This window comes from Symphalangus syndactylus, chromosome 20 (genome assembly GCF_028878055.3).
Source record: "Symphalangus syndactylus isolate Jambi chromosome 20, NHGRI_mSymSyn1-v2.1_pri, whole genome shotgun sequence".
Lineage (NCBI taxonomy): Eukaryota > Metazoa > Chordata > Mammalia > Primates > Hylobatidae > Symphalangus > Symphalangus syndactylus.
In genome coordinates this window covers 32,950,083-33,022,171 of record NC_072442.2, presented here as the reverse complement: position 1 = coordinate 33,022,171, position 72,089 = coordinate 32,950,083, and positions in this window count along the sequence as shown.

The window sequence follows — 72,089 nt, the reverse complement described above, 5'->3', positions numbered from 1 at the left end:
ACACTCTTTTCGTATAAACTGCAAGTGGACATTTGGAGCGCTTTGATTCCTATCCTGGAAAAAGGAATATCTTCAAATAAAAACAACACAGAAGTAATCTGTAAAACTTCTTTATGAACTGTGCGTTCATCTCAGAGAGTGCAACCTTTCTTTGGATTGTGCATGTTTGAAAAAGCGTTTTCTTAGAATCTGCAATTTGACATTTCTAGAGCATTGAGGCATAGGGTGAAAAATATCTTCCCATAAAAACTACATGGAGGCATTCTGTGAAACTTTTTTCTGATCTGTGCATTCATCTAACAGACTTGAAACTTACTTTTGATTGAGTAGTTTTGAAACACTCTTTAGCAGAATCTGCAAGTGGACATTTGGAGAACATTGAGGCATGCAGGGAAAAACGATGTATCTTGCAATAAAAACTACACAGAAGCGATCTGTGAAACTTCTTTCTATTCTGTTCATTCATCTCACAGAGTAGAACCTTTCTTTTGATTGAGCAGTTTTGAAACACTCTTTTTCTAGAAGCTGCAAGTGGACATTTGGAGCGCTTTGAGGCCTATCGTGGAAAAAGTAATATCTTCAAATAAAAACTACACAAAAGCATTCTGTGAAACTTCTTTCAGATCTGTGCATTCTTCTAACAGAGTTGAACTTTTATTTTGTTTGAGGTGTTTTGAACCACACTTTTTGTAGAATCTGCAAGTGGACATTTGGAGATCTATGGGGCTTATGGTGAAAAAGGAAATATCTTCAAGTAAAAACTACACAGAATCACTCTGTGAAACTTCTTTCTGATCTCTGCATTCATGTAACTGAGTTGAAACTTTCTTTAGATTGAGCTGTTTTGAAACACTCTTTTTGTAGAATCTGCAAGTGGATATTTGGAAAACATAGATGCCTAAGGTAAAAAACGCAATATCTTCCCATTAAAAGTACACAGAAGCATTCTATGAAACTTCTTTCTGATCTGTGCATTCATCTAACAGAGTAGAAACTTTCTTTTGATTGAGCAGTTTTGAAAAACCCTTTTTGTATAAACTGCAAGTGGACATGTGGAGCGCTTTGAGGATTTTCGTGGAAAAAGGAATATTTTCAAATAAAAACTACACAGAAGTAATATGTGAAACTTCTTTGTTAACTGTGCATTCACCTCAGAGGGTGGAAACTTTCTTTTGATTGTGCTGCTTTGAAACAGGCTTTTCGTAGAATCTGCAAGTGGACATTTCTAGAGCATTGAGGCATACTGTGAAAACGAAATATATTCCCATAAAAACTACATGGAAGTGTTCTGTGAAACTTCTTTCTGATCTGAGCATTCGTCTAGCAGAGTTGAAACTTACTTTTGAATGAGAAGTTTTGAAACACTCTTTTTGTAGAATCTGCAATTGGACATTTGGCGAACATTGTAGCCAATGGTGAAAAACGAAATATCTTAATATAAAAACTACACAGAAGCATTCTATGAAATTTCTTTCTATTCTTTTCATTCATCTCACAGAGTAGAACCTTTCTTTTGATTGAGCAGCTTTGAAATACTCTTTTTGGAGAATCTGCAAGTGGACATTTGGAGATCTTTGGGGCCTATGGTGAAAAACGAAATATCTTCAAGTAAAAACTACACAGAATACTTCTGTGAAAATTCTTTCTATTCTCTGCATTCATCTCACATAGTGGAATCTTTCTATGGATTGAGCAGTTTTGAACCACTCTTTTCGTATAAACTGCAAGTGGACATTTGGAGCCCTTTGAGGCCTATCGTGTAAAAAGGAATATCTTCAAATAAAAAGTACCCAGAAGTAATCTGTGAAACTTCTTTAGAACTGTGCATTCATCTCATAGAGTAGAAACTTTCTTTTGATTGTGCTGCTTTGAAACAGGCTTTTCGTGGAATCTGCAATTGGATATTTCTTGAGCATTGAGGCCTACCATGATAAAAGAAATATCTTCCCATAAAAGCTACACGGAAGCATTCAGTGAAACTTTCTGATCTCTGCATTCATCCCATTCAGCTGTTTTGAAACACTCTTTTTGTAGAATCTGCAAGTCCAAATTTGGAGAACATTGAGGCCTACGGTGAAAAATGAAATAAATAACTTCTCATTAAAACTGTACAGAAGCATTCTGTGAAACTTCTTTCCATTCTGTTCATTCATCTCACAGAGTAGAACCTTTCTTTTGAATGAGCAGTTTTGAAACATTCTTTTTGTAGAATCTGCAGGTGGACATTTGGAGCGCTTTGAGGCCTATCATGGAAAAAGGAATATCTTCAAAGAAAAATACACATAATCATTCTGTGAAACTTCTTTCTGATCTGTGCATTCTTCTAACTGAGTTGAACCTTCCTTTTGATTGAGCTGTTTTGAAACACTCTTTTTGTAGAATCTGTGATTGGATATTTGGAGAACATTGAGGCATACGCTGAAAAACGAAATATCTTCCCACTAATACTACACAGAAGCATTCTGTGAAAGTTCTTTCTGATGTGTGCATTAATCTAACAGTGTTGAACCTTTCTTTTGATTGAGCTGTTTTTAAACACTTTTTTGTAGAATCTGCAAATGGATATTTGGAGATCTATGAGGCCTGTGATGAAAAACGAATTATCTTCAAATAAAAACTACACAGAATACTTCTGTGAAAATTCCTTCTATTCTCTGCATTAATCTCACAGAGTTTAACCTTTCTTTTGATTGAGCAGTTTTGAAACACTCTTTTTGTATATACCTCAAGTGTAGATTTGGAGCGCTTTGAGGCCTATCATTGAAAAAGGAATATCTTCAAATAAAAAGTACATAGATGTAATCTGTGAAACTTATTCATGAACTGTGCATTCATCTCAGAGAGTGGAAACTTTCTGTTCATTGTGCAGCTTTGAAACAGGCTTTTCGTGGAATCTGCAATTGGGCATTTCTAGAGCATTGAGGCCTAAGGTGTAAAAAGAAATATCTTCCCATAAAAACTACATCGAAGAATTCTGTGAAACTTCTTTCTGATCTGTGTATTCATCTAACAGAGTTGAACCTTAGTTTTGATTGAGTAGTTTTGAAACACACTTTTTGTAGAATCTACAAGTGGACATTTGGTGTGCTTTGAGAGCTATCGTGGAAAAAGGAATATGTACAAATAAAAACTACACAGAAGCATTCTGTGAAACTTCTTTTGGATCTGTGCATTCATTTAACTGAGTTGAACCTTTTTTTGCTTGAGGTGTTTTTAAACACTCTTTTTGTAGAATCTGCAAGTGGACATCAGAGAATTTTGAGGCCTATGGTTAAAAACGAAATGTCTTCCCATAAAAACTACACAGAAGCATTCTGTGAAACTTCTTTCTATTCCGTTCATTTATCTCACAGAGTTGAAACTTTCTTTTGATTGAGCAGTTTTGAAACACTCTTTTTGTGTAATCTGCAAGTGGACATTTGGAGTGCTTTGAGGCCTATCATGGAAAAAGGAATATCTTCAAATAAAAACTACACAGAAGTAATCTGTGAAACTTCTTTGTGAACTGTGCATTCATATCAGAGAGTGGAACGTTTCTTTTGATTGTGCAGCTTTGAAACAGCCTTTTTGTATAATCTGTAATTGGACATTTCTAGAGCATTGAAGCCTATGTTGAAAAAAGAATTATCTTCCCATAAAAATGACACGGAAGGATTCTGTGGAACTTCTTTCTGATCTGTGCATTCATCTAACAGAGTTGAATCTTACTTTGTAATGAGCAGTTTTGAAACACTCTTTTTGTAGAATCTGCAAGTGGACATTTGGAGAACATTGAAGCCAATGGTGAAAAACGAAATATATTCCCATAAGAACCACAGAGAAGCATTCTGTGAAACTTCTTTCTATTCTGTTCATTCATCCAACAGAGTAGAAGCTTTCTTTTGATTGAGTAGTTTTGAAACACTCTTTTTGTAGAATCTGCAAGTGGACATTTGGAGCGCTTTGAGGCCTATCGTGGAAAATGGAATATCTTCAAATAAAAACTACACAGAATCATTCTGTGAAACTTCTTTCTGATCTTTGCATTCATCTAACTGAGTTGAAATTTTCTTTTGATTGAGCTGTTTTGAAGCACTCTTTTTGTAGAATCTGCAAGTGGATATTTGGAGAATATTGAGGCCTAAGGTGAAAAAGGAAAATATCTTCCCATTAAAACTACACAGAAGCATTCTGTGAAACTACTTTCTGATCTGTGCATTCATCTAAAAGAGTAGAACCTTTCTTTCGATTGAGCACTTTTGAAACACTCTTTTTGTAGAATCTGCAAGTGGATATTTGGAGATCTTTGAGTCCTATGGTGGAAAATGAATTATCATCAAATAAAAACTACAAAGAATACTACTGTGAAAATTCTTTCTATTCTCTGCATTCATCTCACAGAGTTGAACCTTTCTTTGGATTGAGCAGTTTTGAAACACTCTTTTTGTATTAACTGCAAGTGGACATTTGGGGCACTTTGAGGCCTATCATGGAAAAAGGAATATCTTCAAATAAAAACTACACAGAAGTAATCTGTGAAGCTTATTTATGAACTGTGCATTCATCTCAGGGAGTGGAACCTTTCTTTTGATTGTGCAGCTTTGAAACAAGCTTATTGGGGAATCTGCAATTGGACATTTCTAGAGTATTGAGGCTAAGGTGTAAAAAGAAATATCTTCCCATAAAAACTACATGGAAGCATTCTGTGAAACTTCTTTCTGATCTGTGCATTCATCTAACCGAGTTGAACCTTACTGTTGATTGAGCAGTTTTGAAACACTCTTTTTGTAGAATCTGCAACTGGACATTTGGAGAACATTGAGGCCTAGGGTGAAAAACGAAATATCTTCCCTTAAAAACTACACAGAAGCATTCTGTGACATTACTTTCTCACCTGTGCATTCGTCTAACAGATTTGAACTTTTCTTTTGACTGAGCTGTTTTGAAACACTCTATTTTTAGAATCTGCAAGTGGATAATCGGAGAGTTTTGAGGCCTGTATTGAAAAAGGAAATATCTTTAAATAATAACTACACAGAAGCATTCTGTGAAACTTCTTGCTGATCTGTGCATTCATCTAACAGAGTTGAACCTTTCTTTTCACTGAGCAGTTTTGAAACACTCCTTTTATAGAATCTGCAATTGGACAATTGGAGAGCATAGAGGCCTACGGTGAAAAAGCAAATATCTTCCCTTAAAAACTTCACAGAAGATTTCTTTGAAACTTCTCTCTGTTCTGTGCATTCATCTGACAGAGATGAACGTAACTTTTGATTGAGCAGTTTTGAAACACTCTTTTTGTACAATCTGCAAGTGGACATTTGGAGAGCTTTGAGTTCTATTTTGAGAAACGATATATCTTTAAATAAAAACTACAGAGAAGCATTCTGTGAAACTACTTTCTGACCTGTGCATTCATCTAACAGAGTTGAATATTTCTTTTGACTGAGCAGATTTGAAACACTTCATTTGTAAAATCTGCAAGTGGACTTCTGGAGAGCATTGAGGCCTGTAGTGAAAAACAAAACATCTCCCCATGAAAACTACACAGAAGGATTCTGTGAAACTTCTTCCTGTTCTGTGTATTCATCTTACAGACATGAACCTATCTTTTGATTTAGCAGATTTGAAACCCTTTTTTTGTGGAATTTTCTAATGGACATTTGGAGAACATTGAGGCCTATGGTGAAAAAGGAATTATCTTCCCATGAAAACTACTCAGAAGGATTTTGTGAAACTTCTTTCTGTCCTGTGCATTCATCTAACAGAGATGAACCTATCTTTTGATTGAGCAGGCTTGAAACACTTTTTTTGTAGAAAATGCTAGTGGACATTTGGAGCATTTTGAGGCCTACGGTGAGAAACGAAATATCTTCAAATAAAAACAACACAGAAGGATTCTTTGAAACTTATTTCTGATCTGTGCATTCATCTAACAGAGTTGAAATTTTCTTTTGACTAAGCAGTTTTGAAACTCTTTTTGTAGAATCTGCAATTGGACGTTTGGAGAACTTTGAAGCCTATGTTCAAAAAGGAAATATCTTCCCATAAAAACTACCCAGAAGGTTTCTGTGAAACTTCTTTCTCTTCTGCACATGCATCTTACAGAGATGAACCTACCTTTTGACTGAGCAGTTTTGAACACTCTTTTTCTACAATCTGCAAAGGACATTTGGATAAGTTTGAGGCCTACGGTGAAAAATGAAATATCTTCCGATGTAAACTACTCAGAACAATTCTGTGAAACTTCTTTCTCTTCTGCACATGCATCTTACAGAGATGAACCTACCTTTTGACTGAGTAGTTTTGAAACACTCTTTTTGTAGAATCTGCAAAGGACATTTGGAGAAGTTTGAGGCCTATGGTGAAAAATGAAATATCTTCCCATGTAAACTACTCAGAACAATTCTGTGAAACTTCTTTCTTTTCTGTGCATTCATCAAACACAGTTGAAATTTCTTTTGATGGAGCCGTTTTCAAACACTCTTTTTGCAGAATCTGCCAGTGGATATTTGGAAAGTTTTGAGGCCTGTGGTGAAAAAGGGAATATCTTCAAATAAAAACTACACAGAAGCATTCTGTGAAACTTTTTTCTGATGTCTGCATTCATCTGACAGAGTTGAACCTTTCTTTTGACTGAGCAGTTTTGAAACACTCTTTTTGTAGAATATGCAAGTGGACATTTTGAGAGCATTGAGGCCTATGTACGGCAAAAGATGGAATATCTCCCCATGAAAGCTACACAGAAGTATTCCGTGAAACTTCTTTCACTTCTGTGCATTCATCTTACAGATATCAACCTGTCTTTTGATTGAGCAGTTTTGAAACACTCTTTTGGTAGAATTTGCATGTGGACATGTGGAGAATTTTGAGACCTATGTTGAGAAATGAAATATCTTCAAATGAAAACCAACATAGAAGCATTCTGTGAAACTTCTTTCTGATCTGTGCATTCAACTAACAGAGTTGAACCTTTCTATTGACAGAGCAGTTTTGAAACACTATTTTTGTAGAATCTGCAAGAGCTCATTTAGATCGCCATGAGGCCTATGGTGAAAAAGGAAATATCTTCAAAAAAAAACTACACAGAAGCATTCTATCAAATTTCTTTCTGATCTGTGCATTCATCTACCAGAGTTGAACCTTTATTTTGACTGAGCAGTTTTCATACACACTTTTTGTAGAATCTGCAAGTGGACATATGGTGAGCATTGCGCCGTATGGTGAAAAATGAAATATCTTCCCATGAAAACTACACAGAAGGATTCTGTGAAACTTCTTTCTGATCTTTGCATTCAACTAACGGAGTTTAACCTTACTTTTGATTGAGCAGTTTTGAAACACCCTTTCTGTATAAACTGCAAGTGGACATTTGGAGCGCTTTGAGGCCTGTGGTGAGAAACGAAATATCTTCAAATAAAAACTAAACTGAAGGATTCTGTGAAATTTCTTTCTGATCTGTGCATTGATCTGACAGTGTTGAACATTTCTATTTACTCAGCAGTTTTGAAACACTCTTTTTGTAGAATCTGCTAGTGAACATTTCAAAAGTTTTGAGGCCTGTGGTGAAAAAGGAAATATCTTCACATAAAAACTACACAGAAGCATATTGTGAAACTTTTTTCTGATCTGTGCATTCATCTAACCGAGTGGATCTTTCCTTTTCACTGAGCAGTTTTGAAACACACATTTTGTCGAATCTTAATGTGGACATGTGGAGAGCATTGAGGTCTATGGTGAAAAAGGAAATATCTTCCCATAAAAACTACACAGAAGGTTTCTGTGAAACGTGTTTCTATTGTGTTCATTCATCTTACAGGGATGAACCTATCTTAGGATTGAACAGTTTTGAAACACTCTTTCTGAAGGATTTGCAAGAGGACATTTGTGGCGCTTTGAGGCCTATGGTGAAAAACGAAATATCTTCAAATAAAAACTATACAGAAGCATTCTGTGGAACTTCTCTGTGATCTGTGCATTCATCTAACAAAGTTGAACCTTTATTTTGACTGAGCAGTTTTGAAAAAGTCTTTTTGTAGAATCTGCAATTGTACATTTGGAGAGCATTGAGGCCTATGATGAAAAATGAAATATCTACCCATAAAAATTACACAGAAGCATTCTGTTAAACTTCGTTCTGTTCTGTGCTTTCATCTCACAGAGAAGAACCATTATTTTCATTGACCAGTTTTGAAACACTCTTTTTGTAGAATCTGCAAGTGGACATTTGGAGCGCTTTGTGACCTATGGTTAAAAAGGAAATATCTTCAAATAGAAACTACACAGAAGCATTCTGTGAAACTTCTTTCTGATCTGTGCCTTCATCTCAGAGAGTTGAACCTTTCTTTTGATTGCTCAGTTTTGAAACACTCTTTTTTCAGAATCTGCGAGTACGTTTTTAGAGCATTCAGGCTTTTTGTCAGAAACCTTATATCTTCCTATGAAAACTACACAGAAGCATTCTGTGAAACTTCTTCCTGTTCTGTGCATTCATTTCACAGAGATGTATATTTCTATTGATTGAGCAGTTTTGAAACACTCTTTCTGTAGAATCTGCAAGTGGACATTTGGAGGGTTTTGAGGCATATGGTGAAAAACGATGTATCTTCCCATGAAAACTGCACAGAAGGATTCTGTGAAACCTTTTTCTGTTATGGGCATTCATCTTACAGAGATGAACTTATCTTTTCATTGAACAGTTTTGAAACACTCTTTTTGTAGAATCTGCCAGGGTAAATTTGGAGGGCTTTGAGGCCTATGGTAAAAAAGGAAATATCTTCAAATAACAAATAAACAGAAGCATTCCGTGAAACTCCTTTCTTATCTGTGCATTCATCTAACAGAGTTGAACATTTCTTTTGATGGAGCATTTTTGAAACACTCTTTTTGTAGAATCTGCAAGTGGACATTTGGAGAATATTGAGGCGTATGATGAAAAACGAAATATCTTCCCATAAAAACTACACAGAAGCATTCTGTTAAACTTCTTTCTGTTCTGTCTGTTCATCTCAGAGAAAAGATCCTTTCTTTTGATTGAGCAGTTTTGAAACACTCTTTTTTAGAATCTGGAATTGGACATTTGGAGAGCATTGAGGCCTTTGGTAAAAAACGAAATCTCTTCCCATGAAAACTAAACAGAAGGATTCTGTGAAATCTCTTTTAGCTCTGTGTGTTCATGCTACAGAGAAGAACCTATCTTTTAATTGAGTAGTTTTGAAACACTTTTTTTTTAGAATCTGCAAGTGGACGTTTGGAGTGCATTGTGGCCAATGATGAGAAACAAAATTTCTTGAAATAAAGACTACACAGTAGCATTCTGTGAAACTTCTTTCTGATCTGTGCATTCATCTAAGACAATTGAATCTTTCTTTTGACTGAGCAGTTTGGAAACACTCTTTTTGTAGTATCAACAAGTGGATATTTGGTGAGCATTATGGACTAAGGTGGAAAATGAAATATCTTCCCATAAAAACTAAACAGAAGTATTCTGTGAAACCTCTTACTGTTCTGTGCATTCATCTTACAGAGATGAACCTATCTATTGTTTGAGCAGTTTTGAAACACTCTTTTTTTAGAATCTGCAACTGCACATTTGGAGAGCATTGAGGCCTATGGTGAGATATGATATATCTTTAAATAAAAACTACATAGAAGCATTCTGTGAAACGTGCTCCCAATCTGTGTATTCATGTAACATAGTTGAGCCTTTGTTTTGACTGAGCAGATTTGAAACACTCTTTTTGTAAAATCTGCAAGTGGAAACTTGGAGAGCATTGAAGCCGACAGTGTAAAACGAAATATCCTCTCATAAAAACTACACAGAAGGTTTCTGTGTAACTCCTTTCTATTCTGTGCATTCATCTTACTGAAATGACCCTATCTTTTGGTTGAGAAGTTTTGGAACTCTCTTTTTGTAGAATCTGCAAGTGGACATTTGGAGTGCTTTCAGGCCGATGGTGAGAAACTGAGTATCTTCAAATAAAAACCACACAGAAGCATTCTGTGAAAATTCTTTCTGATCTGTTCAACTGTCTAACGGAGTTGAATCTTTCTTATGACTGAGCCATTAGAAAGACTCTTTTCGTAGAATCTGCAAGTGTACATTTCCTTGGCTTTGAGGGCTATTGTGAAAAAGGAAATATCTTCAAATAAAAACTACACAGAAGCATTCTGTGAAACTTCTTTCTGATCTGTGCATTCATCTAACAGAGTTGAACCTTTCTGTCGACTGAGCAGTTTTGAAACACTCTTTTTGTTGAATCTGCAAGTGGACACTTGGAGAACACTGAAGCCTATGGTGATAAATGAAACATCTTCCTAATAAAATTACACAGAAGGTTTCTTTGAAACTTCTTTCTGTTCTGTGCATTCATCTTACAGAGATGAACCTATCTTTTGATTGAGCAGGTTTGAAACACACTTTTTGTAGAATCTGCAAGTGGACATCTGGAGCGCTTTGGGTCCTAAGGTGAGAAGAGAAATATCTTCAAAAAAAACTACACAGAAACATTCTGTGAACCTTCTTTCTGATCTGTGCATTTATCAAACAGAGTTGAACCTTTTTTTTTTGGCTGAGCAGTTTTGAAACACTCTTTTTGAAGAATATGCAAGTGGACATTTGGAGCGCTATTAGGCATATGGTGAAAAAAGAAATATCTTTAAATAAAACTACACAGAAACATTCTGTGAAACTTCTTTCTGATCTGTGCATTCATCTAACAAAGCTGAACATTTTTTTGACTGAGCAGTTTTGAAACACACTTTTTGTAATATCTACAAGTGGACATTTATAAAGCATTGAGTCCTATGGTGAAAAATGAAATAAATTCGCATAAAAACTACACAGAAGCATTCTGTTAAAGTTCTTTCTGTTCTCTGCATTCATCTCAGAGAGTAAAAACTTTCTTTTGATTGAACAGTTTTGAAACACTCTTTTTGTAGAATCTGCAAATGGACATTTGGATAGCTTTGAGGCATATGGTGAGAAAGTAAATCTCTTCAAATAAAAGCTACACAGAAGCATTCTGAGAAACTTCTTTCTGATCTGTGCATTTATCTAACAGTGTTGAAACTTTCTTTTGATTGAGCAGTTTTTAAACACTCTTTTTGTAGAATCTCCATGTGTACATTTTGCGAGCATTGAGGCCTTTGGTGAAAAACGAAATATCTTCCGATAAAAACTAAACAGCAGGTTTCTGTGAAACTACTTTCTATTCTGTGCATTCATCTTACAGAGATGAACCTATCTTTTGATTGAGCAGTATTGAAAAACTCTTTTGGAAGAATCTGCACATGGACATTTGGAGTGCTTTGAGGCCTTAGGTGAGAAATGAAATATCTTCAAATTAAAACTACACCGAAGCATTCTGTGAAACTTCTTTCTGATCTGTGCATTTATCAAACAGAGTTGAACCTTTCTTTTGACTGAGCAGTTTTGAAACACTCTTTTTGTAGAATCTGCAATGGGAAATTTGAGAGCATTGAGGCCTATGGTGAAAAACGAAATATCTTCCCATCAAAACTACACAGAAGCATTCTGTTAAACATCTTTCTGTTCCTTCTGTTCATCTGAGAGAGAAGAATCTTTCTTTTCATTGAGCAGTTTTGAAACACTGTTTTTGTAGAATCTGGAAGGGAACACTTGGAGAGCATTGAGGCCTATGGTGAAAAATGAAATATGTTCCCATTAAAACTACACAGAAGAATTCTGTCAAACTTCCTTCAGTTTTGTGCATTCATCTTACAGAGATCAACCTATCCTTTGATTAAGCAGTTTTGAAGCACTCTTTTTGTAGAATCTGCAAGTGGACATTTGGAGCACTTTATGGCCTATAGTGAAAAATTAAATTTCTTGAAATAAAAACTACACAGAAGCATTCTGTGGAACTTCATCCTGATCTGTGCATTCATCTAAGAGAGTTGAACCTTTCTTTTGACTGAGCAGTTTTGAAACATCTTTTTGTAGAATCTGCAAATGGATACTTGGTGAGCATTCTTGCCTATGGTGGAAAATGAAATATCTTCCCATAAAAACTACACAGAAGGATTCGGTGAAACTTCTTTCCATTCTGTGCATTCATCTTACACAGTAGAACCTTTCTTTTGATTGAGCAGTTTTGAAACATTCTTTTATTAGAATCTGCAAGTGGACATTCGGAGCGCTTTGAAGCCTATGGTAAGAAACGAAACAGTTTCAAATGAAAACTACACAGAAGCATTCTGTGAAACTTCTTTCTGATCTGTGCATTCATCTAACAGAGTTGAACCTTTCTTTTGACTGAGCAGTTTTGAAACACTCTTTTTTCTAGGATCTGCGATTGGACATTTGGAGCACTTTGAGGACCATATTGAATAAGAAAATATCTTCAAATGAAAACCACACAGAAGCATTTTGTGAAACTTCTTCCTGATCTCTGCATTCATCTGAAAGAGTTGAACCTTTCTTTTGAGTGAGCAGTTATGAAACGGTCTTTTTGTAAAATCTGTAAGTGCACATTTGGAGAGCTCTGAGGCCTATGGTGAAAAACGAAATATCATCCCATAAAAACTACACAGAACCATTCTGTGAAACTTCTTTCTGTTATTTGCATTCATCTCACAGAGAAGAAAGTTTCTTTTGATTGAGCAGATTTGAAAAACTCTGTCGAATCTGCGAATGGACATTTGGAGCACCTTGGGGTGTATCGTGAAAAAGGAATTATCTTCAAACAAAAACTACACAGAAGCATTCTGTGAAACTTATTTCTGCTCTGTGCATTCATCTAATAGTGTAGAACCTTTCTTATGAATGAGCAGTTTTGAAGCACTCTTTTTCTAGGATCTGCAAGTAGATACTTGGAGAGAATTGAGGGCTATGGTAAAAAACGAAATATCTTCAAATAAAAACTACACAGAAACACTCTGTTAAACTGCGTTCTGTTCTGTGAATTCATCTCACAGAGAAGAATCTTTCTTTCGATTGAGCAGTTTTGAAACACTCTTTTTGTAGGATCTGCAAGTGGACGTTGGGAGATCTTTGAGGCCTATGGTGAAAAAAGAAATATATTCAAATAAAAACTACACAGAAGCATTCTGTGAAATTTCTTTCTCATCTGTGTATTTATCTAACAGTGTTGAATTTTCTTTTGATTGAGCAGTTTTGAAACAATCTTTTTGTAGAATCTCTAAGGGGACATTTGGAGAGCATAGAGGCCTGTGGTGAAAAATGAAATATCCTCCCATGAAAACTACACTGAAGGCTTCTGGGAAACTAGTTTCTCTTGTGTGCATTCATCTTACACAGACCAACCTATCTTTTTATTCAGCAGTTTTGAAACACTCTTTTTGTAGAATCTGCAAATGTACATTAGGAGCACTTTGAGGATTATTGTGAGAAACGAAATATCTTCAAATAAAAACTACACAGAAGCATTCTGTGAAACTCCTTTCTCATCTGTGTATTTATCTAACAGTGTTGAATTTTCTTTTGATTGAGCAGTTTTGAAACACACATTTTGTAGAATCTGAAAGTGGACATTTTGAGAGTATTGAGGCCTATGGTGAAAAACGAAATATCTTCCCATAAAAACTACACAGAAGGATTATGTGAAACTACTTTCCATTTTGCACATTCATCTTACAGAGATGAACCTATCTTTTGATTCAGCAGTTTTGAAACACTCTTTTTGTAGAATCTGCAAGTGGACATTTGGAGTGCTTTGAGGCCTACTGTGAAAAACGAAATATCTTCAAATAAAAACTACAGAGAGAGGGGTGGAGCCAAGATGGCCGCATAGGAACAGCTCCGGTCTGCAGCTCCCAGCCCCAGCGACACAGAAGATGGGTGATTTCTGCATTTCTTCTTGAGGTACCGGTTTTATCTCACTAGGGAGTGCCTAACAGTGGGTGCAGGAGAGTCGGTGAAGCGCACTGTGCATGAGCCGAAGCAGGGCGAGGCATTGCCTCACTCAGGAAGTGCAAGGGGTCAGGGAGTTCCCTTTCCTAGTCAAAGAAAGGGGAAACAGACGGCACCTGGAATATCGGGTCAGTCCCATCCTAATACTGCACTTTTCCAACGGGCCTGGAAAACGGCACACTAGGAGATTGTGTCCTGCACCTGGCTCGGAGGGTCCTATGCCCACAGAGTCTCGCTGATTGCTAGCACAGCAGTCTGAGATCAAACTGCAAGGTGGCAGCGAGGCAGGGGGAGAGGCGCCTGCCATTGCCCAGGCTTGCTTAGGTAAACAAAGCAGCCAGGAAGATCGAACTGGGTGGAGCCCACCACAGCTCAAGGAGGCCTGCCTGCCTCTGTAGGCTCCACCTCTGGGGGCAGGGCACAGACAAACAAAAACTCAGCAAGAACCTCCACAGACTTAAATGTCCCTGTCTGACTGACAGCTTTGAAGAGAGTAGTGGTTCTCCCAGCACGCAGCTGGAGATCTGAGAACGGACAGACTGCCTCCTAAAGTGGGTCCCTCACCCCTGAGCAGCCTAACTGGGAGGCACCCCTCCAGTAGGGACAGACTGACACCTCATTCAACCGGGTACTCCTCTGAGACAAAACTTCCAGAGGAACTATCAGACAGCTGAATTTGTGGTCTCACGAAAATCCGCTGTTCTGCAGCCACCGGTGCTGACACCCAGCCCAACAGGGTCTGGAGTGGACCTCTAGTAAACTCCAACAGACCTGCAGCTGAGGGTCCTGTCTGGTAGAAGGAAAACTAACAAACAGAAAGGACATCCACACCAAAAACCCATCTGTACATCACCATCATCAAAGACCAAAAGTAGATAAAACCACAAAGATGGGGAAAAAACAGAGCACAAAAACTGGAAACTCTAAAAAACAGAGCACCTCTCCTCCTCCAAAGGAACGCAGTTCCTCACCAGCAACGGAACAAAGCTGGATGGAGGATGACTTTGATGATTTGAGAGAAGAAGGCTTCAGACGATCAAACTACTCTGAGCTATGAGAGGAAATTCAAAACAATAGCAAAGAAGTTAAAAACTTTGAAAAAGAATTAGAAGAATGGATAACTAGAATAACCAATGGAGAGAAGGGCTTCAAGGAGCTGATGGAGCTGAAAGCCAAGTTTCAAGAACTACACGAATATAGCAGAAGCCTCAGTAGCAGATGCGATCAACTGGAAGAAAGTGTATCGCTGATGGAAGATGAAATGAATGAAATGAAGAGAGAAGGGAAGTTTAGAGAAAAAAGAATAAAAAGAAATGAACAAAGCCTCCAAGAAATTTGGGACTATGTGAAAAGACCAAACCTACGTCTGATTGGTGTACCTGAGAATGATGGGGAAAATGGAACCAAGTTGGAAAACACTCTGCAAGATATTATCCAGGAGAACTTCCCCAATCTAGCAAGGCAGGCAAGCATTCAGATTCAGGAAATACAGAGAACGCCACAAAGATACTCCTCGAGAAGGGCAACTCCAAGACACATAATTGTCAGATTCACCAAAGTTGAAATGAAGGAAAAAATGTTAAGGGCAGCCAGAGAGAAAGGTCGGGTTACCCACAAAGGGAAGCCCATCAGACTAACAGCTGATCTCTCAGCAGAAACTCTACAAGCCAGAAGAGAGTGGGGGCCGATATTCAACATTTTTAAGAAAAGAATTTTCAACCCAGAATTTCCTATCCTGCCAAACTAAGCTTCATAAGTGAAGGAGAAATAAAATACTTTACAGACAAGCAAACGCTGAGTGATTTTGAACCACCAGGCCTGCCCTAAAAGAGCTCCTGAAGGAAGCACTAAACATGGAAAGGAACAACCGGTACCAGCCACTGCAAAAACATGCCAAATTGTAAAGACCATCGAGGCTAGGAAGAAACTATAGCAACTAATGAGCAAAATAACCAACTAACATCATAATGACAGGATCAGATTCACACATAACAATATTAACATTAAATGTAAATGGGCTAAATGCTCCAATGAAAAGACACAGACTGGCAAACTGGATAAGGAGTCAGGACCCATCAGTGTGCTGTATTCAGGAAACCCATCTCACGTGGAGAGACATACATAGACTCAAAATAAAGGGATGGAGGAAGATCTATCAAGCAACTGGAAAACAAAAAAAGGCAGGGGTTGCAATCCTAGTCTCTGATAAAATAGACTTTAAACCAGCAAAGATGAAAAGAGACAAAGAAGGGCATTACATAATAGTAAAGGGATCAATTCAACAAGAAGAGCTAACTATCCTAAATATATATGCACCCAACACAGCAGCACCCAGATTCATAAAGCAAGTCCTCAGTGACCTACAAAGGGACTTAAACTTCCAAACAATAATAATGGGAGATTTTAACACCCCACTGTCAGCATTAAACAGATCAATGAGACAAAAAGTTAACAAGGATATCCAGGAATTGAACTCAGCTCTACATAAAGTGGACCTAATAGACATCTACAGAACTCTCCACCCCAAGTCAACAGAATATATATTTTTTTCAGCACCACACTACACCTATTACAAAATTGACCACATAGTTGGAAGTAAAGCTCTCCTCAGCAAATGTAAAAGAACAGAAATTAAAACAAACTGACTCTCAGACCACAGTGCAATCAAACTAGAACTCAGGATTAAGAAACTCACTCAAAACTGCTCAACTACATGGAAAGTGAACAACCAGCTCCTGAATGACTATTGGGTACATAATGAAATGAAGGCAGAAATAAAGATGTTCTTGGAAACCAATGAGAACAAAGACACAACATACCAGAATCTCTGGGACACGTTCAAAGCAGTGTGTAGAGGGAAATTTATAGCACTAAATGCCCACAGGAGAAAGCAGGAAAGATCCAAAATTGACACCCTAACATCACAATTAAAAGAACTAGAAAAGCAAGAGCAAACACATTCAAAAGCTAGCAGAAGGCTAGAAATATCTAAAATCAGAGCAGAACTGAAGGAAATAGAGACACAAAAAACCCTTCAAAAAATTAATGAATCCAGGAGCTGGTTTTTTGAAAAGATCAACAAAATTGATGGACCGCTAGCAAGACTAATAAAGAAGAAAAGAGAGAAGAATCAAATAGATGCAATAAAAAACGAAAAAGGGGATATCACCACCGATCCCACAGAAATACAATCTACCATCAGAGAATACTACAAACACCTCTATGCAAATAAACTAGAAAATCTAGAAGAAATGGATAAATTCCTCGGCAAATACACCCTCCCAAGACTAAACCAGGAAGAAGTTGAATCTCTGAATAGACCAATAACAGGTTCTGAAATTGTGGCAATAATCAATAGCTTACCAACCAAAAAGAGTCCAGGACCTGATGGATTCACAGCTGAATTCTACCAGAGGTACAAGGAGGAACTGGTACCATTCCTTCTGAAACTATTCCAATCGATAGAAAAAGAGGGAATCCTCCCTAACACATTTTACGAAGCCAGCATCGTCCCGATACCAAAACCTGGCAGAGACATAACCAAAAAAGAGAATTTCAGACCAATATCCTTGATGAACATTGATCCAAGAATCCTCAATAAAATACTGGCAAACCGAATCCAGCAGCACATCAAAAAGCTTATCCACCATGATCAAGTGGGCTTCATCCCTGGGATGCAAGGCTGGTTCAACATATGCAAATCAATAAATGTAATCCAGCATATAAACAGAACCAAAGACAAAAACCACATGATTATGAACATTACTTTTGATTGAGGAGTTTAGAAACACTCTTTCTGTATAAGCTGTAAGTGGATATTTGGAGCGCTATGAGGCCTATCGTGGAAAATTGAATATCTTCAAATGTAAACTACACAGCAGCATTCTGTGAAACTTCTTACTGATCTGTGCATTCAACAAAAAGATTTGAACCTTTTGATTGAGGAGTTTTGAAACACTCTTTCTGTAAACTGCAAGTGGACATTTGGAGCGCTATGAGTCCTATCGCAGAAAATAGAATACCTTCAAATAAAAACTACACATAAGCATTCTGTGATAGTTCTTTCTGATCTGTGCATTCAACTAACAGAGTTGAACATGACTTTTGATTGAGCAGGTCTGAAACACTCTTTCTGTATAAACTGCAGGTCGACATTTGGAGCGCTGTGAGGCTTACACGGAAAATTGAATATCTTCAAATAAAAACTACTCAGAAGCTTTCTGTGAAACTTCTTTCTGATCTGTTTATTCAACAAACACAGTTGAACCTAACTTTTGATTGAGGAGTTTTGAAACACTCTTTCCGTAAACTGAAAGTGGACATTTGGAGCACTATGTGGCCTATCACGGAAAATTGAATACCATCAAATAAAAACTACACATAAGCATTCTGTGAAACTTCTTTGTTATCTGTGCATTCAACTAACAAATTTGAACCTTACTTTTGATTGAGGAGTTTTCAATCACTCTTTTTATATAAACTGCAAGTGGACATTTGGAAAGCTATGAGGCCTATCGTGGAAAAAGGAATATCTTCAATTAAAAACTACACAGAAGCATTCTGTGAAACTACTTTCTGATCTGTGCATTCAACTGAGTTGAACCTTACTTTTGATTCAGGAGTTTTGAAACACTCTTTCTGTATAAAATGCAAGTGGACATTTGGAGCGCTATGAGGCCTATCCTGCAAAAAGTAAAGTCTTCAAATAAACACTACACAGAAGCATTCTGTGAAACATCTTTCTGATCTGCCCATTCAACTAACAGAGTTGAACCTGACTTTTGATTGAGGAGTTTTGAAACACTCTTTCTGGATAAAGTGTAAGTGGACATTTGGAGCGCTATGAGGCCTATCGTGGAAAAAGGAATATATTCAAATAACAACTACACAGAAGCATTCTCAGAAACTTCTTTCTGATCTGTGTATTCAACTAACAGAGTTGAACTTTACTTTTGATTGAGGAGTTTTGAAACAGTTTTTCTGTATAAACTGCACGTGGACATTAGGAGCGCTATGAGGCCTATCATGCAAAAAGTAACATCTTCAAAAAAAAACTACACAGAAGCATTCTGTGAAACTTCTTTCTGATCTGTGCATTCAACAAGCTGAGTTGAACCTTACTTTTGATTGAGGAGTTTTGAAACACTCTTTCTGTGTATACTGCAATTGGACATTTGAAGCGCTATGAGGCCTATCGGGGAAAAAGAAATATCTTCAAATAAAAACTAAACAGAAGCATTCTGTGAAACCTCTTCCTGATCCATGCATTCAACTAATAGAGTTGAACCTGCCTTTTGATTGAGGAGTTTTGAAACATTCTTTATGTACAAACTGCAAGTGGACAATTGAATTGCTATGAGGCCTATCACGGAAAATTGAATATCTTCAAATAAAATCTACACAGAAGCATTCTGTGAAACTTCTTTCCGATCTGTGCATTCAACTAACAGAGTTGAACCTTACTTTTGATTGAGTAGTTTTGAAGCACTCTTTCTGTATAAACTGCAAGTGGACATTTGGAGTGCTGTGAGGTCTATCGCGGAAAAAGGAATATCCTCAAATAAAAACTACATGGAAGCATTCCGTGAAACTTCTTTCTGATCTGTGCATTCAACTAACAGAGTTGAACGTTACTATTGATTGAGAATTATGAAACACTCTTTCTGTATAAACTGCAAGTGGACATTTGGAACGCTAAGTGGCCTATCGTGGAAAAAGGAATATATTGAAATAACAACTACACAGAAGCATTCTGAGAAACTTCTTTCTGATCTGTGCATTCAGCTAACACAGTTGAACCTTAATTTTGATTGAGGTGTTTTGAAACACTCTTTCTATATAAACTGCAAGTGGACATTAGGAGCGCTATGAGGCCTATCCTGCAAAAAGCAATATCTTCAAATAAAAACTACACAGAAGGATTCTGTGAAACATCTTTCTGATCTGTCCATTCAACTTACAGAGTTGAACCTGACTTTTGTTTGAGGAGTTTTGAAACACTCATTCTGTGTAAACTGCCAGAGGACATTAGGAGCACTATGAGGCCTATCGCGGAAATAGGAATATGGTCAAATAAAAACTACACAGAAGTATTCTGTGAAACTTCTTTAAGATGTATACATTCAACTAACAGAGTTGAACCTTACTTTTGATTGAGGAGATTTGAAACACTCTTTCTGTATAAACTGCAAGTGGACATTTGGAGCGCTATTAGGGCTATCGCGGAAAAAGGAATATCATCAAATAAAAACTACACAGAATCATTCTGAGAAAATTCTTTCTGATCTGTGCATTGATCTAACAGAGTTGAACCTTACTTTTGATTGAGGAGTTCTGAAACACTCTTTCTGTATAAACTGCAAGTGGACATTTGGATCCCTATGAGGCCTATCATGGAAAATTGAAAATCTTCAAATAAAAACTACACAGAAGCATTCTGTGAAACTTCTTTCTGATCTATGCATTCAACTAACAGAGCTGAACCTGACTTTTGATTGAGGAGTTTTGAAACACTTTTTCTGTATAAACTGCAAGTGGACATTAGGAGCGCTATGAGGCCTATCCTGCAAAAATTAAAATCTTCAAATAAAAATTACACAGTAGCATTCTGTGAAACTTCTTTCTGATCTATGCATTCAACTAACTGAGTTGTACCTTACTTTTGTTTGAGGAGTTTTGAATCACTCTTTCTGTGTAAACTGAAAGTGGACATTTGGAGCACTAAGAGGCCTATTGCGGAAAAGGAATATCTTCAAATAAAAACTAGAGAGAAGCATTCTGTGAAACTTCTTTCTGATCTGTGCATTCAACTAACTGAGTTGAAACTTACTTTTGATTGAGGAGTTTTGAAACACTCTTTCTGTGTAAACTGCAATTGGTCATTTAGAGCGCTATGAGGCCTATCGGGGAAAAAGCAATATCTTCAAATAAAAACTAAACAGAAGCATTCTGTGAAAGTTCTTTCTGATCTGTGCATTCAACTAATAGAGCTGAACCTGACTTTTGATTCAGGAGTTTTGAAACACTCTTTATGTAGAAACTGCAACTGGACATTTGGAGCGCTATAAGGCCTATCGTGGAAAATTGAATATCTTCAAATAAAAACAACAGAGAAGCATTCTGTCAAACTTCTTTCCAATCTGTGCATTCAACTAACAGAGTTGAACCTTACTTTTGATTGAGTAGTTTTGAAGCACTCTTTCTGTATAAACTGCAAGTGGACATTTGGAATGCTGTGAGGCCTATCGCAGAAAAAGGAATATCATCAAATAAAAACTACACAGAAGCATTCCATGAAACTTCTTTCCGATTTGTGGATTCTACTAACAGAGTTGAACCTTACTTTTGATTGAGGAGTTTTCAAACACTCTTTCTGTATAAACTGCAAGTGGACATTTGGAATGCTAAGAGGCCTATCATTTAAAAAGAAATATATTGAAATAACAACTACACAGAAGCATTCTGAGAAACTTCTTTCTGATCTCTGCATTCAGCTAACAGAGTTGAACCTTAATTTTGTTTGAGGTGTTTTGAAACACTCTTTCTATATAAACTGCAAGTGGACATTGGGAGCGCTATGAGGCCTATCCTGCAAAATGTAATATCTTCAAATAAAAACTACACAGAGGGATTCTGTGAAACATCTTTCTGATATGTCCATTCAACTTACAGAGTTGAACCTGACTTTTGATTGAGGAGTTTTGAAACAATCATTCTGTGTAAACTGCCAGAGGATATTTTGAGCACTATGACGCCTATCGCGGAAATAGGAATATGGTCAAATAAAAACTACACAGAACTATTCTGTGAAACTTCTTCAAGATCTATACATTCAACTAACAGAGTTGAACCTTACTTTTGATTGAGGAGTTTTGAAACACTCTGTCTATATTAACTGCAAGTGGATATTTGGAGCGCTGCGAGGCCTACTGCGGAAAAAGGAATGTCGTCAAATAAAAACTACATAGAAGCATTCCATGAAACTTCTTTCTGATCTGTGCATTCAACTAACAGAGTTGAACCTTACTTTTGATTGAGGAGTTTTGAAACACACCTTCTGTATAAACTGCAGGTAGACATTTGGAGCAATATGAGGCCAATCGTGGAAAAATTAATATGGTCAAATAAAAACTACACAGAAGCATTCTGTGAAACTTCTTTCCGATCTATGTCTTCAATTAACAGGGTTTAACCTTACTTTTGATTGAGGAGTTTTGAAACACTCTTTCTATATAAACTGCAAGTGGACATTTGGAGCGCTATGAGGCCTATCGCGGAAAAAGGAATATCGTCAAATAAAAACTACACAGAAGCATTCGGTGAATCTTCTTTCTGATCTGTGCATTCAACTAACAGAGTTGAACGTTACTTTTGATGGAGGAGTTTTGAAACACTCTTTCTGTATAAACTGCAAGTGGACTTTTGGAGCGCTATGAGGCCAATCCCAGAAAATTGAATGTCTTCAAATAAAAACTACGCAGAAGCATTCTGTGAAACTTCTTTCTGATCTGTGCATTCAACTAACAGAGTTGATCCTTACTTTTGATTGAGTAGTTTTGAAACACTCTTTCTGCATAAACTGCAAGTGGACATTGGAGCGCCATGAGGCCTATCACGGGAAATTGAATATCTTTAAATAAAAACTACACAGAAGAATTCTGTGAAACTTCTTTCTGATCCGTGCATTCAACTAACAGAGTTGAACCTCACTTTTGATTGAGGAGTTTTGAAACACTCTTTCTGTATAAACTGCAAGTGGACATTTGGAGCGCTGTGAGGATTTTCGTGGAAAAAGGAATATATTCAAATAACAACTATATAGAAGCATTCGGAGAATCTTTTCTTATCTGTGCATTCAACTAACAGAGTTGAACCTTAGTTTTGATTGAAGAGTTTTGAAACACTCTTTCTGTATAAACTGTAAGTGGACATTTGGATCTCTACGGGGCCTATCGCGGAAAATTGAATATCTTCAAATAAAAACTACATAGAAGCATTTTGTGGAACTTCTTTCTGATCTCTGCATTCAACTAATAGGGTTGAAACTTATTTTTGATTGAGGAGTTTTGAAACACTCTTTCTGTATAAACTGTAAGTGTGCATTTGGAGCGCTTTGAGGTCTATCGCGGAAAAAGTAATATCTTCAAATAAAAACTACACTGTAGCATTCTGTGAAACTTTCTTCCACTCTGTGCATTCAACTAACAGAGTTGTACCTTACTTTTGGTTGAGGAGTTTTGAATCACTCTTTCTGTATAAACTGAAAGTGGACACTTGGAGCGCTAAGAGGCCTATTGCGGAAAAAGGAAGGTCTTCAAATAAAAACTAGACAGGAGCATTCTGTGAAACATCTTTCTGATTTCTGCATTTAACTATCAGAGTAGAACCTTACTGTTGATTGAGGAGTTATGAAACACACTTTCCGTATAAACTGTAAGTGGACATTTGGAGCGCTATGAGGCCTATCGGGGAAAAAGGAATAACTTCAAATAAAAAATAAACAGAAGCATTCTGTGAAACTTCTTTCTGATCTGTGCATTCAACTAACAGAGTTCAACCTGACTTTTGATTGAAGAGTTTTGAAACACTCTTTCTGTACAATCCGCAAGTGGACATTTGGAGCACTATGAGGCCTATCGCCGAAAATTGAATATCTTCAAATAAAGTCTATACAGAAGCATTATGTGAAACTACTTTCTGATCTGTGCATTCAACTAACAGTGTTGAACCTTACTTTTGATTGAGTAGTTATGAAGCACTCTTTCTGTATAAACTGCAAGTGGACATTTGGAGCGCTTTGAGACATATCGTGGAAAAAGGAATATCTTCAAAGAAAAACTACACAGTACCATTCTGAGAAACTTCTTTCTGACCTGGGCACTAGACTAACAGAGTTGAACCTTACTTTTGATTCAGGAGTTTTGAAACACTCTTTCTGTATAAACTGTATTTGGACATTTGGAGCGTTTTGAGGCCTATCAGGGAAAAAGAAGTATCTTCAAATAAAAACTACACAGAGGCATTCTGGGAAACTTCCTTCTGATCTGTGCATTCAACTAACAGAGTTGAAACTTGCTTTTCATTGAGGAGTTTTGAATCACTCTTTCTGTATAAACTGCAAGTGGACATTCGGAGCGCTATCAGGCCGGTCGCGGAAAATGGAATACCTTCAAATATAAACTACAAAGAAGCAGTCTGTGAAACCTCTTTCTGATCTGTGCATTCAACTAACAGAGTTGAACGTTAGTTATTATTGAGGAGTTTTGAAACACTCTTTCTGTATAAAGTGCAAGTGGACATTTGGAGCGCTATGAGGCCTATCGCGTAAAAAGGAACATCTTCAAATAAAAACTACATGGAAGCATACTGGGAAACTTCTTTCTGATCTGTGCATTCAACTAACAGAGTTGAACCTTACTTTTGATTGAGGAGTTTTGAAACACTATTACTGTATAAACTGAAAGTGGACATTTGGAGCGCTATGAGGCCTATTGCGCAAAATGGAATATCTTCAGATAAAAACTACATGGAAGCATTCTGTGAAACTACTTTCTCTTCTGTGTATTCAGCTAACATAGTTGAAACTTACTTTTGATTGAAGAGTTTTGAAACAATCTTTCTGCATAAACTGCAAGTGGAAACTTGGAGCGCAATGAGGCCTATCACGGAAAAAGGAATATCTTCAAATTAAAACTACACAGAAGCATTCCATGAAAGTCCTTTCTGATCTGTGCATTCAACTGACAGAGTTGAACCTTACTTTTTATTGAGGAGTTTTGAAACACTCTTTCTGTAGAAACTGCAATTGGACATTTGGTGCGCTAAGAGGCCTATAGTGGAAAATGGAATATCTTCAAATAAAAACTACACAGAAGCATTTTGTGAAACAACTTTCTGATCTTTGCATTCAACTCACAGAGTTGAAACTTACTTTTGATTCAGGAGTTTTGAAACACTCTTTCTGCATAAACTGCAAGTGGACATTTGGAGCTCTATGAGGCCTTACACGGAAAATTTAGTATCTTCAAATGAAAACTACACAGAAGCATTCTGTGAAACTTCTCTCTGGTCTGTGCATTTAACTAACAGAGTTGAATCTTACCTTTGATTGAGGAGTTTTGAGACACTCTTCCTGTATAAACTGCAAGTGGACAATTGGAGCGCAAAGATGCCTATCACGGAAAATTGAATATCTTCAAATGAAAACTAGACAGAAGAATTCTGTGAAACTTCTTTCTGATCTGTGCGTTCAACAAACAGAGTTGTACCTTACTTTTGATTGAGGAGTTTTGAAACTCTCTTTCTGTATAAACTGCAAGTGGGCATTTGGAGCGCTATGTGGCCTATCGCGGGGAATTGAATATCTTCAAATAAAAACTACACGGAAGCATTCTTTGAAACTTCTTTCTCATCTGTGCATTCAACTAACAGAGTTGAACCTTGTTTTTGTTTGAGGAGTTTTGAAGCACTCTTTCTGTATAAATTGCAAGGGGAAAGTTGGAGCGCTATGAGGCAGATCGCGGAAAAAGGTATAACTTCAATTAAAAGCTACACAGAAGCATTCTGTGAAACTTCTTTCTGATCTGTGCATTCAACTAACAGAGTTGAACCTTACTTTTCATTGAGGGGTTTTGAAACAGTCTTTCTGTATAAACTGCAAATGGACGTTTGGACCGCAGTGAGGCCTATCGTGGAAAAAGGAATATCTTCAAATAAAAACTACACAAAAGTATTCTGTGAAACTTCTTTCCGATTTATGAATTCACCTAACAGAGTTGAAACTTACTTTTGATTGAGGAGTTTTGAATCACTCTTTCTGTGTAAACTGCAAGTGGACATTTGGAGCACTATGAGGCCTATCCCGGAAAATTGATTGTCTTCAAAGAAAAACAACACGGAAGTGTTCTGTGAAACTTCTTTCTGATCTGTGCATTCAACTAACAGAGTTGAACCTTACTTTTGATTGAGTAGTTTTGAAACACTCTTTCTGTGTAAACTGCAAGTAGTTATTTGGAGCGCTATGAGGCCTATTGTGGAAAAAGGAATATATTCAAATAACAACTACTCAGAAGCATTCTGAGAAACTTCCTTCTGCTCTGTGCATTCAACAAACAGAGTTGTACCTTACTTTTGATTGAGGAGTTTTGAATCACTCTTTCTGTATAAACTGAAAGTGGACATTTGGAGCGCTAAGAGGCCTATTGCGGAAAGAGGAATATCTTCAAATAAAAACTAGACAGACGCATTCTGTGAAACTTCTTTCTGATCTGTGCATTCAACTAACAGAGTTGAAACTTACTTTTGATTGAGGAGTTTTGAAACACTCTTTCTGTAAACTGAAAGTGGACATTTGGAGCGCTATGTGGTGTATCGCGGAAAATTGAATACCATCAAATAAAAACTACACATAAGCATTCTGTGAAACATCTTTCTGATCTATGCATTCAACTAACAGAGAAGAACCTTACATTTGATTGAGGAGTTTCGAAACACTCTTTCTGTATAAACTGAAAGTGGACATTTGGAGCGTTATGAGGCCTATCATGGAAAATTCAATATCTTCAAATAAAAACTACACAGAAGCATCCTGTGAAACTTCTTTCTGATCTGCGCATTCAACTAATAGAGTTGAATCTGACTTTTGATTGAGGAGTTTTGAAACACTCTTTAGGTAGAGACAGCAATTGGACATTTGGAGCGGTATGAGGCCTATCGTGAAAAATTGAATATCTTCAAATAAAATCTACACAGAAGCATTCTGTGAAACTTCTTTCCGATCTCTGCATTCAACTAACAGAGTTGAACCTTACTTTTGATTGAGTAGTTTTGAAGGACTCTTTCTGTATAAACTGCAAGTGGACATTTGGAGCACTATGACGCCTATCGTGGACAAAGGAATATATTCAAATAACAACTACTCAGAAGCATTCTGAGGAACTTCTTTCTGATCTGTGCATTCAACTAACAGAGTTGAACCTTACATTTGATTAAAGAGTTTTGAAACACTCTTTCTGTATAAACTGCAAGTGGACATTTGCAGCACTATGAGGCCTATCCCGGAAAATTGAATATCTTCAAAGATAAACAACACAGAAGTGTTCTGTGAAACTTCTTTCTGATCAGTGCATTCAACTAACAGAGTTGAACCTTACCTTTGATTGAGTAATTTTGAAACACTCTTTCTGTGTAAACTGCAAGTAGATATTTGGAGCGCTTTGAGGCCTATTGCGGGAAATTGAGTATCTTCAAACAAAAACTACACAGAAGCGTTGTGTGAAACTACTTTCTGATCTGTGCATTCAACTAACAGAGTTGAACCTTACTTTTCATTGAAGAGTTTTGAAACACTCTTTCTGTATAAACTGCAATTGGACATTTGGTGTGCTATGAGGCCTAACGCGGAAAATTGAATATCTTCAAATAAAAACTGCACAGTAGCGTTCTGTGAAACTTCTTTCTGATCTGTGCACTAGACTAACAGAGTTGAACATTACTCTTGATTGAGGAGTTTTGAAACACTCTTTCTGTATAAACTGCATTTGGACACTTGGAGCGCTATGCGGTTTATCGGGGAAAAAGCAGTATCTTCAAATAAAAACTACAAAGAGGCATTCTGGGAAACATCTTTCTGATCTGTGCATTCAACTAGCAGAGTTGAAGCTTAATTTTGATTGAGGAGCTTTGAAACACTCTTTCTGTATAAACTGCAAGTGGACATTTGGAGCGCTATGAGGCCCATCGCAGAAAATTGAATATATTCAAATAAAAACTACAGAAAAGCATTCTGTGAAACTAGTTTCTGATCTCTGCATTCGACTAACAGAGTTGAACCTTACTTTTGATTGAGGAGTTTTGAAACACACTTTCTGTATAAAGTGCAAGTGGACATTCGGCGTGCTATCAGGACTGTCGCGGGTAAAAGAATATCTTCAAATTAATACTACACAGAAGCATTCTGTGAAACTTCTTTCGGATCTATGCATTCAACTAACAGAGTTGTACCTTACTTTTGATTGAGGAATCTTGAATCACTCTTTCTGTATAAACTGAAAGTGGACATTTTGAGCGCTAAGAGGCCTATTGCGGAATAAGGAATATCTTCAAATAAGAACTAGACAGAAGCATTCTGTGAAACGTCTTTCTGATCTGTGCATTCACCTACCTGAGTTGAACCTTACTTTTGATTGAAGAGTTTTGAAACACTCTTTCTGTGTAAACTGCAAGTGGATATTTGGAGCGCTATGAGGCCTATAGGGGAAAAGGGAATATCTTCAAATAAAAACTAAACAGAAGCATTCTGTGAAACTTCTTTCTGATCTGCGCATTCAACTAATAGAGTTGAATCTGACTTTTGATTGAGGAGTTTTGAAACACTCTTTAGGTAGAGACAGCAATTGGACATTTGGAGCGGTATGAGGCCTATCGTGAAAAATTGAATATCTTCAAATAAAATCTACACAGAAGCATTCTGTGAAACTTCTTTCCGATCTCTGCATTCAACTAACAGAGTTGAACCTTACTTTTGATTGAGTAGTTTTGAAGGACTCTTTCTGTATAAACTGCAAGTGGACATTTGGAGCACTATGACGCCTATCGTGGACAAAGGAATATATTCAAATAACAACTACTCAGAAGCATTCTGAGGAACTTCTTTCTGATCTGTGCATTCAACTAACAGAGTTGAACCTTACATTTGATTAAAGAGTTTTGAAACACTCTTTCTGTATAAACTGCAAGTGGACATTTGCAGCACTATGAGGCCTATCCCGGAAAATTGAATATCTTCAAAGATAAACAACACAGAAGTGTTCTGTGAAACTTCTTTCTGATCAGTGCATTCAACTAACAGAGTTGAACCTTACTTTTGATTGAGTAATTTTGAAACACTCTTTCTGTATAAACTGCAATTGGACATTTGGTGCGCTATGAGGCCTAACGCGGAAAATTGAATATCTTCAAATAAAAACTACACAGAAACATCCTGCTGAACTTCTTTCTGATCTCTGCATGCAACTAATGGAGTTGACGCTTACTTTTGATTGAGGAGTTTTGAAACACTGTTTCTGAATAAACTGCAAGTGGACATTTGGAGCGCTATGAGGCCTATCTCGGAAAACTAAATATCTTCAAATAAAAAGTACACAAAAGCATTCTGTGAAACTTCTTTGTTATCTGTGCATTCAACTAACAAAGTTGAACCTTACTTTTGATTGAGGAGTTCTCAAACACTCTTTCTGTAGAAACTGAAAGTGGACATTTGGAAAGCTATGAGGCCTATCCCGGAAAAAGGAATATCTTCAAAGAAAAACTACACAGAAGCATTCTGTGAAACTACTCTCTGATATGTGCATTCAACTAACTGAGTTGAACCTTATTTTTGATTGAGGAGTTTTGAAACACTCTTTCTGTATGAACTGCAAGTGCAGATTAGGAGCGCTATGAGGCCTATCCTGCAAAAAGAAAAATCTTCAAATAAAAACTACACAGAAGCATTCTGTGAAACATCTTTGTTTTCTGCCCATTCAACTAACAGAGTTGAACCAGACTTTTGATTGAGAAGTTTTGAAACACTCTTTCTGTATAAACTGCAAGTGGACATTTGGAGCACTATGAGGCCTATCGCAGAAAAACGAATACGGTCAAATAAAAACTACACAAAAGTATTCTGTGAAACTTCTTTCCGATTTATGCATTCACCTAACAGAGTTGAAACTTACTTTTGATTGAGGAGTTTTGAATCACTCTTTCTGTGTAAACTGCAAGTGGACATTTGGAGCACTATGAGGCCTATCCCGGAAAATTGATTGTCTTCAAAGAAAAACAACACGGAAGTGTTCTGTGAAACTTCTTTCTGATCTGTGCATTCAACTAACAGAGTTGAACCTTACTTTTGATTGAGTAGTTTTGAAACACTCTTTCTGTGTAAGCTGCAAGTAGTTATTTGGAGCGCTATGAGGCCTATCGTGGAAAAAGGAATATATTCAAATAACAACTACTCAGAAGCATTCTGAGAAACTTCCTTCTGCTCTGTGCATTCAACTAACAGAGTTGTACCTCACTTTTGATTGAGGAGTTTTGAATCACACTTTCAGTTTAAACTGCAAGTGGACATTTGGAGCGCTATGAGGCCTATTGCGGAAAAAGGAATACCTTCAAATAAAAAATAGACAGAAGCATTCTGTTTAACTCCTTTCTGATTGGTGCATTGAACAAACAGAGTTGAACCTTACTTTTGATTGTGCAGTTTTGAAACATTCTTTCTGTATAAACTGCAAGTGGACATTAGGAGCGCTATGAGGCCTATCCTGTGAAAAGTAAAAACTTCAAATAAAAAATTCACAGAAGCATTCTGTGAAACATCTTTCTGATCTGTCCATTCAACTAACAGAGTTGAACCTGACTTTTGATTGAGAAGTTTTGAAACACTCTTTCTTTATAAACTGTAAGTGGACATTTGGCGCGCTATCAGGACTGTCGCGGGGAAAAGAATATCTTCAAATTAATACTACACAGAATCATTCTGTGAAACTTCTTTCAGATCTATGCATTCAACTAACAGAGTTGTACCTTACTTTTGATTGAGGAGTTTTGAATCACTCTTTCTGTATAAACTGAAAGTGGACATTTGGAGCGCTAAGAGGCCTATTGTGGAAAAAGGAATATCTTCTAATAAAAACTAGACAGAAGCATTCTGTGAAACTTCTTTCTGATCTGTGCATTCAGTTAACAGAGTTGAACCTTAATGTTGATTGAGGTGTTCTGAAACACTCTTTCTATATAAACTGCAAGTGGACTTTAGTAGCGCTATGAGGCCTATACTGCAAAAAGTATTATCTTCAAATAAAAACTACAGAGAAGGATTCTGTGAAACATCTTTCTGACCTGTCCATTCAACATACAGAGTTGAACCTGACTTTTGATTGAGGAGTTTTGAAACACCCATTCTGTGTAAAATGCAAGAGGACATTTGTAACACTATGAGGCCTATCACCGAAAAGGGAATATGGTCAAATAAAAACGACACAGAAGCATTTTGTGAAACTTCTTTCTGATCTGTGCATTCAACTAACACATTTGAACCTTACATTTGATTGAGGAGTTTTGAAACACTCTTTCTGTATAAACTGTAAATTATAATTTGGAGGGCAATGAGGCCTATCGTGGAAAAAGGAATATCTTCAAATTAAAACTACACAGAAGTATTCTGTTAAACTTCCCTCTGATCTGTGCATTCAACTAACAGAGTTGAACCTTACTTTTGATTGAGGAGTTTTCAAACACTGTTTCTGTATAAACTGTAAGTGGACATTTGGAGCGCTATGAGGCATATCGCGAGAAATTGAATATCTTCAAAGAAAAACTACACAGAAGCATTCTGTGAAACTTAATTCTGATCCGTGCATTCACCTAGGAGATTTGAACCTTACTTTTGATTGAGGAGTTTTGAAACACTCTTTCTGTATAAACTGCAAGTGGACATTTGGAGCGCTATGAGGCCTATCGTGGAAAAAGGAATATGGTCAAATAAAAACTACACAGAAGCATTCTGTGAAACTTCGTTCCAATCTATGCATTCAACTAACAGAGCTGAACCTTAGTTTTGATTGAGGAGTTTTGAAACACTATTTCTGTATAAACTGCAAGTGGACATTTGGAGCGCTATGAGGCCTATTGTGGAAAAAGGAATATATTCAAATAACAACTACTCAGAAGCATTCTGAGAAACTTCTTTCTGATCTTTTCTTTCAACTAGCAGAGTTGAACCTTACATTTGATTAAGGATTTTTGAAACACTCTTTCTGTATAAACTGCAAGTGGACATATGGAGCACTATGAGGCCTATCCCGGAAAATTGAATATCTTCAAAGAAAAACAACATAGAAGTGTTCTGTGAAACTTCTTTCTGATCTGTGCATTCAACTAACAGAGTTGAACCTTACTTTCGATTGAGTAGTTTTGAAACACTCTTTCTGTGTAAACTGCAAGTAGTTATTTGGAGCGCTATAAGGCCTATCGTGGAAAAACGAATATATTCAAATAACAACTACTCAGAAGCATTCTGAGAAACTCCCTTCCACTCTGTGCATTCAACTAACTGAGTTGTACCTTACTTTTGATTGAGGAGTTTTGAATCACTCTTTCTGTATAAACTGAAAGTGGATATTTGGAGCGCTAAGAGGCCTATTGCGGAAAAAGGAATATCTTCAAATAAAAACTAGACAGAAGCATTCTGTGAAACTTCTTTCTGATCTGTGCATTCAACTAACAGAGTTGAACCTTACTTTTGATTGAGGAGTTTTGAAACACTCTTTCCATATAAACTATAAGTGGACATTTGGATCGCTATGAGGCCTATCGTGGAAGAAGGAATATCTTCAAATAAAAACTACACAGAAGCATTCTGTGCAACTTCTTTCTGATCTCTGCATTCAACTAACAGAGTTGAACCTTAGTTTTGAATGAGAAGCTTGGAAACACTCTTACTGTTTAAACTGCAATTGGACATTTTGATCACTATGAGGCCCATCGTGGAAAAAGGAATAACTTCAAATAAAAACTACAAAGAATCATTCTCTTCAACTTCTTTCTGATCTGTGCATTCAACTAACAGAGTTGAACCTTACTCGTGATTGAGAAGTTTTGAAGCACTGTTTCTGTATAAACTGCATGTGTACCTTTGGAGCGCTATAAGGCCTATCTTGGAAAAAGGAATATCTTCATATAAAAACTACTCAGAAGCATTCTGTGAAACTTCTTTCTTATCTGTGCATTCAACTAACAGAGTTGAACCTTACTGTTGATTGAGTAGTTTTGAAACACTCTTTCAGTATAAACTGCAAGTAGACGTTTGGAGCACTTTGAAGTCTATCGAGGAAAAAGGAATATCCTCAAATAAAAACTACACAGAACCATTCTGTGAAACTTCTTTCTGATCTGTGCATTCAACTAACCGAATTGTACCTTACTTTTGATTGAGGAGTTTTGAATCACACTTTCAGTTTAAACTCCAAGTGGACATTTGGAGCGCTAAGAGGCCTATTGCGGAAAAAGTAATATCTTCAAATAAAATAGACAGAAGCATTCTGTTTAACTTCTTTCTGATTGGTGCATTGAGCAAACAGAGTTGAACCTTAATTTTGATTGAGTAGTTTTGAAGCACTCTTTCTGTATAAACTGCAAGTGGACATTTCAAACGCTTTGAGACCTATTGTGGAAAAAGGAATATCTTCAAATAAAAACTACACAGTACAATTCTGTGAAACTTCTTTCTGATCTGTGCATTCAACTAACAGTGTTGAACCTTACTGTTGATTGAGGAGTTTTGAAACCCTCTTTCTGTATAAACTGCAGTTGGAAATTTGGAGCGCTATAAAGCCTATCGTGGAAAAAGTAACATCTTCAAATAAAAACTACACGGAAGCATTCTGTGTAACTTCTTTCTGATCTGTTGATTCAACTAAGAGAGTTCAACGTTACTTTTGATTGAGAAGTTTTGAAACACTCTTTCTGTATAAACAGCAAGTGGACACTTGGAGCGCTATGAGGCCTTTCGCTGAAAAAGGAATATCTTCAAACAAAAACTACCGAGAAGCATTCTCTGAAACTTGATTCTGATCTGCGCATTCAACTTACAGATTTGAACCATACTTTTGATTGAGGAGTTTTGAAACACTCTTTCTGTATTAATTGCAAGTGGACATTTGGAGCGCTATGAGGCATATCACGATAAATTGAATATCTTCAAAGAAAAACTATACAGAAGCACTCTGTGTAACTACTTTCTGATCTGTGCATTCAACTAACACAGTTGAACCTTACTTTTGATTGAGGAGTTTTGAAACACTCTTTCAGTATGAACTAGAAATGGACATGTGGAGCACAATGAGGCCTATCGCAGAAAAATGAATATCTTCAAATAAAAACTACACAAAAACATTCTGTGACTCTTCTTTCTGATCTGTGCATTCAGCTAACAGAGTTGCACCTTACTTTTGATTGAGGAGTCTTGAAACACTCTTTCTGTATAAACCGCTAGTGGACATTTCAAACTCTATGAGGCCTATCGCGGAAAATTGAATACCTTCAAATAAAAATTTCACAGAAGCATTCTGTGAAACTTCTTTCTGATCTGTGCATTCAACTAACAGATTTCAACCTTACTTTTGATTGAGGAGTTTTGAAACACACTTTCTGTCTACACTACAAGTGGACATTTGGTGCCCTATGAGGACTATCGTGGAAAAAGGAATATCTTCAAATAAAAACTGCACAGAAGCATTCTTTGTAACTTCTTTCTGATCTGCGCATTCAACTAACAGAGTGGAATCTTAGTTTTGATTGAGGAGTTTTAAAACACTCTTTGTGTTTTAACTGCAAGTGGATATTTGGAGCGTTATGAGGCATATCGCGGAAAAAGGAATATCTTCATATAAAAACTACACAGAAGCATTCTGTGACACTTTTTTCTGATGTGTGCATTCAGTTAACAGAGTTGAAACTTACTTTTGATTGAGGAGTTTTGAAACACTCTTTCTTTATAAACTGCAAGTGGATATTTGGAGTGCTATGAGGCCTATCGCGAAAAACTGAATATCTTCAAATACAAATTTCACAGAAGCATTCTGTGAAATTTCTTTCTGATCTGTGCATTCAACAAAAAGAGTTGAACCTTACTTTTGATTGACGGTTTTCAAACACTATTTCTGTATTAACTGCAAGTGGACATTTGGAGCACTCTGAGGCCTATCGTGGAAAAAGGAATACCTAGAAATTAAAACTACACAGCATCATTCTGTGAAACTTCTTTCTGATCTTTGCAATCAACTAACAGAGTTAAACCTTACTTTTGATTGAGGAGTTTTGAAACCCATTTTCTGTATAAACTGCAAGTGGACATTTGGAAAGCTATGAGGCTTTCGCGGAAAAAGGAATATCTTCAAATAAAAACTACACCGAAGAATTCTGTGAAATTTCTTTCTGATCTGTGCATTCAACTAACAGATTTCAAACCTGCCTTTGATTGAGGAGTTTTGAAACTCTCTTTCAGTATGAACTGCAAGTGGACATTTGGAGCGCTGTGATTCTGAACACGGAAAAAGGAATATCTTCACATAAAAAGTACACAGAAGAATTCTGTGAAAATCTTTCTGATCTGTGCATTCAACTAACAGAGTTGAACGTTATTTTTGATTGAGGAGCTTTTAAACACTCTTTCTGCAAAAACCGGAACTGGACATTTGGAGCGCTGTGAGTCTGATCACGGAAAAAGGAATATCTTCAAATAAAAACTACAGAGAATGCATTCTGTGAAACTTCTTTGTGATCTGTGCATTCAACTATCAGAGAAGAATCTTTCTCTTCATTGAGGAGTTTCGAAAAACTCTTTCCTTATAAACTGCAAGTGGACATTTGGAGCGCTATCAGGCCGATCAAGAAAAAAGGAATATCCTCAAATTAAAACTACACAGAAGCATTCTGAGAAACTTCTTTCAGATCTGTGCATTCAACTAACAGAGTTGAATCTTACTTTTGATTGAGTAGTTTTAGAAATACTCTTTCTGTCTAAACTGCAAGTGGACATTTTGAGCGCTATGAGGCCTGTCGCAGAAAAAGGAATATCTTCAAAAAAAACTAAACCGAAGCATTCTGTGAAACTTCTTTCTGATTTGTGAATTCAGCTAACAGAGTTGAACCTTATTTTTGATTGAGGAGTTTTGAAACACTCTTTCTGTATAAACTGCAAGTGGACATATGGAACGCTATGAGGCCTATCGAGGAAAAAGGAATATCTTCAAATGCAAACTACACAGAAGCGTTCTGTGAAACATTTTTCTGATCGGTGAATTCAACTAACAGAGTTAAACCTTACTTTTGATTGAGGAGTTTTGAAAAACTCTTTCTGTATAAACTGCAAGTGTACATTTTGAATGATATGATTTCTATGGTGGAAAAAGGAATAACTTCAAATAAAAACTACAGAGAAGCATTCTGTGAAACTTCGTTATGATATCTGCAATCAATTTACAGATATGAACCTTACTTTTGATTGAGGAGTTTTGAAACACTCCTTCTGTATAAACTGCAAGTGGACATTTGAAGCCCTATGAGGCCTGTCGTGAAAAAAGGAATATCTTCCAATAAAAACTCAACAGAAGCTTTCTGAGAAGGTTTTTCTGATCTGTGCATTCAACTAACAGAGTTGAAACTTACTTTTGATTGAGGAGTTCTGCAACACTCTTTCTGTAGAAACTGCAAGTGGACATTCGGAGCGCTAAGGGAAATATAGTGGAAAAAGTAATATCCTCAAATAAAAACAACACAGAAGAATTCTGTGAAACTTCTTCTTCATCTGTCCATTCAACTAACAGAGTTGAACCTTACTTTAGATTGAGGAATTCTGAAACCCTCTTTCTGTAAAAAATGGAAGCCGACATTCGGAGCCCTAAGGGGCCTGCAGTGGAAAAAGGAATATCTTCAAATTAAAACTACACAGAAGCATTTTGTGAAACTTCTTTCCATTCTGTGCATTCAAATAAAAGAGTTCAACGTTGCTTTTGTTTGAGGAGTTCTGAAACACTCTTTCTCTAGAAACTGCAAATGGACATTCGGAGCGCTAAGGGGCCTATAGTGGGAAAAAAAATATCTTCAAATAAAAACCACACAGAAGGATTCTGTGAAACTTCTTTCTGATCAGTGCATTCAACTTAGAGAGTTGAACGTTACTTTAGATTTAGCAGTTCTCCAACACTCTTTCTGTAGAAACTGCAAGCGGATATTCGGAGCGCTAAGGGGCCTATAGTGGAAAAAAAAATATCTTCAAATAAAAACCACACAGAAGCATTCTGTGAAACTTCTTTCTGATCAGTGCATTCAACTTAGAGAGTTGAACGTTACTTTAGATTTAGCAGTTCTCCAACACTCTTTCTGTAGAAACTGCAAGCAGACATTCGGAGCGCTAAGGGGCCTATAGTGGAAAAAGGAATATCTTCATATAAAAACTACACAGAAGCATTCTGTGAAACTTCTTTCTGATCAGTGCATTCAACTAACAGAGTTGAACCTTACTTTTGATTGAGGAGTTCTGAAACACTCTTTCTGTAGAAACTGCAAGCCGACATTCAAAGCACTAAGGGACCTATAGAGGAAAAAGGAATATCTTCAAATAAAAACTACACAGAAGCATTCTGTGAAACTTCTTTCTGATCAGTGCATTCAACTAACAGAGTTGAACCTTACTTTTGATTGAGGAGTTCTGAAACACTCTTTCTGTAGAAATTGCAAGCCGACATTCAAAGCACTAAGGGACCTATAGCGGAAAGAGGAATATCTTCAAATAAAAACTACACAGAAGCATTCTGTGAACCTTCTTGCTGATCTGTGCATTCAACTAACAGAGTTAAACCTTACTTTTGATTGAGGAGTTCTGAAACACTCTTTCTGTAAAAACTGAAAGTGAAAATTCCTAGCACTAAGGGGCCTATCGTGGAAAAGGGAATATCTTCAAATAAAAGCTACAGAGAAACATTCTGTGAAACTCCGTTCTGATCTGTGCATTCAACTTACAGAGTTGAACCTTATTTTTGATGGAGGAGTTCTGAAACACTCTTTTTGTAGAAAATGCAAGCAGACATTCGAAACTCTAAGGGGCCCATAGTGGATAAAGGAATATCTTCAAATAAAAACTACACAGAAGCATTCTGTGAAACTTCTTTCTGATCTGTGTATTCAACTAACAGAGTTGAACCTTATTTTTCATTGACGAGTTCTGAAACCCTCTTTCTGCAAAAACTACAAGTGGACATTCCGAGCGCTAAGGGGCCTATAGTGGAAAAGGAAATATCTTCATAAAAAAACGATACAGAAGCATTCTGTGAAACTACTTTCTGATCTGTGCATTCAACTAACAGAGTTGAACCTTACTTTTGATTGCAGAGCTCTGAAACACTCTTTCTGTAGAAACTGCAAGTGGACATTCGGAGCGCTAGTGGGCCTACAGTGGAAAAAGGAATCTTTTCAACTGAAAAGTACACAGAAGCATTCTGTGAAACTTCTTTCTGATCTGTGTATTCAAATTACAGAATTGAACCTGACTTTTGATAGAGGAGTTCGGAAACACTCTTTCTGTAGAAAATGCAAGTGGACATTCGGAGCGCTAAGGGGCCTACAGTGGAAAAAGGAATATGTTCAATTAAAAACTACACAGAAGCATTCTGTGAAACTTCTTTCTGATCTGTGCATTCAACTAACAAATTTGAACCTTACTTTTGATTGAAGAGTTCTGAAACACTCTTTCTCTAAAGACTGAAACCGGAAATTCTGAGAAATAAGGGGCTTATAGTGGAAAAGGGAGTATCTTCAAATAAAAACTACACAGAAACATTCTGTGAAACTACATTCTGATATGTGCATTCAACTCACAGAGTTGAACCTTACTTTTGTTTGAGGAGTTCTGAAACACTCTTTATGTAAAAATGTCAAGTGGATATTCCGAGCACTAAGGGGCCTATAGTGGAACAGGGAATATCTTCAAATAAACACTACACAGAAGCATTCTGTGACACTTCATTCTGATCTGTGCATTCAGCTAAAAGAGTTGCACCTTACTTTTGATGGAGGAGTTCTGAAACACTCTTTCTGTAGAACCTGGAAGCGGACATTCAGAGCGCTAAGGGGCCTACAGTGGAAAAAGGAATATCTTCAAATAAAAACTACACAGAAGCATTCTGTATAACTTCTTTCTGATCTGGGCATTCAACTAACAGAGTTGAACATTGGTTTTGATTGAGAAGTTCTGAAACACTCTTTCTTTAGAAACTGGAAGCAGACATTTGGAGCGCTATGGGGCCTATAGTGGAAAAATGAATATCTTCAAATAAAAACTACACAGAAACATTCTGTGAAACTACTTTCTGATTTGTGCATTCAACTAACAGAGTTGAACCTTATTTTTGATTGAGGAGTTCTGAAACACTGTTTCTGTAGAAACTGCAAAGGGACATTCGGAGCGCTAAGGGGCCTGTAGTGGAAAAAGGAATATCTTCAAATAAATACTACACAGAAGCATTCTGTGAAACTTCTTTCTGATCTATGCATTCAACTTAGAGAGTTGAACCTTACTTTTGATTGAGGAGTTCTGAGACACTCTTACTGTAGTAACTGCAGGCGGATATTCGGAGCGCTAAGGGGCATAAAGAGGAAAAAGGAATATCTTCATATAAAAACTACACACAAGCTATCTGTGAAAGTACTTTATGGTCGGTGCATTCAACTAGCGGACTTGAACCTTACTTTTGATTGAGGAGTTTTGAAACACTCTTTCTGTAGAAACTGCAAGCGGACATTTGAAACTCTAAGGGGCCTATAGTGGAAAAAGGAATATCTTCAAATAAAAACTACACAGAAGCATTCTGTGAAACTTCTTTCTTATCTCTGCATTCAACTAACAGAGTTGAACATTACTGTTTAGTGAGGAGTCTGAAACACTCTTTCTGTAGTAACTGCAAGCGGACATTCAGAGCACTAAGGGGCCTATAGTGGAAAAAGGAATATCTTCAAATAAAAACTACACAGGAGCATTTTGTGAAACTTCTCTACGATCTGTGCATTCTACTGACAGATTTGAACCTTACTTTTGATTGAGGAGTTCTGAAACACTCTTTGTAGAAAGTGCAAGTGCACATTCAGCGCGCTAAGTGGCCCATAGTGGAAAAAGGAATATCTTCAAATAAAAACTACACAGAATCATTCTGTGAAACTTCTTTCTGATCTCTGCATTCAACTAACCGAGTTGAACGTTACTTTTGATTGAGGAGTTCTGAAACACTCTTTTTGTAGAAACTGGAAGCAGACACTTTGGGCACTAAGGGGCCTATAGTGGATAAAGGAATATCTTCAAACAAAAACTACACGGAAGCATTCTGTATAACTTCTTTCTGATATGGGCATTCAACTAACGGAGTTGAACCTTACTTTTGATTGAGGAGTTCTGAAACACTCTTTCTGTAGTAACTGCAAGCGGACATTCGGAGCGCTAAGGGGCCTACAGGGGAAAAAGGAATATCTTCAAATAAAGACTACACAGAAGCATTCTGTGAAACTTCTTTCTGATCTGTGTATTCAAATTACAGAAATGAACCTGACTTTTGATAGAGGAGTTCAGAAACACTCTTTCTGTAGAAAATGCAAGTGGACATTCGGAGCACTAAGGGGCCTGTAGTGGATAAAGGAATGTCTTCAATTAAAAACTAAGCAGAAGCACTCTGTGAAATTTCTTTCTGATCTGTGCATTCAACTAACAGATTTGAACCTTACTTTAGATTAAAGAGTTCTGAAACACTCTTTCTGTAGAGACTGCAAGTGGAAATTCGGAGCGCAAAGGGGCCTACTGTGGAAAAAGGAGTATCTTCAACTGAAAACTACACAGAATCATTCTGTGAAACTTCGTTCTGATCTGTGTATTCAAATTACAGAATTGAACCTGACTTTTGATAGAGGAGTTCGGAAACACTCTTTCTGTAGAAAATGCAAGTGGACATTCGGAGCACTAAGTGGCCTATAGTGGAAAAAGGAATATGTTCAATTAAAAAGTATGCAGAAGCATTCTGTGAAACTTCTTTCTGGACTGTGCATTCAACTAGCAGAGTTGAACATTACTTTTGATTGAAGAGTTCTGAAACACGCTTTCTGTAAAAACTGAAATTGAAAATTCCGAGAACTAAGGGGCCTATAGTGGAAAAGGGAGTATGTTCAAATAAATACTACACTGAAACTTTCTGTGAAACTACATTCTGATCTGTGCATTCAACTAACAGAGTTGAACCTTACTAAGGGGCCTATGGCGGAACAGGGAATATCTTCAAATAAAAACTACACAGAAGCATTCTCTGAATCTTCTTTCTGATCTGTGCATTCAACAAACAGAGTTGAACCTTACTTTTGATTGAGGAGTTCTGCAACACTCTTTCTGTAGAAACTGCAAGTGGACATTCGGAGCGCTAAGGGAAATATAGTGGAAAAAGTAATATCCTCAAATAAAAACAACACAGAAGAATACTGTGAAACATCTTCCTCATCTGTCCATTCAACTAACAGAGTTGAACCTTACTTTAGAATGAGGAATTCTGAAACCCTCTTTCTGTAAAAAATGGAAGCCGACATTCGGAGCCCTAAGGGGCCTGCAGTGGAAAAAGGAATATCTTCAAATTAAAACCACACAGAAGCATTTTGTGAAACTTCTTTCCATTCTGTGCATTCAAATAAAAGAGTTCAACGTTGCTTTTGTTTGAGGAGTTCTGAAACACTCTTTCTCTAGAAACTGCAAATGGACATTCGGAGCGCTAAGGGGCCTATAGTGGAAAAAAAAATATCTTCAAATAAAAACCACACAGAAGTATTCTGTGAAACTTCTTTCTGATCAGTGCATTCAACTTAGAGAGTTGAACGTTACTTTAGATTTAGCAGTTCTCCAACACTCCTTCTGTAGAAACTGCAAGCGGATATTCGGAGCGCTAAGGGGCCTATAGTGGAAAAAGGAATATCTTCATACAAAAACTACACAGAAGCATTCTGTGAAACTTCTTTCTGATCAGTGCATTCAACTAACAGAGTTGAACCTTACTTTTGATTGAGGAGTTCTGAAACACTCTTTCTGTACAAACTGCAAGCCGACATTCAAAGCACTAAGGGACCTATAGTGGAAAAAGGAATATCCTCAAATAAAAACTAAACAGAAGCATTCTGTGAAACTTCTTTCTGATCAGTGCATTCAACTAACAGAGTTGAACCTTACTTTTGATTGAGGAGTTCTGAAACACTCTTTCTGTAGAAACTGCAAGCCAACATTCAAAGCACTAAGGGACCTATAGTGGAAAAAGGAATATCTTCAAATAAAAACTACACAGAAGCATTCTGTGAACCTTCTTGCTGATCTGTGCATTCAACTAACAGAGTTAAACCTTACTTTTGATTGAGGAGTTCTGAAACACTCTTTCTGTAAAAACTGAAAGTGAAAATTCCTAGCACTAAGGGGCCTATCGTGGAAAAGGGAATATCTTCAAATAAAAGCTACAGAGAAACATTCTGTGAAACTCCGTTCTGATCTGTGCATTCAACTTACAGAGTTGAACCTTATTTTTGATGGAGGAGTTCTGAAACACTCTTTTTGAAGAAAATGCAAGCAGACATTCGAAACTCTAAGGGGCCCATAGTGGATAAAGGAATATCTTCAAATAAAAACTACACAGAAGCATTCTGTGAAACTTCTTTCTGATCTGTGTATTCAACTAACAGAGTTGAACCTTATTTTTCATTGACGAGTTCTGAAACCGTCTTTCTGCAAAAACTACAAGTGGACATTCCGAGCGCTAAGGGGCCTATAGTGGAAAAGGAAATATCTTCATATAAAAACTACACAGAAGCATTCTGTGAAACTACTTTCTGATCTGTGCATTCAACTAACAGAGTTGAACCTTACTTTTGATTGAGGAGCTCTGAAACACTCTTTCTGTAGAAACTGCAAGTGGACATTCGGAGCGCTAGTGGGCCTACAGTGGAAAAAGGAATCTTTTCAACTGAAAAGTACACAGAAGCATTCTGTGAAACTTCTTTCTGATCTGTGTATTCAAATTACAGAATTGAACCTGACTTTTGATAGAGGAGTTCGGAAACACTCTTTCTGTAGAAAATGCAAGTGGACATTCGGAGCGCTAAGGGGCCTACAGTGGAAAAAGGAATATGTTCAATTAAAAACTACACAGAAGCATTCTGTGAAACTTCTTTCTGATCTGTGCATTCAACTAACAAAGTTGAACCTTACTTTTGATTGAAGAGTTCTGAAACACTCTTTCTCTAAAAACTGAAAGCAGAAATTCCGAGAAAGAAGGGGCCTATAGTGGAAAAGGGAGTATCTTCAAATAAAAACTACACAGAAACATTCTGTGAAACTACATTCTGATCTGTGCATTCAACTCACAGAGTTGAACCTTACTTTTGTTTGAGGAGTTCTGAAACACTCTTTATGTAAAAATGTCAAGTGGATATTCCGAGCACTAAGGGGCCTATAGTGGAACAGGGAATATCTTCAAATAAAAACTACACAGAAGCATTCTGTATAACTTCTTTCTGATCTGGGCATTCAACTAACGGAGTTGAACCTTACTTTTGATTGAGAAGTTCTGAAACAATCTTTCTTTAGAAACTGGAAGCAGACATTTGGAGCGCTATGGGGCCTATAGTGGAAAAATGAATATCTTCAAATAAAAACTACACAGAAACATTCTGTGAAACTACTTTCTGATTTGTGCATTCAACTAACAGAGTTGAACCTTATTTTTGATTGAGGAGTTCTGAAACACTGTTTCTGTAGAAACTGCAAAGGGACATTCGGAGCGCTAAGGGGCCTGTAGTGGAAAAAGGAATATCTTCAAATAAATACTACACAGAAGCATTCTGTGAAACTTCTTTCTGATCTATGCATTCAACTTAGAGAGTTGAACCTTACTTTTGATTGAGGAGTTCTGAGACACTCTTACTGTAGTAACTGCAGGCGGATATTCGGAGCGCTAAGGGGCATAAAGAGGAAAAAGGAATATCTTCATATAAAAACTACACACAAGCTATCTGTGAAAGTACTTTATGGTCGGTGCATTCAACTAGCGGACTTGAACCTTACTTTTGATTGAGGAGTTTTGAAACACTCTTTCTGTAGAAACTGCAAGCGGACATTTGAAACTCTAAGGGGCCTATAGTGGAAAAAGGAATATCTTCAAATAAAAACTACACAGAAGCATTCTGTGAAACTTCTTTCTTATCTCTGCATTCAACTAACAGAGTTGAACATTACTGTTTAGTGAGGAGTCTGAAACACTCTTTCTGTAGTAACTGCAAGCGGACATTCAGAGCACTAAGGGGCCTATAGTGGAAAAAGGAATATCTTCAAATAAAAACTACACAGGAGCATTTTGTGAAACTTCTCTACGATCTGTGCATTCTACTGACAGACTTGAACCTTACTTTTGATTGAGGAGTTCTGAAACACTCTTTGTAGAAAGTGCAAGTGCACATTCAGCGCGCTAAGTGGCCCATAGTGGAAAAAGGAATATCTTCAAATAAAAACTACACAGAATCATTCTGTGAAACTTCTTTCTGATCTCTGCATTCAACTAACCGAGTTGAACGTTACTTTTGATTGAGGAGTTCTGAAACACTCTTTTTGTAGAAACTGGAAGCAGACACTTTGGGCACTAAGGGGCCTATAGTGGATAAAGGAATATCTTCAAACAAAAACTACATGGAAGCATTCTGTATAACTTCTTTCTGATCTGGGCATTCAACTAACGGAGTTGAACCTTACTTTTGATTGAGGAGTTCTGAAACACTCTTTCTGTAGTAACTGCAAGCGGACATTCGGAGCGCTAAGGGGCCTACAGGGGAAAAAGGAATATCTTCAAATAAAGACTACACAGAAGCATTCTGTGAAACTTCTTTCTGATCTGTGTATTCAAATTACAGAAATGAACCTGACTTTTGATAGAGGAGTTCAGAAACACTCTTTCTGTAGAAAATGCAAGTGGACATTCGGAGCACTAAGGGGCCTGTAGTGGATAAAGGAATGTCTTCAATTAAAAACTAAGCAGAAGCACTCTGTGAAATTTCTTTCTGATCTGTGCATTCAACTAACAGATTTGAACCTTACTTTAGATTGAAGAGTTCTGAAACACTCTTTCAGTAGAGACTGCAAGTGGAAATTCGGAGCGCAAAGGGGCCTACTGTGGAAAAAGGAGTATCTTCAACTGAAAACTACACAGAATCATTCTGTGAAACTTCGTTCTGATCTGTGTATTCAAATTACAGAATTGAACCTGACTTTTGATAGAGGAGTTCGGAAACACTCTTTCTGTAGAAAATGCAAGTGGACATTCGGAGCACTAAGTGGCCTATAGTGGAAAAAGGAATATGTTCAATTAAAAAGTATGCAGAAGCATTCTGTGAAACTTCTTTCTGGACTGTGCATTCAACTAGCAGAGTTGAACATTACTTTTGATTGAAGAGTTCTGAAACACGCTTTCTGTAAAAACTGAAATTGAAAATTCCGAGAACTAAGGGGCCTATAGTGGAAAAGGGAGTATGTTCAAATAAATACTACACTGAAACTTTCTGTGAAACTACATTCTGATCTGTGCATTCAACTAACAGAGTTGAACCTTACTAAGGGGCCTATGGCGGAACAGGGAATATCTTCAAATAAAAACTACACAGAAGCATTCTCTGAATCTTCTTTCTGATCTGTGCATTCAACAAACAGAGTTGAACCTTACTTTTGATTGAGGAGTTCTGCAACACTCTTTCTGTAGAAACTGCAAGTGGACATTCGGAGCGCTAAGGGAAATATAGTGGAAAAAGTAATATCCTCAAATAAAAACAACACAGAAGAATACTGTGAAACATCTTCCTCATCTGTCCATTCAACTAACAGAGTTGAACCTTACTTTAGAATGAGGAATTCTGAAACCCTCTTTCTGTAAAAAATGGAAGCCGACATTCGGAGCCCTAAGGGGCCTGCAGTGGAAAAAGGAATATCTTCAAATTAAAACCACACAGAAGCATTTTGTGAAACTTCTTTCCATTCTGTGCATTCAAATAAAAGAGTTCAACGTTGCTTTTGTTTGAGGAGTTCTGAAACACTCTTTCTCTAGAAACTGCAAATGGACATTCGGAGCGCTAAGGGGCCTATAGTGGAAAAAAAAATATCTTCAAATAAAAACCACACAGAAGTATTCTGTGAAACTTCTTTCTGATCAGTGCATTCAACTTAGAGAGTTGAACGTTACTTTAGATTTAGCAGTTCTCCAACACTCCTTCTGTAGAAACTGCAAGCGGATATTCGGAGCGCTAAGGGGCCTATAGTGGAAAAAGGAATATCTTCATACAAAAACTACACAGAAGCATTCTGTGAAACTTCTTTCTGATCAGTGCATTCAACTAACAGAGTTGAACCTTACTTTTGATTGAGGAGTTCTGAAACACTCTTTCTGTACAAACTGCAAGCCGACATTCAAAGCACTAAGGGACCTATAGTGGAAAAAGGAATATCTTCAAATAAAAACTAAACAGAAGCATTCTGTGAAACTTCTTTCTGATCAGTGCATTCAACTAACAGAGTTGAACCTTACTTTTGATTGAGGAGTTCTGAAACACTCTTTCTGTAGAAACTGCAAGCCAACATTCAAAGCACTAAGGGACCTATAGTGGAAAAAGGAATATCTTCAAATAAAAACTACACAGAAGCATTCTGTGAACCTTCTTGCTGATCTGTGCATTCAACTAACAGAGTTAAACCTTACTTTTGATTGAGGAGTTCTGAAACACTCTTTCTGTAAAAACTGAAAGTGAAAATTCCGAGCACTAAGGGGCCTATCGTGGAAAAGGGAATATCTTCAAATAAAAGCTACAGAGAAACATTCTGTGAAACTCCGTTCTGATCTGTGCATTCAACTTACAGAGTTGAACCTTATTTTTGATGGAGGAGTTCTGAAACACTCTTTTTGAAGAAAATGCAAGCAGACATTCGAAACTCTAAGGGGCCCATAGTGGATAAAGGAATATCTTCAAATAAAAACTACACAGAAGCATTCTGTGAAACTTCTTTCTGATCTGTGTATTCAACTAACAGAGTTGAACCTTATTTTTCATTGACGAGTTCTGAAACCCTCTTTCTGCAAAAACTACAAGTGGACATTCCGAGCGCTAAGGGGCCTATAGTGGAAAAGGAAATATCTTCATATAAAAACTACACAGAAGCATTCTGTGAAACTACTTTCTGATCTGTGCATTCAACTAACAGAGTTGAACCTTACTTTTGATTGAGGAGCTCTGAAACACTCTTTCTGTAGAAACTGCAAGTGGACATTCGGAGCGCTAGTGGGCCTACAGTGGAAAAAGGAATCTTTTCAACTGAAAAGTACACAGAAGCATTCTGTGAAACTTCTTTCTGATCTGTGTATTCAAATTACAGAATTGAACCTGACTTTTGATAGAGGAGTTCGGAAACACTCTTTCTGTAGAAAATGCAAGTGGACATTCGGAGCGCTAAGGGGCCTACAGTGGAAAAAGGAATATGTTCAATTAAAAACTACACAGAAGCATTCTGTGAAACTTCTTTCTGATCTGTGCATTCAACTAACAAAGTTGAACCTTACTTTTGATTGAAGAGTTCTGAAACACTCTTTCTCTAAAAACTGAAAGCGGAAATTCCGAGAAAGAAGGGGCCTCTAGTGGAAAAGGGAGTATCTTCAAATAAAAACTACACAGAAACATTCTGTGAAACTACATTCTGATCTGTGCATTCAACTCACAGAGTTGAACCTTACTTTTGTTTGAGGAGTTCTGAAACACTCTTTCTGTAAAAATGTCAAGTGGATATTCCGAGCACTAAGGGGCCTATAGTGGAACAGGGAATATCTTCAAATAAAAACTACACAGAAGCATTCTGTATAACTTCTTTCTGATCTGGGCATTCAACTAACGGAGTTGAACCTTACTTTTGATTGAGAAGTTCTGAAACAATCTTTCTTTAGAAACTGGAAGCAGACATTTGGAGCGCTATGGGGCCTATAGTGGAAAAATGAATATCTTCAAATAAAAACTACACAGAAACATTCTGTGAAACTACTTTCTGATTTGTGCATTCAACTAACAGAGTTGAACCTTATTTTTGATTGAGGAGTTCTGAAACACTGTTTCTGTAGAAACTGCAAAGGGACATTCGGAGCGCTAAGGGGCCTGTAGTGGAAAAAGGAATATCTTCAAATAAATACTACACAGAAGAATTCTGTGAAACTTCTTTCTGATCTATGCATTCAACTTAGAGAGTTGAACCTTACTTTTGATTGAGGAGTTCTGAGACACTCTTACTGTAGTAAATGCAGGCGGATATTCGGAGCGCTAAGGGGCATAAAGAGGAAAAAGGAATATCTTCATATAAAAACTACACACAAGCTATCTGTGAAAGTACTTTATGGTCGGTGCATTCAACTAGCGGACTTGAACCTTACTTTTGGTTGAGGAGTTTTGAAACACTCTTTCTGTAGAAACTGCAAGCGGACATTTGAAACTCTAAGGGGCCTATAGTGGAAAAAGGAATATCTTCAAATAAATACTACACAGAAGCATTCTGTGAAACTTCTTTCTTATCTCTGCATTCAACTAACAGTGTAGAACATTACTGTTTAGTGAGGAGTCTGAAACACTCTTTCTGAAGTAACTGCAAGCGGACATTTGGAGCACTAAGGGGCCTATAGTGGAAAAAGGAATATCTTCAAATAAAAACTACACAGAATCATTCTGTGAAACTTCTTTCTGATCTCTGCATTCAACTAACCGAGTTGAACGTTACTTTTGATTGAGGAGTTCTGAAACACTCTTTTTGTAGAAACTGGAAGCGGACACTTTGGGCACTAAGGGGCCTATAGTGGATAAAGGAATATCTTCAAACAAAAATTACACAGAAGCATTCTGTATAACTTCTTTCTGATCTGGGCATTCAACTAACGGAGTTGAACCTTACTTTTGATTGAGGAGTTCTGAAACACTCTTTCTGTAGTAACTGCAAGCGGACATTCGGAGCGCTAAGGGGCCTACAGGGGAAAAAGGAATATCTTCAAATAAAGACTACACAGAAGCATTCTGTGAAACTTCTTTCTGATCTGTTCAATCAACTAACAGAGTTGAACCTTACTTTTGATTGAGGAGTTCTGAAACACACTTTCTGTAGAAACTGCAAGCGGACATTCAAAGCGCTAAGAGGCCTATAGTGGAAAAAGGAATATCTTCAAATAAAGACTACACAGAAGCATTCTGTGAAACTTCTTGCTGATCTGTTCATTCAAGTAAGGGAGTTGAACCTTACTTTTGATTGAGGAGTTCTGAAACTCTCTTTCTGTAAAAACGGAAAGTGAAATTCCGAGCACAATGGGGCCTATAGTGGAAAAGGGAGTATCTTCAAATAAAAACTACACTGAAACATTCTGTGAAAGTACTTTCTGATCTGTGCACTCAACTAACAGTGTTGAACTTTACTTTTGATTGAGGAGATCTGAAAAATTCTTTCAGTAGAAACTGCAAGTGGAAATTCGGAGCGCTAAGGGGCCTACAGTGGAAAAAGGAATATCTTCAACCGAAAACTACACAGAAGCATTCTGTGAAACTTCTTTCTGATCTGTGTATTCAAATTACAGAAATGAAGCTGACTTTTGATAGAGGAGTTCGGAAACACTCTTTCTGTAGAAAATGCAAGTGCACATTCGGAGCACTAAGGGGCCTGTAGTGGATAAAGGAATATCTTCAATTAAAAACTACGCAGAAGCATTCTGTAAAATTTCTTTCTGATCTGTGCATTCAACTAACAGATTTGAACCTTACTTTAGATTGAAGAGTTCTGAAACACTCTTTCAGTAGAGACTGCAAGTGGAAATTCGGAGCGCAAAGGGGCCTACTGTGGAAAAAGGAGTATCTTCAACTGAAAACTACATAGACTCATTCTGTGAAACTTCTTTCTGATCTGTGTATTCAAATTACAGAATTGAACCTGACTTTTGATAGGGGAGTTCGGAAACACTCTTTCTGTAGAAAATGCAAGTGGACATTCGCAGCACTAAGTGGCCGATAGTGGAAAAAGGAATATCTTCAATTAAAAACTACGCAGAAGCATTCTGTGAAACTTCTTTCTGATCTGTGCATTCAACTAGCAGAGTTGAACATTACTTTCGATTGAAGAGTTCTGAAACACGCTTTCTGTAAAAACTGAAATTGAAAATTCCGAGAACTAAGGGGCCTATAGTGGAAAAGGGAGTATGTTCAAATAAATACTACACTGAAACTTTCTGTGAAACTACATTCTGATCTGTGCATTCAACTAACAGAGTTGAACCTTACTAAGGGGCCTATGGCGGAACAGGGAATATCTTCAAATAAAAACTACACAGAAGCATTCTCTGAAACTTCTTTCTGATCTGTGCATTCAACTAACAGAGTTGAACCTTACTTTTGATGGAGGAGTTCTGCAACACTCTTTCTGTAGAAACTGCAAGTGGACATTCGGAGCGCTAAGGGAAATATAGTGGAAAAAGTAATATCCTCAAATAAACACAACACAGAAGAATTCTGTGAAACTTCTTCCTCATCTGTCCATTCAACTAACAGAGTTGAACCTTACTATAGATTGAGGAATTCTGAAACCCTCTTTCTGTAAAAAATGGAAGCCGACATTCGGAGCGCTAAGGGGCCTGCAGTGGAAAAAGGAATATCTTCAAATTAAAACCACACAGAAGCATTTTGTGAAACTTCTTTCCATTCTGTGCATTCAAATAAAAGAGTTCAATGTTGCATTTGTTTGAGGAGTTCTGAAACACTCTTTCTCTAGAAACTGCAAATGGACATTTGGAGCGCTAAGGGGCCTATAGTGGAAAAAAAAATATCTTCAAATAAAAACCACACAGAAGCATTGTGTGAAACTTCTTTCTGATCAGCGCATTCAACTTAGAGAGTTGAACATTACCTTAGATTTAGCAGTTCTCCAACACTCTTTCTGTAGAAACTGCAAGCGGACATTCAGAGCGCTAAGGGGCCTATAGTGGAAAAAGGAATATCTTCATACAAAAACTACACAGAAGCATTCTGTGAAACTTCTTTCTGATCAGTGCATTCAACTAACAGAGTTGAACCTTATTTTTGATGGAGGAGTTCTGAAACACTCTTTTTGAAGAAAATGCAAGCAGACATTCGAAACTCTAAGGGGCCCATAGTGGATAAAGGAATATCTTCAAATAAAAACTACACAGAAGCATTCTGTGAACCTTCTTGCTGATCTGTGTATTCAACTAACAGAGTTGAACCTTATTTTTCATTGACGAGTTCTGAAACCCTCTTTCTGCAAAAACTACAAGTGGACATTCCGAGCGCTAAGGGGCCTATAGTGGAAAAGGAAATATCTTCATATAAAAACTACCCAGAAGCATTCTGTGAAACTACTTTCTGATCTGTGCATTCAACTAACAGAGTTGAACCTTACTTTTGATTGAGGAGCTCTGAAACACTCTTTCTGTAGAAACTGCAAGTGGACATTCGGAGCGCTAGTGGGCCTACAGTGGAAAAAGGAATCTTTTCAACTGAAAAGTACACAGAAGCATTCTGTGAAACTTCTTTCTGATCTGTGTATTCAAATTACAGAATTGAACCTGACTTTTGATAGAGGAGTTCGGAAACACTCTTTCTGTAGAAAATGCAAGTGGACATTCGGAGCGCTAAGGGGCCTACAGTGGAAAAAGGAATATGTTCAATTAAAAACTACACAGAAGCATTCTGTGAAACTTCTTTCTTATCTGTGCATTCAACTAACAAAGTTGAACCTTACTTTTGATTGAAGAGTTCTGAAACACTCTTTCTCTAAAAACTGAAAGAGGAAATTCCGAGAAAGAAGGGGCCTCTAGTGGAAAAGGGAGTATCTTCAAATAAAAACTACACAGAAACATTCTGTGAAACTACATTCTGATCTGTGCATTCAACTCACAGAGTTGAACCTTACTTTTGTTTGAGGAGTTCTGAGACACTCTTTATGTAAAAATGTCAAGTGGATATTAAGAGCACTAAGGGGCCTATAGTGGAACAGGGAATATCTTCAAATAAAAACTACACAGAAGCATTCTGTATAACTTCTTTCTGATCTGGGCATTCAACTAACGGAGTTAAACCTTACTTTTGATTGAGGAGTTCTGAAACACTCTTTCTGTAGTAACTGCAAGCGGACATTCGGAGCGCTAAGGGGCCTACAGGGGAAAAAGGAATATCTTCAAATAAAAACTACACAGAAGCATTCTGTGAAACTTCTTTCCGATCTGTTCAATCAACTAACAGAGTTGAACCTTACTTTTGATTGAGGAGTTCTGAAACACTCTTTCTGTAGAAACTGCAAGTGGACATTCAAAGCGCTAAGGGGCCTATAGTGGAAAAAGGAATATCTTCAAATAAAGACTACACAGAAGCATTCTGTGAAACTTCTTGCTGATCTGTTAATTCAAGTAAGGGAGTTGAACCTTACTTTTGATGGAGGAGTTCTGAAACTCTCTTTCTGTAAAAACGGAAAGTGAAATTCCGAGCACAATGGGGCCTATAGTGGAAAAGGGAGTATCTTCAAATAAAAACTACACAGAAACATTCTGTGAAACTACATTCTGATCTGTGCATTCAACTCACAGAGTTGAACCTTACTTTTGATTGAGGAGCTCTGAAAAACTCTTTCAGTAGAGACTGCAAGTGGAAATTCGGAGCGCTAAGGGGCCTACAGTGGAAAAAGGAATATCTTCAACCGAAAACTACACAGAAGCATTCTGTGAAACTTCTTTCTGATCTGTGTATTCAAATTACGGAAATGAACCTGACTTTTGATAGAGGAGTTCGGAAACACTCTTTCTGTAGAAAATGCAAGTGGACATTCGGAGCGCTAAGGGGCCTACAGTGGAAAAAGGAATATGTTCAATTAAAAACTACACAGAAGCATTCTGTGAAACTTCTTTCTCATCCGTGCATTCAACTAACAAAGTTGAACCTTACTTTTGATTGAAGAGTTCTGAAACACTCTTTCTCTAAAAACTGAAAGCGGAAATTCTGAGAAAGAAGGGGCCTATAGTGGAAAAGGGAGTATCTTCAAATAAAAACTACACAGAAACATTCTGTGAAACTACATTCTGATCTGTGCATTCAACTCACAGAGTTGAACCTTACTTTTGTTTGAGGAGTTCTGAAACACTCTTTATGTAAAAATGTCAAGTGGATATTCCGAGCACTAAGGGGCCTATAGTGGAACAGGGAATATCTTCAAATAAAAACTACACAGAAGCATTCTGTATAACTTCTTTCTGATCTGGGCATTCAACTAACGGAGTTGAACCTTACTTTTGATTGAGAAGTTCTGAAACAATCTTTCTTTAGAAACTGGAAGCAGACATTTGGAGCGCTATGGGGCCTATAGTGGAAAAATGAATATCTTCAAATAAAAACTACACAGAAACATTCTGTGAAACTACTTTCTGATTTGTGCATTCAACTAACAGAGTTGAACCTTATTTTTGATTGAGGAGTTCTGAAACACTGTTTCTGTAGAAACTGCAAAGGGACATTCGGAGCGCTAAGGGGCCTGTAGTGGAAAAAGGAATATCTTCAAATAAATACTACACAGAAGAATTCTGTGAAACTTCTTTCTGATCTATGCATTCAACTTAGAGAGTTGAACCTTACTTTTGATTGAGGAGTTCTGAGACACTCTTACTGTAGTAAATGCAGGCGGATATTCGGAGCGCTAAGGGGCATAAAGAGGAAAAAGGAATATCTTCATATAAAAACTACACACAAGCTATCTGTGAAAGTACTTTATGGTCGGTGCATTCAACTAGCGGACTTGAACCTTACTTTTGATTGAGGAGTTTTGAAACACTCTTTCTGTAGAAACTGCAAGCGGACATTTGAAACTCTAAGGGGCCTATAGTGGAAAAAGGAATATCTTCAAATAAAAACTACACAGAAGCATTCTGTGAAACTTCTTTCTTATCTCTGCATTCAACTAACAGTGTAGAACATTACTGTTTAGTGAGGAGTCTGAAACACTCTTTCTGAAGTAACTGCAAGCGGACATTTGGAGCACTAAGGGGCCTATAGTGGAAAAAGGAATATCTTCAAATAAAAACTACACAGAATCATTCTGTGAAACTTCTTTCTGATCTCTGCATTCAACTAACCGAGTTGAACGTTACTTTTGATTGAGGAGTTCTGAAACACTCTTTTTGTAGAAACTGGAAGCGGACACTTTGGGCACTAAGGGGCCTATAGTGGATAAAGGAATATCTTCAAACAAAAATTACACAGAAGCATTCTGTATAACTTCTTTCTGATCTGGGCATTCAACTAACGGAGTTGAACCTTACTTTTGATTGAGGAGTTCTGAAACACTCTTTCTGTAGTAACTGCAAGCGGACATTCGGAGCGCTAAGGGGCCTACAGGGGAAAAAGGAATATCTTCAAATAAAGACTACACAGAAGCATTCTGTGAAACTTCTTTCTGATCTGTTCAATCAACTAACAGAGTTGAACCTTACTTTTGATTGAGGAGTTCTGAAACACACTTTCTGTAGAAACTGCAAGCGGACATTCAAAGCGCTAAGAGGCCTATAGTGGAAAAAGGAATATCTTCAAATAAAGACTACACAGAAGCATTCTGTGAAACTTCTTGCTGATCTGTTCATTCAAGTAAGGGAGTTGAACCTTACTTTTGATTGAGGAGTTCTGAAACTCTCTTTCTGTAAAAACGGAAAGTGAAATTCCGAGCACAATGGGGCCTATAGTGGAAAAGGGAGTATCTTCAAATAAAAACTACACTGAAACATTCTGTGAAAGTACTTTCTGATCTGTGCACTCAACTAACAGTGTTGAACTTTACTTTTGATTGAGGAGATCTGAAAAATTCTTTCAGTAGAAACTGCAAGTGGAAATTCGGAGCGCTAAGGGGCCTACAGTGGAAAAAGGAATATCTTCAACCGAAAACTACACAGAAGCATTCTGTGAAACTTCTTTCTGATCTGTGTATTCAAATTACAGAAATGAAGCTGACTTTTGATAGAGGAGTTCGGAAACACTCTTTCTGTAGAAAATGCAAGTGCACATTCGGAGCACTAAGGGGCCTGTAGTGGATAAAGGAATATCTTCAATTAAAAACTACGCAGAAGCATTCTGTAAAATTTCTTTCTGATCTGTGCATTCAACTAACAGATTTGAACCTTACTTTAGATTGAAGAGTTCTGAAACACTCTTTCAGTAGAGACTGCAAGTGGAAATTCGGAGCGCAAAGGGGCCTACTGTGGAAAAAGGAGTATCTTCAACTGAAAACTACATAGACTCATTCTGTGAAACTTCTTTCTGATCTGTGTATTCAAATTACAGAATTGAACCTGACTTTTGATAGGGGAGTTCGGAAACACTCTTTCTGTAGAAAATGCAAGTGGACATTCGCAGCACTAAGTGGCCGATAGTGGAAAAAGGAATATCTTCAATTAAAAACTACGCAGAAGCATTCTGTGAAACTTCTTTCTGATCTGTGCATTCAACTAGCAGAGTTGAACATTACTTTCGATTGAAGAGTTCTGAAACACGCTTTCTGTAAAAACTGAAATTGAAAATTCCGAGAACTAAGGGGCCTATAGTGGAAAAGGGAGTATGTTCAAATAAATACTACACTGAAACTTTCTGTGAAACTACATTCTGATCTGTGCATTCAACTAACAGAGTTGAACCTTACTAAGGGGCCTATGGCGGAACAGGGAATATCTTCAAATAAAAACTACACAGAAGCATTCTCTGAAACTTCTTTCTGATCTGTGCATTCAACTAACAGAGTTGAACCTTACTTTTGATGGAGGAGTTCTGCAACACTCTTTCTGTAGAAACTGCAAGTGGACATTCGGAGCGCTAAGGGAAATATAGTGGAAAAAGTAATATCCTCAAATAAACACAACACAGAAGAATTCTGTGAAACTTCTTCCTCATCTGTCCATTCAACTAACAGAGTTGAACCTTACTATAGATTGAGGAATTCTGAAACCCTCTTTCTGTAAAAAATGGAAGCCGACATTCGGAGCGCTAAGGGGCCTGCAGTGGAAAAAGGAATATCTTCAAATTAAAACCACACAGAAGCATTTTGTGAAACTTCTTTCCATTCTGTGCATTCAAATAAAAGAGTTCAATGTTGCTTTTGTTTGAGGAGTTCTGAAACACTCTTTCTCTAGAAACTGCAAATGGACATTTGGAGCGCTAAGGGGCCTATAGTGGAAAAAAAAATATCTTCAAATAAAAACCACACAGAAGCATTCTGTGAAACTTCTTTCTGATCAGTGCATTCAACTTAGAGAGTTGAACGTTACTTTAGAATTAGCAGTTCTCCAACACTCTTTCTGTAGAAACTGCAAGCGGACATTCGGAGCGCTAGGGGGCCTATAGTGGAAAAAAAAAATATCTTCAAATAAAAACCACACAGAAGCATTGTGTGAAACTTCTTTCTGATCAGCGCATTCAACTTAGAGAGTTGAACATTACCTTAGATTTAGCAGTTCTCCAACACTCTTTCTGTAGAAACTGCAAGCGGACATTCAGAGCGCTAAGGGGCCTATAGTGGAAAAAGGAATATCTTCATACAAAAACTACACAGAAGCATTCTGTGAAACTTCTTTCTGATCAGTGCATTCAACTAACAGAGTTGAACCTTATTTTTGATGGAGGAGTTCTGAAACACTCTTTTTGAAGAAAATGCAAGCAGACATTCGAAACTCTAAGGGGCCCATAGTGGATAAAGGAATATCTTCAAATAAAAACTACACAGAAGCATTCTGTGAACCTTCTTGCTGATCTGTGTATTCAACTAACAGAGTTGAACCTTATTTTTCATTGACGAGTTCTGAAACCCTCTTTCTGCAAAAACTACAAGTGGACATTCCGAGCGCTAAGGGGCCTATAGTGGAAAAGGAAATATCTTCATATAAAAACTACCCAGAAGCATTCTGTGAAACTACTTTCTGATCTGTGCATTCAACTAACAGAGTTGAACCTTACTTTTGATTGAGGAGCTCTGAAACACTCTTTCTGTAGAAACTGCAAGTGGACATTCGGAGCGCTAGTGGGCCTACAGTGGAAAAAGGAATCTTTTCAACTGAAAAGTACACAGAAGCATTCTGTGAAACTTCTTTCTGATCTGTGTATTCAAATTACAGAATTGAACCTGACTTTTGATAGAGGAGTTCGGAAACACTCTTTCTGTAGAAAATGCAAGTGGACATTCGGAGCGCTAAGGGGCCTACAGTGGAAAAAGGAATATGTTCAATTAAAAACTACACAGAAGCATTCTGTGAAACTTCTTTCTGATCTGTGCATTCAACTAACAAAGTTGAACCTTACTTTTGATTGAAGAGTTCTGAAACACTCTTTCTCTAAAAACTGAAAGAGGAAATTCCGAGAAAGAAGGGGCCTCTAGTGGAAAAGGGAGTATCTTCAAATAAAAACTACACAGAAACATTCTGTGAAACTACATTCTGATCTGTGCATTCAACTCACAGAGTTGAACCTTACTTTTGTTTGAGGAGTTCTGAGACACTCTTTATGTAAAAATGTCAAGTGGATATTAAGAGCACTAAGGGGCCTATAGTGGAACAGGGAATATCTTCAAATAAAAACTACACAGAAGCATTCTGTATAACTTCTTTCTGATCTGGGCATTCAACTAACGGAGTTAAACCTTACTTTTGATTGAGGAGTTCTGAAACACTCTTTCTGTAGTAACTGCAAGCGGACATTCGGAGCGCTAAGGGGCCTACAGGGGAAAAAGGAATATCTTCAAATAAAAACTACACAGAAGCATTCTGTGAAACTTCTTTCCGATCTGTTCAATCAACTAACAGAGTTGAACCTTACTTTTGATTGAGGAGTTCTGAAACACTCTTTCTGTAGAAACTGCAAGTGGACATTCAAAGCGCTAAGGGGCCTATAGTGGAAAAAGGAATATCTTCAAATAAAGACTACACAGAAGCATTCTGTGAAACTTCTTGCTGATCTGTTAATTCAAGTAAGGGAGTTGAACCTTACTTTTGATGGAGGAGTTCTGAAACTCTCTTTCTGTAAAAACGGAAAGTGAAATTCCGAGCACAATGGGGCCTATAGTGGAAAAGGGAGTATCTTCAAATAAAAACTACACAGAAACATTCTGTGAAACTACATTCTGATCTGTGCATTCAACTCACAGAGTTGAACCTTACTTTTGATTGAGGAGCTCTGAAAAACTCTTTCAGTAGAGACTGCAAGTGGAAATTCGGAGCGCTAAGGGGCCTACAGTGGAAAAAGGAATATCTTCAACCGAAAACTACACAGAAGCATTCTGTGAAACTTCTTTCTGATCTGTGTATTCAAATTACGGAAATGAACCTGACTTTTGATAGAGGAGTTCGGAAACACTCTTTCTGTAGAAAATGCAAGTGGACATTCGGAGCGCTAAGGGGCCTACAGTGGAAAAAGGAATATGTTCAATTAAAAACTACACAGAAGCATTCTGTGAAACTTCTTTCTCATCCGTGCATTCAACTAACAAAGTTGAACCTTACTTTTGATTGAAGAGTTCTGAAACACTCTTTCTCTAAAAACTGAAAGCGGAAATTCTGAGAAAGAAGGGGCCTATAGTGGAAAAGGGAGTATCTTCAAATAAAAACTACACAGAAACATTCTGTGAAACTACATTCTGATCTGTGCATTCAACTCACAGAGTTGAACCTTACTTTTGTTTGAGGAGTTCTGAAACACTCTTTATGTAAAAATGTCAAGTGGATATTCCGAGCACTAAGGGGCCTATAGTGGAACAGGGAATATCTTCAAATAAAAACTACACAGAAGCATTCTGTATAACTTCTTTCTGATCTGGGCATTCAACTAACGGAGTTGAACCTTACTTTTGATTGAGAAGTTCTGAAACAATCTTTCTTTAGAAACTGGAAGCAGACATTTGGAGCGCTATGGGGCCTATAGTGGAAAAATGAATATCTTCAAATAAAAACTACACAGAAACATTCTGTGAAACTACTTTCTGATTTGTGCATTCAACTAACAGAGTTGAACCTTATTTTTGATTGAGGAGTTCTGAAACACTGTTTCTGTAGAAACTGCAAAGGGACATTCGGAGCGCTAAGGGGCCTGTAGTGGAAAAAGGAATATCTTCAAATAAATACTACACAGAAGAATTCTGTGAAACTTCTTTCTGATCTATGCATTCAACTTAGAGAGTTGAACCTTACTTTTGATTGAGGAGTTCTGAGACACTCTTACTGTAGTAAATGCAGGCGGATATTCGGAGCGCTAAGGGGCATAAAGAGGAAAAAGGAATATCTTCATATAAAAACTACACACAAGCTATCTGTGAAAGTACTTTATGGTCGGTGCATTCAACTAGCGGACTTGAACCTTACTTTTGATTGAGGAGTTTTGAAACACTCTTTCTGTAGAAACTGCAAGCGGACATTTGAAACTCTAAGGGGCCTATAGTGGAAAAAGGAATATCTTCAAATAAAAACTACACAGAAGCATTCTGTGAAACTTCTTTCTTATCTCTGCATTCAACTAACAGTGTAGAACATTACTGTTTAGTGAGGAGTCTGAAACACTCTTTCTGAAGTAACTGCAAGCGGACATTTGGAGCACTAAGGGGCCTATAGTGGAAAAAGGAATATCTTCAAATAAAAACTACACAGAATCATTCTGTGAAACTTCTTTCTGATCTCTGCATTCAACTAACCGAGTTGAACGTTACTTTTGATTGAGGAGTTCTGAAACACTCTTTTTGTAGAAACTGGAAGCGGACACTTTGGGCACTAAGGGGCCTATAGTGGATAAAGGAATATCTTCAAACAAAAATTACACAGAAGCATTCTGTATAACTTCTTTCTGATCTGGGCATTCAACTAACGGAGTTGAACCTTACTTTTGATTGAGGAGTTCTGAAACACTCTTTCTGTAGTAACTGCAAGCGGACATTCGGAGCGCTAAGGGGCCTACAGGGGAAAAAGGAATATCTTCAAATAAAGACTACACAGAAGCATTCTGTGAAACTTCTTTCTGATCTGTTCAATCAACTAACAGAGTTGAACCTTACTTTTGATTGAGGAGTTCTGAAACACACTTTCTGTAGAAACTGCAAGCGGACATTCAAAGCGCTAAGAGGCCTATAGTGGAAAAAGGAATATCTTCAAATAAAGACTACACAGAAGCATTCTGTGAAACTTCTTGCTGATCTGTTCATTCAAGTAAGGGAGTTGAACCTTACTTTTGATTGAGGAGTTCTGAAACTCTCTTTCTGTAAAAACGGAAAGTGAAATTCCGAGCACAATGGGGCCTATAGTGGAAAAGGGAGTATCTTCAAATAAAAACTACACTGAAACATTCTGTGAAAGTACTTTCTGATCTGTGCACTCAACTAACAGTGTTGAACTTTACTTTTGATTGAGGAGATCTGAAAAATTCTTTCAGTAGAAACTGCAAGTGGAAATTCGGAGCGCTAAGGGGCCTACAGTGGAAAAAGGAATATCTTCAACCGAAAACTACACAGAAGCATTCTGTGAAACTTCTTTCTGATCTGTGTATTCAAATTACAGAAATGAAGCTGACTTTTGATAGAGGAGTTCGGAAACACTCTTTCTGTAGAAAATGCAAGTGCACATTCGGAGCACTAAGGGGCCTGTAGTGGATAAAGGAATATCTTCAATTAAAAACTACGCAGAAGCATTCTGTAAAATTTCTTTCTGATCTGTGCATTCAACTAACAGATTTGAACCTTACTTTAGATTGAAGAGTTCTGAAACACTCTTTCAGTAGAGACTGCAAGTGGAAATTCGGAGCGCAAAGGGGCCTACTGTGGAAAAAGGAGTATCTTCAACTGAAAACTACATAGACTCATTCTGTGAAACTTCTTTCTGATCTGTGTATTCAAATTACAGAATTGAACCTGACTTTTGATAGGGGAGTTCGGAAACACTCTTTCTGTAGAAAATGCAAGTGGACATTCGCAGCACTAAGTGGCCGATAGTGGAAAAAGGAATATCTTCAATTAAAAACTACGCAGAAGCATTCTGTGAAACTTCTTTCTGATCTGTGCATTCAACTAGCAGAGTTGAACATTACTTTCGATTGAAGAGTTCTGAAACACGCTTTCTGTAAAAACTGAAATTGAAAATTCCGAGAACTAAGGGGCCTATAGTGGAAAAGGGAGTATGTTCAAATAAATACTACACTGAAACTTTCTGTGAAACTACATTCTGATCTGTGCATTCAACTAACAGAGTTGAACCTTACTAAGGGGCCTATGGCGGAACAGGGAATATCTTCAAATAAAAACTACACAGAAGCATTCTCTGAAACTTCTTTCTGATCTGTGCATTCAACTAACAGAGTTGAACCTTACTTTTGATGGAGGAGTTCTGCAACACTCTTTCTGTAGAAACTGCAAGTGGACATTCGGAGCGCTAAGGGAAATATAGTGGAAAAAGTAATATCCTCAAATAAACACAACACAGAAGAATTCTGTGAAACTTCTTCCTCATCTGTCCATTCAACTAACAGAGTTGAACCTTACTATAGATTGAGGAATTCTGAAACCCTCTTTCTGTAAAAAATGGAAGCCGACATTCGGAGCGCTAAGGGGCCTGCAGTGGAAAAAGGAATATCTTCAAATTAAAACCACACAGAAGCATTTTGTGAAACTTCTTTCCATTCTGTGCATTCAAATAAAAGAGTTCAATGTTGCATTTGTTTGAGGAGTTCTGAAACACTCTTTCTCTAGAAACTGCAAATGGACATTTGGAGCGCTAAGGGGCCTATAGTGGAAAAAAAAATATCTTCAAATAAAAACCACACAGAAGCATTCTGTGAAACTTCTTTCTGATCAGTGCATTCAACTTAGAGAGTTGAACGTTACTTTAGAATTAGCAGTTCTCCAACACTCTTTCTGTAGAAACTGCAAGCGGACATTCGGAGCGCTAGGGGGCCTATAGTGGAAAAAAAAAATATCTTCAAATAAAAACCACACAGAAGCATTGTGTGAAACTTCTTTCTGATCAGCGCATTCAACTTAGAGAGTTGAACATTACCTTAGATTTAGCAGTTCTCCAACACTCTTTCTGTAGAAACTGCAAGCGGACATTCAGAGCGCTAAGGGGCCTATAGTGGAAAAAGGAATATCTTCATACAAAAACTACACAGAAGCATTCTGTGAAACTTCTTTCTGATCAGTGCATTCAACTAACAGAGTTGAACCTTATTTTTGATGGAGGAGTTCTGAAACACTCTTTTTGAAGAAAATGCAAGCAGACATTCGAAACTCTAAGGGGCCCATAGTGGATAAAGGAATATCTTCAAATAAAAACTACACAGAAGCATTCTGTGAACCTTCTTGCTGATCTGTGTATTCAACTAACAGAGTTGAACCTTATTTTTCATTGACGAGTTCTGAAACCCTCTTTCTGCAAAAACTACAAGTGGACATTCCGAGCGCTAAGGGGCCTATAGTGGAAAAGGAAATATCTTCATATAAAAACTACCCAGAAGCATTCTGTGAAACTACTTTCTGATCTGTGCATTCAACTAACAGAGTTGAACCTTACTTTTGATTGAGGAGCTCTGAAACACTCTTTCTGTAGAAACTGCAAGTGGACATTCGGAGCGCTAGTGGGCCTACAGTGGAAAAAGGAATCTTTTCAACTGAAAAGTACACAGAAGCATTCTGTGAAACTTCTTTCTGATCTGTGTATTCAAATTACAGAATTGAACCTGACTTTTGATAGAGGAGTTCGGAAACACTCTTTCTGTAGAAAATGCAAGTGGACATTCGGAGCGCTAAGGGGCCTACAGTGGAAAAAGGAATATGTTCAATTAAAAACTACACAGAAGCATTCTGTGAAACTTCTTTCTTATCTGTGCATTCAACTAACAAAGTTGAACCTTACTTTTGATTGAAGAGTTCTGAAACACTCTTTCTCTAAAAACTGAAAGAGGAAATTCCGAGAAAGAAGGGGCCTCTAGTGGAAAAGGGAGTATCTTCAAATAAAAACTACACAGAAACATTCTGTGAAACTACATTCTGATCTGTGCATTCAACTCACAGAGTTGAACCTTACTTTTGTTTGAGGAGTTCTGAGACACTCTTTATGTAAAAATGTCAAGTGGATATTAAGAGCACTAAGGGGCCTATAGTGGAACAGGGAATATCTTCAAATAAAAACTACACAGAAGCATTCTGTATAACTTCTTTCTGATCTGGGCATTCAACTAACGGAGTTAAACCTTACTTTTGATTGAGGAGTTCTGAAACACTCTTTCTGTAGTAACTGCAAGCGGACATTCGGAGCGCTAAGGGGCCTACAGGGGAAAAAGGAATATCTTCAAATAAAAACTACACAGAAGCATTCTGTGAAACTTCTTTCCGATCTGTTCAATCAACTAACAGAGTTGAACCTTACTTTTGATTGAGGAGTTCTGAAACACTCTTTCTGTAGAAACTGCAAGTGGACATTCAAAGCGCTAAGGGGCCTATAGTGGAAAAAGGAATATCTTCAAATAAAGACTACACAGAAGCATTCTGTGAAACTTCTTGCTGATCTGTTAATTCAAGTAAGGGAGTTGAACCTTACTTTTGATGGAGGAGTTCTGAAACTCTCTTTCTGTAAAAACGGAAAGTGAAATTCCGAGCACAATGGGGCCTATAGTGGAAAAGGGAGTATCTTCAAATAAAAACTACACAGAAACATTCTGTGAAACTACATTCTGATCTGTGCATTCAACTCACAGAGTTGAACCTTACTTTTGATTGAGGAGCTCTGAAAAACTCTTTCAGTAGAGACTGCAAGTGGAAATTCGGAGCGCTAAGGGGCCTACAGTGGAAAAAGGAATATCTTCAACCGAAAACTACACAGAAGCATTCTGTGAAACTTCTTTCTGATCTGTGTATTCAAATTACGGAAATGAACCTGACTTTTGATAGAGGAGTTCGGAAACACTCTTTCTGTAGAAAATGCAAGTGGACATTCGGAGCGCTAAGGGGCCTACAGTGGAAAAAGGAATATGTTCAATTAAAAACTACACAGAAGCATTCTGTGAAACTTCTTTCTCATCCGTGCATTCAACTAACAAAGTTGAACCTTACTTTTGATTGAAGAGTTCTGAAACACTCTTTCTCTAAAAACTGAAAGCGGAAATTCTGAGAAAGAAGGGGCCTATAGTGGAAAAGGGAGTATCTTCAAATAAAAACTACACAGAAACATTCTGTGAAACTACATTCTGATCTGTGCATTCAACTCACAGAGTTGAACCTTACTTTTGTTTGAGGAGTTCTGAAACACTCTTTATGTAAAAATGTCAAGTGGATATTCCGAGCACTAAGGGGCCTATAGTGGAACAGGGAATATCTTCAAATAAAAACTACACAGAAGCATTCTGTATAACTTCTTTCTGATCTGGGCATTCAACTAACGGAGTTGAACCTTACTTTTGATTGAGAAGTTCTGAAACAATCTTTCTTTAGAAACTGGAAGCAGACATTTGGAGCGCTATGGGGCCTATAGTGGAAAAATGAATATCTTCAAATAAAAACTACACAGAAACATTCTGTGAAACTACTTTCTGATTTGTGCATTCAACTAACAGAGTTGAACCTTATTTTTGATTGAGGAGTTCTGAAACACTGTTTCTGTAGAAACTGCAAAGGGACATTCGGAGCGCTAAGGGGCCTGTAGTGGAAAAAGGAATATCTTCAAATAAATACTACACAGAAGAATTCTGTGAAACTTCTTTCTGATCTATGCATTCAACTTAGAGAGTTGAACCTTACTTTTGATTGAGGAGTTCTGAGACACTCTTACTGTAGTAAATGCAGGCGGATATTCGGAGCGCTAAGGGGCATAAAGAGGAAAAAGGAATATCTTCATATAAAAACTACACACAAGCTATCTGTGAAAGTACTTTATGGTCGGTGCATTCAACTAGCGGACTTGAACCTTACTTTTGATTGAGGAGTTTTGAAACACTCTTTCTGTAGAAACTGCAAGCGGACATTTGAAACTCTAAGGGGCCTATAGTGGAAAAAGGAATATCTTCAAATAAAAACTACACAGAAGCATTCTGTGAAACTTCTTTCTTATCTCTGCATTCAACTAACAGTGTAGAACATTACTGTTTAGTGAGGAGTCTGAAACACTCTTTCTGAAGTAACTGCAAGCGGACATTTGGAGCACTAAGGGGCCTATAGTGGAAAAAGGAATATCTTCAAATAAAAACTACACAGAATCATTCTGTGAAACTTCTTTCTGATCTCTGCATTCAACTAACCGAGTTGAACGTTACTTTTGATTGAGGAGTTCTGAAACACTCTTTTTGTAGAAACTGGAAGCGGACACTTTGGGCACTAAGGGGCCTATAGTGGATAAAGGAATATCTTCAAACAAAAATTACACAGAAGCATTCTGTATAACTTCTTTCTGATCTGGGCATTCAACTAACGGAGTTGAACCTTACTTTTGATTGAGGAGTTCTGAAACACTCTTTCTGTAGTAACTGCAAGCGGACATTCGGAGCGCTAAGGGGCCTACAGGGGAAAAAGGAATATCTTCAAATAAAGACTACACAGAAGCATTCTGTGAAACTTCTTTCTGATCTGTTCAATCAACTAACAGAGTTGAACCTTACTTTTGATTGAGGAGTTCTGAAACACACTTTCTGTAGAAACTGCAAGCGGACATTCAAAGCGCTAAGAGGCCTATAGTGGAAAAAGGAATATCTTCAAATAAAGACTACACAGAAGCATTCTGTGAAACTTCTTGCTGATCTGTTCATTCAAGTAAGGGAGTTGAACCTTACTTTTGATTGAGGAGTTCTGAAACTCTCTTTCTGTAAAAACGGAAAGTGAAATTCCGAGCACAATGGGGCCTATAGTGGAAAAGGGAGTATCTTCAAATAAAAACTACACTGAAACATTCTGTGAAAGTACTTTCTGATCTGTGCACTCAACTAACAGTGTTGAACTTTACTTTTGATTGAGGAGATCTGAAAAATTCTTTCAGTAGAAACTGCAAGTGGAAATTCGGAGCGCTAAGGGGCCTACAGTGGAAAAAGGAATATCTTCAACCGAAAACTACACAGAAGCATTCTGTGAAACTTCTTTCTGATCTGTGTATTCAAATTACAGAAATGAAGCTGACTTTTGATAGAGGAGTTCGGAAACACTCTTTCTGTAGAAAATGCAAGTGCACATTCGGAGCACTAAGGGGCCTGTAGTGGATAAAGGAATATCTTCAATTAAAAACTACGCAGAAGCATTCTGTAAAATTTCTTTCTGATCTGTGCATTCAACTAACAGATTTGAACCTTACTTTAGATTGAAGAGTTCTGAAACACTCTTTCAGTAGAGACTGCAAGTGGAAATTCGGAGCGCAAAGGGGCCTACTGTGGAAAAAGGAGTATCTTCAACTGAAAACTACATAGACTCATTCTGTGAAACTTCTTTCTGATCTGTGTATTCAAATTACAGAATTGAACCTGACTTTTGATAGGGGAGTTCGGAAACACTCTTTCTGTAGAAAATGCAAGTGGACATTCGCAGCACTAAGTGGCCGATAGTGGAAAAAGGAATATCTTCAATTAAAAACTACGCAGAAGCATTCTGTGAAACTTCTTTCTGATCTGTGCATTCAACTAGCAGAGTTGAACATTACTTTCGATTGAAGAGTTCTGAAACACGCTTTCTGTAAAAACTGAAATTGAAAATTCCGAGAACTAAGGGGCCTATAGTGGAAAAGGGAGTATGTTCAAATAAATACTACACTGAAACTTTCTGTGAAACTACATTCTGATCTGTGCATTCAACTAACAGAGTTGAACCTTACTAAGGGGCCTATGGCGGAACAGGGAATATCTTCAAATAAAAACTACACAGAAGCATTCTCTGAAACTTCTTTCTGATCTGTGCATTCAACTAACAGAGTTGAACCTTACTTTTGATGGAGGAGTTCTGCAACACTCTTTCTGTAGAAACTGCAAGTGGACATTCGGAGCGCTAAGGGAAATATAGTGGAAAAAGTAATATCCTCAAATAAACACAACACAGAAGAATTCTGTGAAACTTCTTCCTCATCTGTCCATTCAACTAACAGAGTTGAACCTTACTATAGATTGAGGAATTCTGAAACCCTCTTTCTGTAAAAAATGGAAGCCGACATTCGGAGCGCTAAGGGGCCTGCAGTGGAAAAAGGAATATCTTCAAATTAAAACCACACAGAAGCATTTTGTGAAACTTCTTTCCATTCTGTGCATTCAAATAAAAGAGTTCAATGTTGCATTTGTTTGAGGAGTTCTGAAACACTCTTTCTCTAGAAACTGCAAATGGACATTTGGAGCGCTAAGGGGCCTATAGTGGAAAAAAAAATATCTTCAAATAAAAACCACACAGAAGCATTCTGTGAAACTTCTTTCTGATCAGTGCATTCAACTTAGAGAGTTGAACGTTACTTTAGAATTAGCAGTTCTCCAACACTCTTTCTGTAGAAACTGCAAGCGGACATTCGGAGCGCTAGGGGGCCTATAGTGGAAAAAAAAAATATCTTCAAATAAAAACCACACAGAAGCATTGTGTGAAACTTCTTTCTGATCAGCGCATTCAACTTAGAGAGTTGAACATTACCTTAGATTTAGCAGTTCTCCAACACTCTTTCTGTAGAAACTGCAAGCGGACATTCAGAGCGCTAAGGGGCCTATAGTGGAAAAAGGAATATCTTCATACAAAAACTACACAGAAGCATTCTGTGAAACTTCTTTCTGATCAGTGCATTCAACTAACAGAGTTGAACCTTATTTTTGATGGAGGAGTTCTGAAACACTCTTTTTGAAGAAAATGCAAGCAGACATTCGAAACTCTAAGGGGCCCATAGTGGATAAAGGAATATCTTCAAATAAAAACTACACAGAAGCATTCTGTGAACCTTCTTGCTGATCTGTGTATTCAACTAACAGAGTTGAACCTTATTTTTCATTGACGAGTTCTGAAACCCTCTTTCTGCAAAAACTACAAGTGGACATTCCGAGCGCTAAGGGGCCTATAGTGGAAAAGGAAATATCTTCATATAAAAACTACCCAGAAGCATTCTGTGAAACTACTTTCTGATCTGTGCATTCAACTAACAGAGTTGAACCTTACTTTTGATTGAGGAGCTCTGAAACACTCTTTCTGTAGAAACTGCAAGTGGACATTCGGAGCGCTAGTGGGCCTACAGTGGAAAAAGGAATCTTTTCAACTGAAAAGTACACAGAAGCATTCTGTGAAACTTCTTTCTGATCTGTGTATTCAAATTACAGAATTGAACCTGACTTTTGATAGAGGAGTTCGGAAACACTCTTTCTGTAGAAAATGCAAGTGGACATTCGGAGCGCTAAGGGGCCTACAGTGGAAAAAGGAATATGTTCAATTAAAAACTACACAGAAGCATTCTGTGAAACTTCTTTCTTATCTGTGCATTCAACTAACAAAGTTGAACCTTACTTTTGATTGAAGAGTTCTGAAACACTCTTTCTCTAAAAACTGAAAGAGGAAATTCCGAGAAAGAAGGGGCCTCTAGTGGAAAAGGGAGTATCTTCAAATAAAAACTACACAGAAACATTCTGTGAAACTACATTCTGATCTGTGCATTCAACTCACAGAGTTGAACCTTACTTTTGTTTGAGGAGTTCTGAGACACTCTTTATGTAAAAATGTCAAGTGGATATTAAGAGCACTAAGGGGCCTATAGTGGAACAGGGAATATCTTCAAATAAAAACTACACAGAAGCATTCTGTATAACTTCTTTCTGATCTGGGCATTCAACTAACGGAGTTAAACCTTACTTTTGATTGAGGAGTTCTGAAACACTCTTTCTGTAGTAACTGCAAGCGGACATTCGGAGCGCTAAGGGGCCTACAGGGGAAAAAGGAATATCTTCAAATAAAAACTACACAGAAGCATTCTGTGAAACTTCTTTCCGATCTGTTCAATCAACTAACAGAGTTGAACCTTACTTTTGATTGAGGAGTTCTGAAACACTCTTTCTGTAGAAACTGCAAGTGGACATTCAAAGCGCTAAGGGGCCTATAGTGGAAAAAGGAATATCTTCAAATAAAGACTACACAGAAGCATTCTGTGAAACTTCTTGCTGATCTGTTAATTCAAGTAAGGGAGTTGAACCTTACTTTTGATGGAGGAGTTCTGAAACTCTCTTTCTGTAAAAACGGAAAGTGAAATTCCGAGCACAATGGGGCCTATAGTGGAAAAGGGAGTATCTTCAAATAAAAACTACACAGAAACATTCTGTGAAACTACATTCTGATCTGTGCATTCAACTCACAGAGTTGAACCTTACTTTTGATTGAGGAGCTCTGAAAAACTCTTTCAGTAGAGACTGCAAGTGGAAATTCGGAGCGCTAAGGGGCCTACAGTGGAAAAAGGAATATCTTCAACCGAAAACTACACAGAAGCATTCTGTGAAACTTCTTTCTGATCTGTGTATTCAAATTACGGAAATGAACCTGACTTTTGATAGAGGAGTTCGGAAACACTCTTTCTGTAGAAAATGCAAGTGGACATTCGGAGCGCTAAGGGGCCTACAGTGGAAAAAGGAATATGTTCAATTAAAAACTACACAGAAGCATTCTGTGAAACTTCTTTCTCATCCGTGCATTCAACTAACAAAGTTGAACCTTACTTTTGATTGAAGAGTTCTGAAACACTCTTTCTCTAAAAACTGAAAGCGGAAATTCTGAGAAAGAAGGGGCCTATAGTGGAAAAGGGAGTATCTTCAAATAAAAACTACACAGAAACATTCTGTGAAACTACATTCTGATCTGTGCATTCAACTCACAGAGTTGAACCTTACTTTTGTTTGAGGAGTTCTGAAACACTCTTTATGTAAAAATGTCAAGTGGATATTCCGAGCACTAAGGGGCCTATAGTGGAACAGGGAATATCTTCAAATAAAAACTACACAGAAGCATTCTGTATAACTTCTTTCTGATCTGGGCATTCAACTAACGGAGTTGAACCTTACTTTTGATTGAGAAGTTCTGAAACAATCTTTCTTTAGAAACTGGAAGCAGACATTTGGAGCGCTATGGGGCCTATAGTGGAAAAATGAATATCTTCAAATAAAAACTACACAGAAACATTCTGTGAAACTACTTTCTGATTTGTGCATTCAACTAACAGAGTTGAACCTTATTTTTGATTGAGGAGTTCTGAAACACTGTTTCTGTAGAAACTGCAAAGGGACATTCGGAGCGCTAAGGGGCCTGTAGTGGAAAAAGGAATATCTTCAAATAAATACTACACAGAAGAATTCTGTGAAACTTCTTTCTGATCTATGCATTCAACTTAGAGAGTTGAACCTTACTTTTGATTGAGGAGTTCTGAGACACTCTTACTGTAGTAAATGCAGGCGGATATTCGGAGCGCTAAGGGGCATAAAGAGGAAAAAGGAATATCTTCATATAAAAACTACACACAAGCTATCTGTGAAAGTACTTTATGGTCGGTGCATTCAACTAGCGGACTTGAACCTTACTTTTGATTGAGGAGTTTTGAAACACTCTTTCTGTAGAAACTGCAAGCGGACATTTGAAACTCTAAGGGGCCTATAGTGGAAAAAGGAATATCTTCAAATAAAAACTACACAGAAGCATTCTGTGAAACTTCTTTCTTATCTCTGCATTCAACTAACAGTGTAGAACATTACTGTTTAGTGAGGAGTCTGAAACACTCTTTCTGAAGTAACTGCAAGCGGACATTTGGAGCACTAAGGGGCCTATAGTGGAAAAAGGAATATCTTCAAATAAAAACTACACAGAATCATTCTGTGAAACTTCTTTCTGATCTCTGCATTCAACTAACCGAGTTGAACGTTACTTTTGATTGAGGAGTTCTGAAACACTCTTTTTGTAGAAACTGGAAGCGGACACTTTGGGCACTAAGGGGCCTATAGTGGATAAAGGAATATCTTCAAACAAAAATTAAACAGAAGCATTCTGTATAACTTCTTTCTGATCTGGGCATTCAACTAACGGAGTTGAACCTTACTTTTGATTGAGGAGTTCTGAAACACTCTTTCTGTAGTAACTGCAAGCGGACATTCGGAGCGCTAAGGGGCCTACAGGGGAAAAAGGAATATCTTCAAATAAAGACTACACAGAAGCATTCTGTGAAACTTCTTTCTGATCTGTTCAATCAACTAACAGAGTTGAACCTTACTTTTGATTGAGGAGTTCTGAAACACACTTTCTGTAGAAACTGCAAGCGGACATTCAAAGCGCTAAGAGGCCTATAGTGGAAAAAGGAATATCTTCAAATAAAGACTACACAGAAGCATTCTGTGAAACTTCTTGCTGATCTGTTCATTCAAGTAAGGGAGTTGAACCTTACTTTTGATTGAGGAGTTCTGAAACTCTCTTTCTGTAAAAACGGAAAGTGAAATTCCGAGCACAATGGGGCCTATAGTGGAAAAGGGAGTATCTTCAAATAAAAACTACACTGAAACATTCTGTGAAAGTACTTTCTGATCTGTGCACTCAACTAACAGTGTTGAACTTTACTTTTGATTGAGGAGATCTGAAAAATTCTTTCAGTAGAAACTGCAAGTGGAAATTCGGAGCGCTAAGGGGCCTACAGTGGAAAAAGGAATATCTTCAACCGAAAACTACACAGAAGCATTCTGTGAAACTTCTTTCTGATCTGTGTATTCAAATTACAGAAATGAAGCTGACTTTTGATAGAGGAGTTCGGAAACACTCTTTCTGTAGAAAATGCAAGTGCACATTCGGAGCACTAAGGGGCCTGTAGTGGATAAAGGAATATCTTCAATTAAAAACTACGCAGAAGCATTCTGTAAAATTTCTTTCTGATCTGTGCATTCAACTAACAGATTTGAACCTTACTTTAGATTGAAGAGTTCTGAAACACTCTTTCAGTAGAGACTGCAAGTGGAAATTCGGAGCGCAAAGGGGCCTACTGTGGAAAAAGGAGTATCTTCAACTGAAAACTACACAGAATCATTCTGTGAAACTTCGTTCTGATCTGTGTATTCAAATTACAGAATTGAATCCGACTTTTGATAGAGGAGTTCGGAAACACTCTTTCTGTAGAAAATGCAAGTGGACATTCGGAGCACTAAGTGGCCTATAGTGGAAAAAGGAATATGTTCAATTAAAAAGTACGCAGAAGCATTCTGTGAAACTTCTTTCTGGTATGTGCATTCAACTAGCAGAGTTGAACATTACTTTCGATTGAAGAGTTCTGAAACACGCTTTCTGTAAAAACTGAAATTGAAAATTCCGAGAACTAAGGGGCCTATAGTGGAAAAGGGAGTATGTTCAAATAAATACTACACTGAAACTTTCTGTGAAACTACATTCTGATCTGTGCATTCAACTAACAGAGTTGAACCTTACTAAGGGGCCTATGGCGGAACAGGGAATATCTACAAATTAAAACTACACAGAAGCATTCTCTGAATCTTCTTTCTGATCTGTGCATTCAACAAACAGAGTTGAACCTTACTTTTGATTGAGGAGTTCTGCAACACTCTTTCTGTA